The sequence below is a fragment of the Coregonus lavaretus genome, assembly GCF_964263955.1.
Source record: "Coregonus lavaretus genome assembly, chromosome: 8".
In the NCBI taxonomy this organism is placed as follows: Eukaryota; Metazoa; Chordata; class Actinopteri; order Salmoniformes; family Salmonidae; genus Coregonus; species Coregonus lavaretus.
In genome coordinates this window covers 12,436,524-12,499,430 of record NC_139995.1, presented here as the reverse complement: position 1 = coordinate 12,499,430, position 62,907 = coordinate 12,436,524, and the positions used below count along the sequence as shown (strand labels likewise).

The following is a 62,907-nucleotide window of genomic DNA, read 5'->3' as shown; positions in this document are numbered from 1 at the left end:
ACACCTGTTCTTGTAGGTATTGAGACCACAGTGGTGTATTGGCCCGTGAAGTTGAGGGAGAGCGGTCGTGTTCTGTTTTTCCGCTTGCAGCTATGGGATTGTGGAGAGAACGCCTTACGCCGATTTGACCACTTGCTTCCGGTATGCTTGAAATATCACAAGCTTCACTTAGCACAGGAAAAAAGAATAATAGCATTAAAAGCTGCACAATGTTTTGGTGATTCATATTAACAAAAATGATTAAATTCCCTTTCCCTTTTCATGTGCGTCTCAGTCCTGTAAGGAACAGGTGGATGCCATCCTCTTCCTCTTCTCCTTTACTGACCGAGCCTCCTTCGATGATCTGTCCAATCAGATCGCCAGAGGGTCTGAACCTTGCGACAGAGTTGTGAAATTGGTTGTTGGCACCAAGTATCCTTACATCGTTCCCTGTGGGGGTGTAGTTGACCGTTTGTGACCGATTAATATCCACTACCCAGAATTCTTTGTTCTTGACAGCGATCCTCAGATTTGACCTGTTCATGCACACAGACGTGACGGAGAGAGAGGTGTCTCGGTTCCAGGAGGTCTGGGGGTTGCCTGTGTTCCGTATGGGGGGTGACGTCAGCAACGTCAGTAACCTGGGTGAGGTAGCTCCCCTACTGAACTGCCTGGCAGAGCACCTGTGGCACCAGGACTGTGTGGCTGCCAGGTCTACCATCCTCCCAGTCTCCACACAGTCAGAGGCTGCTACTGTGGTACATGTAGGAAATCAATAGGTTGAGACACCACTGCTGTGGGACACTCAACAGAGCTGTCCTGGATTACCTTCTCACATAGGACTGTGGAGAAACAGAAACTGCATCTGAGTTTTTTGGTTCTTTGAACAACATGTTTTTGTAGAAAACGAGTTCTGTCTGAATGAATATGATAGACTTAATTTATATTGAACTGAGGGCAGGAATAAAGTCTCAAAATATAACTACAGAAATATATGAGCGATTTCAGCAGAAAAAGGTCAACATGATTTTTTAAAAAGACACTATTTATCATGCATAAAATGTACGTACAAATTCAAAACCGCTATTTCCTAAACTCAATTGTGAGCTGGGTAACTGTGATGTGGCCAAGTCATCAATGTGCAAACAAGTGCTGTGGTGTGTGGTCCATCAAAATAACCAAAAGGAAAACCAATACAGTGGAACAGACTGAACATCAATTGAAACTGTGCTGCATCACCTTGTGCAATATCACAAGCTGAAACGTGTCAGTAAAACTGTAAACATTATTTTTCCAATGCAGTAACACTGACTGGCAACTAAAACACTGCTGCTCTTCCAGAAAAACATTAGCTCATAATACATCAAACACACTACACGTGTCACAGGATCTTCTGTGTTCCCATTGACTTTGTGAGGACAGAGCTTTCATCCAGGCCTCTTTGTCTGACCTGTAAATATATACACATGGAGTCATTTTGTGAATAAGGTGTGAGGGGACAAAGGAATTTATAACAAAATTCTTACCTGGTAGTGGTATGTGGGGTGAGTATAAAGGCAGGGGCATTCCCAGTGTGGTTCTGGGAGAGGCGCAGTACGAAGGACTCTAGGGGCAGACCAAGGGCCTCTGTTTTCAGCTGCTCAGTGTGCACATACAGTTGAAGTCGGAAGTTTACATACACCTTATCCAAATACATTTACACTCAGTTTATAACAATTCCTGACATTTAATCCTAGTAAAAATTCCCTGTCTTAAGTCAGTTAGGATCACCACTTTATTTTAAGAATGTGTATTGTCAGAATAATAGTAGAGACAATGATTTATTTCAGCTTTTATTTCTTTCATCACATTCCCAGTGGGTCAGAAGTTTACATACACTCAATTAGTATTTGGTAGCATTGCCTTTTAAATTGTTTAACTTGGGTCAAACGTTTCGGGTAGCCTTCCACAAGCTTCCCACAATAAGTTGGGTGAATTTTGGCCCATTCCTCCTGACAGAGCTGGTGTTATTGAGTCAGGTTTGTAGGCCTCCTTGCTCGCACACGCTTTTTGAGTTCTGCCCACACATTTTCTATAGGATTGAGGTCAGGGCTTTGTGATGGCCACTCCAATACCTTAATAATACCTTGACTTTGTTGTCCTTAAGCCATTTTGCCACAACTTTGGAAGTATGCTTGTGGTCATTGTCCAGACAGAACGCGTCTCCTTCCTGAGCGGTATGACAGCTGCGTGGGCCCATGGTGTTTATACTTGCGTACTATTGTTTGTACAGATGAACGTGGTACCTTCAGGCGTTTGGAAATTGCTCCCAAGGATGAACCAGACTTGTGGAGGTCTACAATTATTTTTCTGAGGTCTTGGCTGATTTCTTTTGATTTTCCCATGATGCCAAGCAAAGAGGCACTGAGTTTGAAGGTAGGCCTTGAAATACATCCCTAGGTACACCTCCAATTGACTCAAATGATGTCAATTAGCCTATCAGAAGCTTCTAAAGCCATGACATAATTTTCTGGAATTTTCCAAGCTGTTTAAAGGAACAGTGAACTTAGTGTATGTAAACTTCTGACCCACTGGAATTGTGATAAAGTGAATTATAAGTTAAATAATCTGTCCATAAACAATTTTTGGAAAAATTACTTGTGTCATGCACAAAGTAGATGTCCTAACCGACTTGCCAAAACAATAGTTTGTTAACAAGACATTTGTGGAGTGGTTTAAAAACTAGTTTTAATGACTCCAACCTAAGTGTATGTAAACTTCCGACTTCAACTGTAGGTGGGGAACACCGCTTGGTTCCACCACACTGAAACACAGCTCCCTGATGGTTGGAGGAGACCGTAGTAACACATGACAAAGAGAAAGTGGTACTTTGTATTTAACAAGCATAGTGCTTGGATGTAGTGCTTGTAAATATTTTTCATAGATGTATGAGGATGTGGAAGCGTACTTTTTCAATGAGATAAGCAACAGGTCATTGTAAAGGTGCAGGTAAAAGTCCATGTAGGAAATCCTGGAACCCGGCACATAGCCCTCTGGAGTGAGCTGTTTTCAAGGGACCATCATGCACCAGAAACCGGCCACTTGTGATCAGAGGAATGGACTGAAAAGAGAAACACTGAGGTAAATGGTGAATCAGTCTCCAGTCTCCTGAGTGGCGCAGTGGTCTAAGGCACTGCATCGCAGTGCTAACTGTGCCACTAGAGATCCTGGTTCGAATCCAGGCTCTGTCGCAGCCGGCTGCGACCGGGAGACTCATGGGCGGCGCACAATTGGCCCAGCGTCGTCCAGGGTAGGGGAGGGAATGGTAGCTCAGTTGATAGAGCATGGCGTTTGCAACGCCAGGGTTGTGGGTTCGATTCCCACGGGGGGCCAGTATAAAAAATATATATATATGTATTCACTAACTGTAAGTCGCTTTGAATAAGAGCATCTGCTAAATGACTAAAATGTAAAAAATGTAAATGTAATCACAATGCTGGGGTTTGCCTTTGAGGAACCACTGCCACCTATAGGTTAAACAGGGAGAAGAAGCAGGCTGTCTTTTAAAAAAATCTATCTGCACTTATTAATTTTTCATAGTTGTGATCTTGGTAAACAGAAGGGATACAATTAGTAGCCAGTGTTGGGGAGTAGTGAACTACATATAGTTATTTTTTTTTAATTTTTTAATTTTTTTATTTTTTTACATATAGTTAAACTAGTTATTTAAGTACAGTTTGCAGTAGCTTGGTGGTAGTTTAACTAAATTCATATCTAGGTATTGTTTTCAGTAGTTAATTACATTTTTTTGCCATGTAGCAGTGTAGCTAACTACTGGAACTATACACAAGTTTCTTTAGCAAAAATAAAATATGGGTGAAGTAGGCAAGAATTTCCTTTTCCGGCATCAGACCTGCCTAATTCTCACTTGAAACAGTTTGTGTGTTTTAAGCCAAATTACACATTCTGTTAACATCTGACTCCAGAGTGATCTGTTCTTGCAATTTGTAGTCTATGATATTTCAGATTTAGATATGATAATTTATCATTTAGTTTGGCTGTAGTGAACAACTTTTTCAAACTAACTTCAGTTAAGAAAACTATACTTTTCTAAAGGGTAGCATTAGTGTAGCTTAACTTCTTCCGGTGTGAAGTAATTTGTAGCTTGGTAAACTTTATTTTCAGAGTAGCTTCCACAACACTGGTAGTTGCACACACAATGTCAAACCTTGACATTGCCAAAATCCATGAGCTTGTCCAGGTACACCAGTTGCTCAATTTGCTAATCCTCCTCATCACACTCCGTCACTACCTGGTCTCCACAGAACATTGGAGGATAAAAATAAGGTTGTAGGCTAACCATTCGACAATTGACCTCTACCTTGTGTACAGCTTCAATGACCTCTTTCAGACAAGGGATCTGAGTCTTGCTCAGTCAGCTTCAAGATTCTCTGCAATGACATCAGAAACTCCCTGCATTAACCTCAACATGAAGTCTGTTGCATGAAAATCCTCTATACCAAACCCCAACCAGTGGAGTCAGGGACTTGCACCACCCGATACTGCTACTCCTCCTCTGCTGCTGTAGACTCCTTTCTCCGAGGCCTGCTTACCTCCATGATGATCTTCAGACAAGACAGAGACATTACTGACAGCAGTAGAGTGACGAGGGCCTCCTGGTACATCATGTTGTTCACATATGGCACGTAGAGGGATCATAACATAGGGCAGTGATGGAGCAAGAATCTCTCCAACCTGAAAGATCACCACACTTCCCCCAGACGCAACTCCAGCCCAGCAGAAACCTGCAGGTATCAGAGCAGTCACTCAGCCTAAAGCCCCATAACACACAAGTTGGTATAAAATGTCAAATACATGGAGACTATGGAGGATTTTAGTCCTGTCATTTTACCAAGACTGTCATTCAACACAATGGCCCAATGAGAAACCTTGTGGGTCAAGTCAAGCTTGGTATCATGCCAGTCTGGTCTGTCCTGTAAAGTCTAGTCCAATGGCAGTCCTTACCCTTCATTTGTTTCCCTTCATACTGTGCAGTTTGGAGAATAGGATGTGATGCTTCATGCAATGGAGGGTCTTTTTCAGTGACTTCGATGCAAAGAAATGATTCACAGCTACCCCCAGGCTTTTCAGGTAGGAGGCCTCAGTACCAGTCATCTCAAACATGGCCTTCAGAGCAAAAACAGTTGCTATTTTCATAGATGACGTCTATTTAGTTCTATTAACTCTATCCTGCAAGCCTCTATTCCACATGAGCTCGAATTGTGCCACTCTGCCCTTCTGTCGCCCCCAGCTTTTCAATATTCAAATAATAATGCATTCGATTCTTCCACCATCCCAACGATGGAGCATCACTTGATTTCCAGTTTTTAAGCGAAAGTTTTTTCAAAATGATTGACGAGAAAAATATGGTCCAATCCATTGTGTATCTCACCTCACCCTCATACACTATCAGATAAAGTCTACAGGTGGTGCCGTCTGCCCTATTCATGACACTTCTGCCCATTCATAGTCAGGTTCCCCTCACCCTGCCATAAGGATAGAGCCGACATAAAAACAAGTCTGCTTACTTCACTAACTCATATGTTTGCATAATATGCAAAAGCAACTATGAGCAAAGAATAACAAATATGAAACAGATGAGCAAAACATGGCTTTAATTACAATCTTAACACCATTCTTTAGAAATACCATAAACCACACACATACAATACAAATAACCAGGTTTACTTTATTTGGGAGTTTAAATTGAGTACAAGATAAAACTAAATAATTCGACCTGCCACGATGTTGTTGGTATATGAATATGACCCAGATAATACAATTAAAAAACCAAAGTTGATAATGGATATATGAATAAATGAATGAGCAAATGATCTGACAGCTGGATAGGGTAGACTTGGACTGTGGGAGAGATTTCCAGTTGAGTAATTCTACATGTACAGTTGAAGTCGGAAGTTTACATACACTTAGGTTGGAGTCATTAAAACTCGTTTTTCAACCACTCCACAAATTTATTGTTAACAAACTATAGTTTTGGCGAGTCGGTTAGGACATTTACTTTGTGCATGACACAAGTCATTTTTCCAACAATTGTTTACAGACAGATTATTTCTGTTATAATTCACTGTGTCACAATTCCAGTGGGTCAGAAGTTTACATACACTAAGTTGACTGTGCCTTTAAACAGCTTGGAAAATTCCAGAAAATGATGTCATGCTTTAGAAGCTTCTGATAGGCTAATTGACATCATTTGAGTCAATTGGAGGTGTACCTGTGGATGTATTTCAAGGCCTACCTTCACACGCAGTGCCTCTTTGCTTGGCATCATGGGAAAATCAAAAGAAATCAGCCAAGACCTCAGAAAAAAATTGTAGACCTCCACAAGCCTGGTTCATCCTTGGGAGCAATGTCCAAACGCCTGAAGGTACCACGTTCATCTGTACAAACAATAGTATGCAAGTATAAACACCATGGGACCACGCGGCTGTCATACCGCTCAGGAAGGAGACGCGTTCTGTCTCCTAGAGATGAACATACTTTGGTGAGAAATGTGCAAATCAATCCCAGAACAGCAGCAAATGACCTTGTGAAGATGCTGGAGGAAAAATGTACAAAAGTATCTAAATCCACAGTAAAACGAGTCCTATATCAACATAACCTGAAAGGCCGCTCAGCAAGGAAGAAGCCACTGCTGCAAAACCGCCATAAAAAAAGCCAGACTACGGTTTGCAATTGCAAATGGGGACAAAGATCGTACTTTTTGGAAAAATGTCCTCTGATCTGATTAAACAAAAATAGAACTGTTTGGCCATAATGACCATTGTTATGTTTGGAGGAAAAAGGGGGTCGCTTGCAAGCCGAAGAACACCATCCCAACCGTGAAGCACGGGGTGGCAGCATCATGCTGTGGGGGTTCTTTGCTGCAGGAGGGACTGGTGCACTTCACAAAATAGATGGCATCATGAGGAAGGACAATTATGTGGATATATTGAAGCAACATCTCAAGACATCAGTCAGGAAGTTAAAGCTTGGTCGCAAATGGGAATTCCAAATGGACACTGACCCCAAGCATACTTCCAAAGTTGTGGCAAAATGTCTTAAGGACAACAAAGTCAAGGTATTGGAGTGGCCATCACAAAGCCCTGACCTCAATCCTATAGAAAATGTGTGGGCAGAACTGAAAAAGCGTGTGCGAGCAAGGAGGCCTACAAACCTGACTCAGTAACACCAGCTGTCAGGAGGAATGGGCCAAAATTCACCCAACTTATTGTGGGAAGCTTGTGGAAGGCTACCTGAAATGTTTGACCCAAGTTAAACAATTTAAAGGCAATGCTACCAAATACTAATTGAGTGTGTAAACTTCTGACCCACTGGGAATGTGATGAAAGAACTAAAAGATGAAATAAATCACTCTACTATTATTCTGACATTTCACATTCTTAAAATAAAAGTGGTGATCCTAACTGACCTAAGACATAGCATTTCTACTAGGATTAAATGTCAGGAATTGTGAAAAACTCAGTTTAAATGTATTTGGCTAAGGTGTATGTAAACTTCAACTGTATGATAGATATCTGAAAGTGAACAGGAACTACCAAAACCCCTCTATAAATGACCATATCACATTTCCAAAGATGTTCCTATTACACATGCTGTTATAGTTGAAGACTTCCTTATCTTTTACCTGCACAATCTCACACTGACAATTTCCAGAAATACTAAATACTCTCATAACTCCTTGGTGATGTTGATGTTCCTCTATCAAAAAAGTAGTGTAGAAAGTAAAGGGTGGTGCTGCTTCATTTATTTTCTTGTGCAAGCTGTCTAAAAATGAAAACACCCAAGTTCCCCAAGATTGGCAATAATCACATGACTGAGAAAATGTCGTATTACAAAATGCTAACATCAGCAGAAAAAGACAAAGATCAGCAGTTAGCAATGCTTCTTAAATGCAGTAATTTCCACAGTGTAATATGTTTTTGACTGTCTGGTGGGTTTTATCAGCATAATCTGAGTTGAGTTAAAATCAAACATCAATTTAAAACAAATAAATTGTTTAGCAGAGCAATAATACTCCTCACAAATCTGACATTTTAAACATACTATTTTAGGTTATATTCGGCCCTTTAAACAAATGCCATTCAACATACAAATGTAAACATTTACCAACATTTTCTCATTAATGGGGCAGTTCAATTGTGTTTAGAATAAAATATGTATATACAGGGTTAAACAAAGGGGGGGGAAATGAAGGAAATCAATCTACTAAATCCCATCTATAAAATCCATGAAACAGGCACCAACTGCTGCATGCAAACACAACTCAGATCATATCGACTCAATCTAGGAACAAATAAGTTGTTGTATGGTCTGTGAGAAACCAAGAGACAAAAAGCATGAAACCGATGTTGACAAGAGGCTGGGACTCCCATATGATTGTAATGTTGTGAGTGTCTAGGTGGGCACAGTGATCTTGCGGGCCAGTAGTGCCAGCAGAGCCAGCTCCACACTACCCTGGGCCTGTTCCAGTGCCTCTGCAGCCTCCCTGGCAGAGAAGCCAGCTGCCTGGATCCTCTGGATGTGCTCAGCCGGAAACTGTTCAGTAACGGGATGTGGAGCAGAGAAGAGTGGGGCTGTGGAGGAGGAGGGGTGGTGGTGGTTGCCCAGGGCCTGAGGAGGTGAAGTGCGGGGCGAAACACCAGAGTTGTCCTCAGGTGAACCCACAGCCATGGACAGGGGGCTCTGCTGTGTTGGCTCAGGTTGGAGGCCGAGAGTGTCTGGGTTGTCAATGCCAGAGGCTCTCCCGTCTGCCACACCCCTCCCCTGCTGCCCCTCAGGGGGCTCCCTGAACTCCAGGTCTGCTTGGAGTGAAGAGGGGGAGGGACCCTGGACCTCAGACACAGTCCCTCTGCTTTTACTGGCATCTAGCCCATACCTGTCAGCCCTCCTTTCCCCCCAGGAGCTGTCTGGACACTGTGGTTCTAGTTCTCCCTGTCCCTCTCCTGGTTCAGCCTCTGCCCCGTCCCTAGTCTCCAGGCTCTGCTCCTGGCCAGAGGTGCCTGGCAGGACACAGTCAGGAGGAGGCCCTCCGTCAGACACAGCAGCAGCATGGTTGGCTTTGGCATCGCATGGTTCTGCACCAGCTATAATGGCAGTAGAGGGGGATGGTTGTTTGGTGTTTTCAGGTATCAGGGTTTGGGGCTCTGCGGTGGGGTTGTGGTTGTCGTGCAGTCCGTCAGCATCCTGTCTGTGTGAGGGGGAGCAGCTGGCACTGCGGTCCTGGGGGGACAGGCCACAGCTGTTAGACACCAGCAGCTCATGGAGCTCCCGCAGAGCCTGGGCCAGAGACGGGATCTGGTCTGAGTTGGGACAGCGCTCCCCCTCTGGCTGGTCCCGCTCTGATTGCGCAGTGCTCTGGGAGGAGGCAGGGTGAGACTCCATCTCCGCAGATGTGGATCCAGAAAGACAGGGCTCCAGGGTGAGTGATGGGAGATTGGAGATGGGATGGTGGGAACCCCCTTCACCCTCTCCACTCTGCTGACTCGGGGTACTCTGACATGTCCGGGGATCTGTGGTGGTGACTGACATGTCCTCCTCCTGCTCCATGGGCTGAATTGAGAGGGGGGACAGGGAGCCATTCTCTGCCTTCTCAGAGCCATACCCCATCTCTGGAGGGATCTGACTGTCTGAACCTCCCAGGGTGGGAGTGCCAGTCACAGACTTGTCTGCAGGAGGGGCGCATGTGGACAGATCCTGAGCCGGGGGAGTGGGGATGGTGGGTAGGAGTGGCTGGGTGGGGTTGGTAGGGCTTGGGTCTGAGAGAGGAGACTGTTGGGCTGTAGGTGCTATGTTCTGGGCCTGGGATGAGGGCCCAGGGATGGGGAAACCCAGGAAACCAGGCTGGGTTTGGCTCTGGCTCTGCCCTGGTGTTGGGGCCCCGGCCTGGCGCATGTAGGCTGGAGCAGACTGAGAACGGTCCAGGGCAAGGCTCTGGGGGTGGCCGGTGGTAGAGGTGGAGGACAGGGGCATGTTGTTCAGGGGTCTGGGTGTTGGGAATAGTGGGGATTCCGGTGAGGTAGTTTGTCCACCTGCAGTGTGATGGTAGAGATCAGTTTTAGAATAAACAGTAGTTGAACAACAATTGAAACTTGCTACGGACCAAAACACTCTTGCACACAACATGCATAGTTTGTCCATGCCAGCTTCTGAAATGAAACATGAAATTGAAATGCAGAGACCTTAAAAGGGATAATTTGAGATTTTGGCTACTTCCCCATAGTCAGACAAACTCGTGGATACCATTTTTATGTCATTGTGTCCAGTAGGAAGGAAGTTAGCATTAGCGCAATGACTGGAAGTCTACAGGGATTGCCAAAATCTCTAACTACCCCTTTTAATCAGTGATTGCATCCTATGCTTTTTTAAATAAGTTGAAAAACATGGTAAATACTATTGACTATTTATTAAAGGATGTATTACTAATATCGTACCAATATTTATTATGTTTTTTCAATAAGCCCAAAATAAACTTTTGCAACAAAATCCCCAAATAAAGAAGAGAATATGGGTGATGGATTTAGCATTGATTCTCTCTGTAGGTTTGCAATACCTGGTTGGTAAGGCCCTCTCCAGCTGTCTCCCCAAATGCATCAGTGCTGTCCTGCTCAGGGTTAGGCCACACACCACACATCATGCAAAGGGACGCAGAGAGTTAGCACTCGCACACAAAGCATGCACCACGCTGTCAAGACTGTTCACATCGTGGTGAACAGTGTCAGCCAAGATAACTTTATTTGACCTATGACCCTAGAGGTCACAGAGTGATCACATGACCTGTCATCTAACCTCCTCCATGAGCTAAATTGGTCCGCAGAGGGATTTCATTGTCTTTTTTACTTAAAGAAGAACTGTTAAACCAAATACATTTACAGAACCAAACAAAGACTAACACCAACTAGACTAAATCCAACCACAGGTCAGATTTTGATTTCATACCTAGGTCTGATTTATAAAGCTTATTTTTCATTGGCTGAGGTGATTACATGCAGTGATCATGTATGTGACAGAATCAGGGGTTGGAACCGGTTCAGGGAACAGAACCGAAACAGATTTTTATTTCAAGGAACAGAAACGGAACCTGGAAGGAAAGTGATCCATACTGTCCCGGAACGGAACCGTTATTTTAAAAGCATGGGAACCGGTTAATAACGTTATTTTACATTCCAGACATTTTTTTCTAGTCCCACAACAAAACGTAACAAAGCGCCTATGCAAGGCCATCACTCTGTCACTCAGAAACGTATCCAGCGTCTGCCTGCAAGCTGGAAATCTTTGCCTGTGTGTTTAGGCTACCTGCCCATCTGAAGCATAGGCTACTGTACTGACGTTACAAGCTTGATTCAGAAGATAGGGAGAGAGATTTTTAATTAGCTAGAGAAGAATGGATTAACTTTTTCAATGCTAGTTAAGGATACTATAGGCCTAGTTATCACTTTTCACAATGAATTTATTACCTACAAAAAGGTAAGACATGTTTTTAATTCTGGTGTCGCTCTGCACACACAAGCTTGTTAGCTAGCTAGCTCAAGCTTGTTAGCTAGTTAGATCAAAGGACATTTAAAGTTCCTCCATAGAAGCCGCTCCTCTTAGGTATAATTCTGTGGGCCTAATTCAGATAATGCATGTCATAACAAGATGCCTTCAAGCCTCCTCCTCAGCCCTCTTGCTCGCTCCCCACCTGCAATATGTATGTTGCACCTTTCGCCATAAGCAACACTTGTCTGTCCATCATGCATGTAAACAACTAGCTTGCCTGCTCTATCCGCACTGATTGGTGAAGTAATTTAATGAGCCAAATGTAAAAAAACTGTTGATTTCACAGATTAAAAAAGGAACAGAAAGGAACTATATAAACCAGTACCTTTATTTTGCTGGTTGGAACACTGGAAAGTAACAAAAACAAAATGGTGGTTCTGTTCAGAATGAAACGATTTGAAAAAAAATGTGGGTTCCAACCCCTGCTGAGAATGCAGATGACTGTAGAAACAGGGTTCAGGGGTAACGAAGCTAAATGCAAATGTGCTTTCTGGCTCATGTCTCTGCTGCAGTAATGTCCACTACTTTTGAGAGTGCAGACAGAGAGCTGAGGAATCACTATAGCCCTCTCCCAGACCGCGTTCCTTACCACCCTCCTGTACAGATCTCTGAAGTGCCTCCGCCAGCTCTCGGTCTGCGATCTCGTCTGGCTGGGCATCCTCACGCCCCTCCGGCCCGTATGCCAGCCGGGCACACTCTGGCAGCTCTGCCTCAGGCAGGAAGCAGGTCTCAGTGCCCGTTGTCCCGATCAGCAACGTGTTCTTCTTCAGGTCAATTGAACACTGAGGTAGCAGGATATATAAACAGAACAGTAGTTTACACACAGGGATTAGTTTGGATGTCATTTACAGTGCATTCGGGAAGTATTCAGACCCCTTGATTTTTTTCCACATTTTGTTAAGTTACAGCCTTATTCTAAAATTGATTAAATCATATTTTTTTCCTCAATCAAAAAATTAATAAATAATAAGCTGAAATATCACATTTACATTCAGACCCTTTACTCAGTACTTTGTTAAAGCACCTTCGGCAGCGATTACAGCCTCAAGTCTTCGTGGATATGACGCTACAAGCTAGGCACACCTGTATTTGGGGAGTTTCTCCCATTCTTCTCTGCAGATCCTCTCAAGCTCTGTCAGGTTGGATGGGGAGCGTCGCTGCACAGCTATTTCCAGGTATCTCCAGAGATGTTTGATCGGGTTCAAGTCTGGGCTCTGACTCGGCCACTCAAGGACATTCAGAGACTTGTCCCGAAGCCACTCCTGCGTTGTCTTGGCTGTGTGCTTAGGGTCATTGTCCTGTTGGAAGGTGAACTTCCGCCCCAGTCTGAGCACGCTGGAGCAGGTTTTCATCAAGGATCTCTTTGCACTTTGCTCTGTTTATCTTTCCCTCAATCCTAACTAGTCTCCCAGTCCCTGCCGCTGAAAACCATCCTCACAGCATGATGCTGCCACCACCATGCTTCACCGTAGGGATGGTGCCAGGTTTCCTCCAGACGTGATGCTTGGCATTCAGGCCAAAGAGTTCAATCTTGGTTTCATCAGACCAGAGAATTTTGTTTCTCATGGTCTGAGAGTCCTTTAGGTGCCTTTTGTCAAACTCCAAGCGGGCTGTCATGTGCCTTTTACTGAGGAGTGGCTTCCGTCTGACCTCTCATCCATAAAGGCCTGATTGGTGGAGTGCTGCAGAGATGGTTATCCTTCTGGAAGGTTCTCCCATCTCCACAGAGGACATCTGGAGCTCTGTCAGTGACCATCGGGTTCTTGGTCACCTCCCTGACCAAGGACCTTCTCCCCCGATTGCGTAGTTTGGCCTGGTGGCCAGCTCTAGGAAGCGTCTTGGTGGTTCCAAACTTCTTCCATTTAAGAATGATGGATGCCACTGTGTTCTTAGGGACCTTCAATGCTGCAGAAATGTTTTGGTACCCTTCCCCAGATCTGTGCCTCAACACAATCCTGTCTTGGAGCTCTACGGACAATTCCTTCGACCTCATGGCTTGGGTTTTGCTCTGACATGGACTGTCAACTGTGGGACCTTTATATAGACAGGTTTTATGCCTTTCCAAATCTTCCAAATAAATTAGCAATCATTTCTAAAAACCGGTTTTCGCTTTGTCATTCTGGGGTATTGTGTATAGATTGATGAGGATTTTTTTGTATTTAATCAATTTTAAAATAAGGCTGTAACGTAACAAAATGTGGAAAAAGTCGAGGGGTGTGAATACTTTCCGAATGCACTGTATATGTGGTAGTGTTCATGGATTTGGAGGGATCTGACCTGATGTCTCTTGAGCATGTCCAGTCCAAGCAGCATGTCCATAGGTTGGTCCTCCAGGATAGAAAAGGAGCAAGGCAGGAAGTCCCCTTCTATCTGGACCTGAGCTGGGTAGGGAAACACACACACACCTCTCACCTTTAGCCATTATCAGATACAGATGCTACCATCAACATTTGCTTGAGGTTTGAATATATTTTCTTTCGACAGATTGGATAAAACAAGGAAAACATCTCAGCACCCACTTGACTTGTGTAGAGGAACACCATGTTCAGTTTTTTCCACTAGCGCAGGCTGTCGGCTATACAGTTGATTAGACTCATTTTCAGCCGGGTACTTTTTCCACTTAAATTAACTAGGCTACATATAAATTAGCTAGTCAGAAAAAGTCTGCCAAGCCCTCTCCCACTAGAATGAATGATATGCATCTTCTATCGATCTATTGATAGGACCGGTGCTTGTCAGTCACAAAGTGAGCGATGACAGGGAAACACTGCTGGTTTGACAGTCTGCTGTCTGTCCCGCCTCTCGGTACGTGGGTGTGCGTGTTGTGGTTGCAGTCAAATTTCTTTACACTGAGAGAGAGAGTATGAATTTGCACATCCCATATAATGTGGTAACGATGAGTCGAAATCCACTTAGCATATTGTTTTCAGGCACATTCATGTATTTTCTTTCGATGGCCTGCTGGCCCAGGGCCAGTAAAAACCTGTGTTGGACCAGTGGATCTTGTCAGTCACTGGTCCAGGGCCAGTAAAAACACGTGTTGGACCAGTGGATCTCGTCAGTCACTGGTCCAGGGCCAGTAAAAACACGTGTTGGACCTTTGGATCTTGTCAGTCACTGGTCCAATAGAACCAGTAACCTATCAGCGCATTTTTGCATTCCAGTTCAGCATTTACCTGCTCTGTCGCTGTCTACCATTGAAAACCATTGAAGACTACACGTGTAAATGTCATGCTATTTGTATTTGAGCAATACAATTGGCCGTTCATTCAAGCACCACCACACTCCCGCAAGTCAACTTCCGAGTACGCGAGCAGTACATGAGTTGATGCCTTCACACCGCACACGTGAGCTGTCCAGAGCAAAAAGAATCACCCATCAATCTACTAGCTGAGCTTATTCATTTTAGGGAAAGTGATTTACAAAAGTAAACCTTCAATAGTGAACATACAGTGAGGGAAAAAAGTATTTGATCCCCTGCTGAGTTTGTACGTTTGCCCACTGACAAAGACATGATCAGTCTATAATTTTGATGGTAGGTTTATTAGAACAGTGAGAGACAGAATAACAACCAAAAAAATCCAGAAAAACTCATGTCAAAAATTTTATAAATTGATTTGCATTTTAATGAGGGAAATAAGTATTTGACCCCTCTGCAAAACATGACTTAGTACTTGTTGGCAAAAACCTTGTTGGCAATCACAGAGGTCAGACGTTTCTTGTAGTTGGCCACCAGGTTTGCACACATCTCAGGAGGGATTTTGTCCCACTCCTCTTTGCAGATCTTCTCCAAGTCATTAAGGTTTCGAGACTGACGTTTGGCAACTTGAACATTCAGCTCCCTCCACAGATTTTCTATGGGATTAAGGTCTGGAGACTGGCTAAACCACTCCAGGACCTTAATGTGCTTCTTCTTGAGCCACTCCTTTGTTGCTTTGGCCGTGGGTTTTGGGTCATTGTCATGCTGGAATACCCATCCACGACCCATTTTCAATGCCCTGGCTGAGGGAAGGAGGTTCTCACCCAAGATTTGACGGTACATGGCCCCGTCCATCGTCCCTTTGATGGGGTGAAGTTGTCCTGTCCCCTTAGCAGAAAAACACCCCCAAAGCATAATGTTTCCACCTCCATGTTTGACGGTGGGGATGGTGTTCTTGGGGTCATAGGCAGCATTCCTTCTCCTCCAAACACGGCGAGTTGAGTTGATGGCAAAGAGCTCGATTTTGGTCTCATCTGACCATAACACTTTCACCCAGTTCTCCTCTGAATCATTCAGATGTTCATTGGCAAACTCCAGACGGGCCTGTATATGTGCTTTCTTGAGCACGGGGACCTTGCGGGCGCTGCAGGATTTCAGTCCTTCACGGCGTAGTGTATTGCCAATTGTTTTCTTGGTGACTATGGTCCCAGCTGCCTTGAGATCATTGACAAGATCCTCCCGTGTAGTTCTGGGCTGATTCCTCACCGTTCTCATGATCATTGCAACTCCGAGGTGAGATCTTGCATGGAGCCCCAGGCCAAAGGATATTGACAGTTCTTTTGTGTTTCTTCCATTTGCGAATAATCGCACCAACTGTTGTCACCTTCTCACCAAGCTGCTTGGCAATGGTCTTGTAGTCCATTCCAGCCTTGTGTAGGTCTACAATCTTGTCCCTGACATCCTTGGAGAGCTCTTTGGTCTTGGCCATGGTGGAGAGTTTGGAATCTGATTGATTGATTGCTTCTGTGGACAGGTGTCTTTTATACAGGTAACAAGCTGAGATTAGGAGCACTCCCTTTAAGAGTGTGCTCCTAATCTCAGCTCGTTACCTGTATAAAAGACACCTGGGAGCCAGAAATATTTCTGATTGAGAGGGGGTCAAATACTTATTTCCCTCATTAAAATGCAAATCAATTTATAACATTTTTGACATGCATTTTTCTGGATTTTGTTGTTATTCTGTCTCTCACTGTTCAAATAAACCTACCATTAAAATTATAGACTGATAATTTCTTTGTGAGTGGGCAAACGTACAAAATCAGCAGGGGATCAAATACTTTTTTCCCCTCACTGTATTAGCAAATTGCTGGCTACTGTTGCAAAAAGAAAGCTACAAAAAGACACCTAGCATTCATCTTGGCTAGCCTACTGTAGCCATGTCGATCTCTCTTTTGGAACGTTTTTCTTTAAGGGACAGCATCCTATTTTCACATCTTCTCAAAATAACATACTATAGAAACAAAAACGAATGCAATTAATACAATGCAATTCTAATGAATAATGACATGCATTGCTAAATTATATTAGCTTTTTAATACAATAATAACCAAATGTAGACAATCAATAGCTGGATATAGAGAGAAAGCATGCCAATCGATAGGCCCTGCATGACCCTAATGCATTTAAGAACTACTCCATGTACGGGCCAGTATAAATTCTGTTCGGCCCAGTAGATTTTTGGCCAGTGAGATTTTTTTAAATGTTGGACCCTGGCGTGTTTCATATGCAGCCAATTGTGGTGGAGCATAGGCTATTTACTGTGCTTTAATTGACGAACAGAAAGCTTGACTAGTTTATAGAAGGTGTCGAACTGACTGATCTCATATATCCTTGCAATTCATAAACCATACAACGTAGTTATATGTCCATGGTATCACATCGTGACAAGTTACTTAAAGATCTTGTTTGTATCAGGACTTGCCAGACAGTGCCTATAAAGGGATATTTTGGGATTTTGGCAATGAAGCCCTTTATCTACTTCACCAGAGTCAGATGAACTCACAGATACCATTTTTATGTCTCTGCCTCCAGTATGAAGGAAGTTAGCTGTAATTTTGCGAGCCAATGCTAACTAGTGTTAGCACAATGACTGGATGTCTATGGTATCTACTAGCATGCTAGCAGTTACCATAGACTTCGTCATTGTGCTAATGCTAGTTATTGCCAAAATCATGAAGTATCCCTTTAAAGTGAGTGACTCATCAGTAGCCAACCGAATCTCATCTGTAAGAGAGCCATTCTTTTGTCTCCCTAATTTGCATACTGGTAATTATCTGCAGATAAATTATTAAAATATTTGATGAAGATGGGGAATAAAATATAAAAGAAAACATATTGAAGTGTTTTAAAAGCTAATGATACTTACAGTGCCATGAAAAAGTATTTGCCCTCTTTCTGATTTTCTTTATTTTTGCATATTTTTGATACTTAATGTTATCAGATCTTCAACCATAACCTAATATTAGATAAAGGGAACCTGAGTTTACAAATAACAAAAAATTGATACTTATTTAATTATGCAACACCCAATTCCCCTGTGTGAAAAAGTAATTGCCCCCTTACACTCAATATGCAAGCACCAGTTAGCCTCGAGCTAGCCTAGAGCCAGGCCCATATCCCGGCTATCTACCTCTCGGTCTACCGGACGGGAGTAGCCAGCAAACTAGCTACTTGCTATCAGCTACCGTTAGCGGTTTTTCACCATTGTCTGTGGCCTGCACCACCTACCAGCCAGCTCTAGCCTGGACTATTATTTGGCCAGTCTGCACTGTCTGCACAGCGCGTTATCGACCCAGAACATATCAGTTTTTCTGCCGGAATCACTGAATCACTGGACCTTTAACTCCGGATTCATTGCTACCAGCTAGCTGCAACAAAATGGACGTTGTGGTTTGGCTAATCATCCTGAGCTAGGCCCATCTCCCGGCTATCTACCTCTCTGTCAACCGGACGGGACCACCTAGTGTTGACACGGAGCCCCGCCGATCCTACACGACTGGTCTGCCGACGAAATCGTCTGATGTGGTTACAACAGGCTTCCCGTTACGACGTCGACCACGAAGATTCCATCTGCTAGCCCCGGCCCGCTAGCACACGCTAGCCGTGGCCTCTTGCTCGCTAGTGCTTTAGCAGCCCCCGAACTACCTCCGAACTATCCTATTGCTGTTCACCGGACCTTATGATAACTCAGCTATACAGCTGATGCCTGCTGGACTGTTCCTTTTTACGGTACCGGATACTGTTTATGTTTAGCCTCAGCCCAAACTGTGTCGTCATTACCAGCTGTTGTCTTAGCTCTCTCAAATTACACCTGTGATTGCTTTATGCCTCTCTCCCATGTCAATATGGTTAGCTTATTGTTGTTTCGGTTATTTCTAATTGTACTATTTCACTGTAGATCCCCCAGCCCAGCTAAACCTGCCTTAGATAGCTCCTTTGTCCCACCCCCCATACACGCGGAAACCGACTCAATTGGTGCCTCCAGTGATGCCATCTCTTTCATTGTTACCCAACGCTTAGGTTTACCTCCACTTTACTCATATCCTTCCATATCCTTGTCTGTACATAATGCCCTGAATCTTTTCTACAACGCCCGGAAATCTGCCCCCTTTATTCTATGTACCCAACGCACTAGAAGACCAGTTCTTAAAGCCTTTAACCGTATCCTTATTCTAGTCCTCCTCTGTTCCTCTGGTGATGTAGAGGCTAACCCAGGCCCTGCAGCCCTCAGTATCACTCCTACTCCCCAGGCGCTATCATTTGTTGACTTCTGTAATCGCAAAAGCCTTGGTTTCTTGCATGTAAATATCAGAAGTCTACTTCCTAAGTTTGAGTTATTCACTGCGTTAGCACACTCCGCCAACCTGGCTTAGGAAGGCCACCAAAAATTCTGAAATTTCCATCCCCAACTATAACATTTTCCGTCTAGATAGAACTGCCAAAGGGGGTGGAGTTGCAATCTACTGTAGAGATAGCCTGCAGAGCTCTATCATACTATCCAGGTCTGTGCCCAAACAGTTTGAGCTTCTACTTCTAAAAAACTTTCCAGAAATAAGTCTCTCACTGTTGCCGCTTGCTACAGACCCCCCTCAGCCCCCAGCTGTACCCTGGACACCATATGTGAATTGATTGCCCCCCATTTATCCTCAGAGTTCGTACTGCTTGGTGACCTAAATTGGGATATGCTTAACACCCCGGCCATCCTACAATCCAAACTAGATGCCCTCAATCTCACACAAATTATCAACGAACCTACCAGGTACAACCCTAAATCCGTAAACATGGGTACCCTCATAGATATCATCCTGACTAACTTACCCTCTAAATACACCTCCGCTGTCTTCAACCAGGATCTCAGCGATCACTGCCTTATTGCCTGCGTCCGTAACGGGTCTGCGGTCAAACGACCACCCCTCATCACTGTCAAACGCTCCCTAAAACACTTTAGCGAGCAGGCCTTCCTAATTGACCTGGCCCAGGTATCCTGGATGGATATAGATCTCATTCCGTCAGTAGAGGATGCCTGGTTGTTCTTTAAAAGTAATGTGCATCCTGTAGCACTAACTCCAAAAAGTTTTGGGACACTGTAAAGTCCATGGAGAATAAGAGCACTTCCTCCCAGCTGCCCACTGCACTGAGGCTAGGAAAAACTATCACCACCGATAAATCTACAATAATCGAGAATTTCAACAAGCATTTTGCTACGGCTGGCCATGCTTTCCACCTGGCTACCACTACCCCGGCCACCAACTCTGCACCCTCCGCTGCAACTTGCCCATGCCCCCCCCCCCCCGCTTCTCCTTCACACAAATTCAGACAGCTGATGTTCTGAAAGAGCTGCAAAATCTGGACCCCTACATATCAGCTGGGCTAGACAATCTGGACCATTTCTTTCTAAAACTAGCCGCCGAAATTGTCGCAACCCCTATTACTAGCCTGTTCAACCTCTCTTTCGTAACGTCTGAGATCCCCAGAGATTGGAAAGCTGCCGCGGTCATCCCCCTCTTCAAAGGGGGTGACACTCTAGATCCAAACTGTTACACACCTATATCCATCCTGCCCTGCCTTTCGAAAGTATTTGAAAGCCAAGTTAACAAACAGATCACCGACCATTTCGAATCCCACCGTACCTTCTCCGCTATGCAATCCGGTTTCCGAGCTGGTCATGGGTGCACTTCAGCCACGCTCAAGGTCCTAAACAATATTATAACCGCGATCGATAATAGACAGTACTGTGCAGCCGTCTTCATCGACCTGGCCAAGGCTTTCGACTCTGTCAACCACTGCATTCTTATTGGCAGACTAAATAGCCTTGGTTTCTCAAATGACTGCCTCGCCTGGTTCACCAACTACTTCTCAGATAGAGTTCAATGTGTCAAATCGGAGGGCCTGTTGTCTGGACCTATGGCAGTTTCTATGGGGGTGCCACAGGGTTCAATTCTTGGGCCGACTCTTTTCTCCGTGTATATCAATGATGTCGCTCTTGCTGCTGGTGACTCTCAGATCCACCTCTACGCAGACGACACCATTTTGTATACATCTGTCCCTTCATTGGACACTGTGTTAACAAACCTCCAAACGAGCTTCAATGCCATACAACACTCCTTCAGTAGCCTCCAACTGCTCTTAAACACTAGTAAAACTAAATGCATGCTCTTCAATCGAACGCTGCTGGCACCCGCCCACCTGACTAGAATCACTACTCTCGACGGGTCTGACCTAGAGTATGTGGACAACTACAAATACCTAGGTGTCTGGTTAGACTGTAAACTCTCCTTCCAGACTCACATTAAGAATCTCCAATCCAAAGTTAAATCTAGAATCGGCTTCCTATTTCGCAACAAAGCCTCCTTCACTCATGCTGCCAAACATTCCCTCGTAAAACTGACTATCCTACCGATCCTTGACTTCGGTAGCTCAGCTGGTAGAGCACGGCGCTTGTAACGCCAAGGTAGTGGGTTCGATCCCCGGGACCACCCATACACAAAAAAAAAAAAAAATGTATGCACGCATGACTGTAAGTCGCTTTGGATAAAAGCGTCTGCTAAATGGCATATTATATTATATATTATATTATTTACAAAATAGCCTCCAACACTCTATTCAGCAAATTGGATGTAGTCTATCACAGTGCCATCCGTTTTGTCTCCAAAGCCCCATACACTACCCACCACTGTGACCTGTACGCTCTTGTTGGCTGGTCCTTACTACATGTTCGTCGTCAAACCCACTGGCTCCAGGCCATCTATAAATCACTGCTAGGCAAATCCCCGCCTTATCTTAGCTCATTGGTCACCATAGCAGGACCCACCCGTAGTCTGCGCTCCAGCAGGTATATCTCACTGGTCATCCCCAAAGCCAACACCTCCTTTGGCCGCCATTCCTTCCAGTTCTCTGCTGCCAATGACTGGAACGAATTGCAAAAATCTCTGAAGCTGGAGACTTATCTCCCTCACTAACTTTAAGCATCAGTTGTCAGAGCACCTTACCGATCACTGCACCTGTACACAGCCCATCTGAAATTAGCCCACCCAACTACCTCATCCCTATATTGTTATTTATTTTGCTCTTTTGCACCCCAGTATCTCTATTTGCACATAATCTCTTGCACATCTAGTATTCCAGTGTTAATACTAATTGTAATTATTTTGCACTATAGCATATTTATTGCCTTACCTCCATAACTTGCTACATTTGCACACACTGTATATATATTTTCTGTTGTATTTTTTGACTTTGTTTTTTTACCCCATATGTAACTCTGTGTTGTTGTTTTTATCGCACTACTTTGCTTTATCTTGGCCAGGTCGCAGTTGTAAACGAGAACTTGTTCTCAACTGGCTTACCTGGTTAAATAAAGGTTAAATAAAAAAAATAAAAAATTGGTTGTGCCACATTTAGCTGCAATGACTGCAACCAAATGCTTCCTGTCCTTGTTGATCAGTCTCTCACATCGCTGTGGAGGAATTTTGGCCAAGTCGTGCATGCAGAACTGCTTTAACTCAGTGACATTTGAGGGTTTTCAAGCATGAACTCAGGTTCCCTTTATCTAATATTAGGTTTTGGTTGAAGATCTGATAATTCAGTATAAAAAAATATGCAGAAATAGAGAAAATCAGAAAGGGGGCAAATACTTGTTCACAGCACTGTATATGGTATTTTCAAAGATATTGATAAAGGTTTACTGATTTAATCAAAGTGTTGACAATGGAGTAGTCAACTGCTGCTTTCTGTGTAGCAAAGCCCATGTTTAACACCTGCTTAATTCTTCAATCATACCTGTATTGCAGATAGCTGAAGAAATACACGACATGACCAAAAGTATGTGGACACCTGCTCGTCGAACACCTCATTCCACAATCATGGGCATTAATATGGGGTTGGTCCCCCCTTTGCTGCTATAACAGCCTCCACTCTTCTGGGAAGGCTTTCCACTAGATGTTGGAACATTGCTGCGGGAACTTACTTCCATTCAGCCACAAGAGCATTAGTGAGGTCGGGTACTGATGTTGGGCAATTAGGCCTGGCTTGTAGTTGGCGTTCTAATTCATCCCAAAGTTGTTTGATGGGGTTGAGGTAGGGCTCTGTGCAGGCCAGTCAAGTTCTTCCACACCAATGTTGACAAACCATTACTGTATGGACCTCGCTTTGTGCATGGGGGCATTGCCATGCGGAAACAGGAAAGGGCCTTCCCCAAACTGTTGCCACAAAGCTGGAAGCACAGAATCGTCTAGAATGTCATTGTATGCTGTAGCGTAAAGATTTCCCTTCACTGGAACTAAGGGGTCTAGCCCGAACTATGAAAATCAGCCCAGACCATTATTCATCCTCCACCAAACTTTACAGTTGGCACTATGCAGTCGGGCAGGAGGCGTTCTCCTGGCATCCGCCAAACCCAGATTCGTCCGTCGGACTGCCAGATGGTGAAGCGTGATTCATCACTCCAGAGAACGTGTTTCCACTGCTCCAGAGTCCAATGGCGGCGAGCTTTACACCACTCCAGCCGACGCTTGGCATTGCGCATGGTGATCTCAGGCTTGTGTGTGGCTGCTCGGCCATGGAAACCCATTTCATGAAACTCCCGACGAACAGTTCTTGTGCTGACGTTGCTTCCAGAGGCCGTTTGGAACTCGATAGGGAGTGTTGCAACTGAGGCCAGTCGATTTTACGCGCTACAGCGGCTTCGCGGCTGAGTCATTGTTGCTCCTAGACGTTTCCAATTCACAATAACAGCACTTACAGTTGACCAGGGCAGCTCTAGTAGGGCAGAAATTTGACGAACTGACTTGTTGGGAAGGTGGCATCCTATGACAGTGCCACGTTGAAAGTCACTAAGCTCTTCAATAAGGCCATTCTACTGCAAATGTTTGTCTATGGAGATCGCATGGCTGTGTACTCAATTTTATACACCTGTCAGCAACAGGTGTGGCTAAAATTGCCGAATCTACAAATTTGAAGGGGTGTCCACATACTTTTGTATATATAGTGTACCTCTTAAAAGGAAGCTTGAAGCCTGTGGAAGTCAGCAGACTCTTACAGGATTCTTTAAAGGCCCAGTGCAGTCAAAATTAAGTTTTTACAGTGTTTAAGCTATTTCATATCGTAAAACAGCTGGTGAAACTAACATTGGAAAAGTGTGAAAAAATTTGATCAGTGTTCTTTCCTGATAGTTGCTGGTTGAAAATACAATCTAGCATTAGAATGTACCAGAGGGCACCAAAACTTTCGTAACCCCGGGGGGGCCTGTCTGGAAACTTTTTATATTTGGCTGGCTACTCCATGTGCTTGTGGAAAACACTGCCATGTCGTGCATCCTTAGGAAAGGTAATCTCTGAGACATGACTTATACCCACCCAAGTGGACTCTGCCAATGATCTTCTGGGTGCCCACTCCCTTGGCGATGCCGGCCCACCGTCGGTCCACCAGACGCATTATGTTACAGCGCTTGGCACACGCCTGACTCATGATGGTCATCTGGGCCCCTGGATGAGCGGGAGCAGGCAACGGGAGAGAGAGGGGTGAGAACAAATAAAAGGAAGAGCTCTACCGACTTTTATTTGCAATGGCAAACCAGTTAAAAGTTAAACAGGAATATTTATATAATGAACATGAGTTTGGAGGGTTAAAACATAAATATTAAGGCATTAAACCTCCCTCTTAAAGCCTCCATTATACCAAAATTATATCTAAACTGGTTTTCCAGCAGGCTACTAAAGCCTTGTTCACATTGGCAGTTTTAGGTGACTCAAAATCCTTTTTTTTTTGCATATGTTTCTTTTTCCTGCAGTCTGAACAGCCAAAAAGCACATGGAATCCGATATTTCAAGCCACATTTCAAACCCCCTTTGTAGGTGGTTTGAAATCAGATACAAATCTGATTCCTGGCCATTCGACTTGTCTGAACGGTCAAATCTGATTTATTTGCCCTCAAGTTGTTTTTAGACTTATTTGGCATATCTTGTTGCTTGCTTGCTACTGTGGCAGCTAACTAGCTTGTTAATTGTTTACAAACAAATGAGTGAATGTGCTAGAAAGCTAAACAGCTACCTAGTTGACTGCTATGGTTAGCCAAAAAGGACTAGTTTTGAAAGTTGGATCATCTTATCCTTTGAGGCTTTAAATGTGTTCTTGCACTATGATTATTACATTCAAAGCAACTGGAAAACATTCATGGCAGGCATTGTTGTCACCGTTGCTTGTTACATAACTTCTGAGATATAGGAAGCACGAGCACCACCACCAATCAGCCTACACCACTGTGCACACAGCCGTCATTACTATGACAACGAGAGTAGATGTCACCAAATGACTGCTGTCTGAACACACACAAATCCGATTTGGTCACTTGTAACTTGCTGTTTGGACAGTCAGTATCCCAAACCGGATTTGAAAAACAAAACAAGGCTTAAGAGAGGCACATCCAATGTTCAAAAGGGGGGCTTTTTGCCATTATACAGATTAAAACCAACCATTTCCGGTGAATTGAAAATGGATCCCTGTTTAAAGTATTCAACTCCAATTTCATCCTCCAGAAGAGGCAGAACAAATATTACAGCAAATAACACGACTAAACTCCAATGTACTGATAGAGGAAATACCAATATATTTGGGGAAAAATGTATAAAGGACGGTATCATGTTTAAAAATTACACTGTAAATAAGGATGGTAAAATTGTCACACAAGCAATTAACAAATGTGTATGGAGATGTATGCTCAATATAAAAGTATAACCAACTCGTCGCAGCTCTGCCACAAAAATGAAATAGGCAAATGCTCAAAAGAGAAATAAATTAATTGGTTTGTCTGCCTCCAATGAAAAACTATGCATGGCTTAAAATGACTAGTACGAATGACTAGTACGAATCGTAAAATGTATCAGTTTCACTTAAGGTCGAGAGGTTTGACAACTATGCCGCATTAAATTTAAGATAGTTGGGAACAGATTGTTTATGTCCCAATACCATGCTTGGCATGGGGTTTATGAACTGATATACAAAATAAAAAAACAATTGACACATCAATCTGTTCTTTTCAATTTAAACTATTATATAAAATTCTCGCCACAAAAAGAATGCTCAATATATGGGGCATTGAACAGTCAGCCCTGTACAGACTGCCACAAAGAAACAGAATCAATAGATCATCTCTTTTGGTACTTCAGTGGCTCACTTTTGGAGTCCGGTCCAAGAGTGGTTGCTCAGGAATCAGATGTGTGGAATAAATTTGACTAGTTGTGGAAAATACTAGAGGTCAAGAAAAATAAGGTGAGGAGCTAGTGCTGCCTATTACATGTGCCAAACAGGTGCTGTTAGATTACAATATAATTGTGACTGTTTGGGACACTTTAAACACTACATTATAAGCGTACCAGAGTCTGTTGTAATGTTGTTGTTGTTTTGCAAAGACTAAAAACAGTCGTATGCATGCGTGAATGCAATTCCCAAAATGGAACGGTTGATTTATTGTTTATGCTAATTTTTCAAGGGTCGCTTTATTTTGTCAAAACTAAAATGCTTGATTGCATTTTAAAATCATGAATGACTCATATGCTGTGTGATTTCATGAACAAATGAATGATTGATAGATACAGTAGCCTGTACAGGGGGGGGGCAATGTACGGCCCGCCGGGCACTTCAATCCGGCCTGCGAGACATTTTTTTAATGTATTAAATATATTATTATATTTGAGTTATGATTTTTGGCCTAGAATTACTCATTCCATGACATACAAACAACCTCCAATAGATGGCGCTGTAGCCTGGCAGCGCGCTCTGTATTTGGGCCTACAGTCAGATTCAAAATGCGCTCAGTCATCATAGCCACTTCAATGCTTGATGACTTTTGACGTGAAAATGTGAAAATGAGAAAAGTGGACACTGAATGTCGTGTGTTTAAAGAAGAATGGACAGCAAAATACTTTTTTACCAACATTGGACATAAGGCTGATATGCCAAGAAACTGTTGACGTTTTTAAGGAATATAATCTCAATCGTAATTTTTCAAGCAAACATGCTAAAAGTGTGCTAAAGCTGGAAAATGTTGTCAAAGTGGTTGTAAAACTTCTCAACTTTATACAGGCAAGGGGGCTTAACCATCATCAGTTCATTCAGCTGCTCAATGACACAGAGGCAGAGCACCAGGCCTTGTTGTACCATTCAAATGTGCGCTGGGAAAAGTATTTTGCTGTGTGTGGGAACTGAGAGGGGAGATGGGTACATTCCTTGATACGGTTGGTAAAGCTGACGACTTCTCAGAGTTGAAAGACAGACTGGCTGGGCGACTTTTCTTTCAGTGTGGACATATTGGGGCATCTGAACGATCTACATGTGAAATTGCAGGGAAATTGTGTTTTTGTGCATGAACTGTATTCCAACGTGAACACATTCAAGGCCAAACTTATGTTGTTCTCCAGATAAATGAGCATTTTCCGACACTGGCCGCACTGAACGAGCCCACATCGCAGTGCCGCACTGAGACATACAGTAGCACTTTGATCAACCTGCATGCTGAGTTTTCCCACCGCTTCTCAGACTTCACCAAGATTGAGACTGAGCTGGAGCTTGTATCATGCCCCCTGTCTTTCGACAGTGAGAAAGCACCACCAGACACACAATTGGAGCTCATCGACATCCAATGTGACAGTGCTTTGAAGGAGAAGTACAAAACAGCAACAATAGACCAGTGCTATGGCACACTGAATGAAACAACGTTTCCAAACATTAAAAAGCACGCCCAAAGGATGCTTGTTTTATTCAGGTCCGCGTGTGTGAACAAACGTTCACAGTCATGAATTACAACAAATCCCGTCACAGGTCAAATTTAACAAATGACCACTTGTTAGCTGTTCTGAGAATCTCTACATCAAAGATGACACCAGACTTTGATGCCCTTGCCAAGAGAGGTGACCAGACCCATTGTTCACATTAAGACTTGAATAACCGTGACTGGGGTAGGCAAGGATTATGCTTTCTCATGGTGATGGTTATGCAGTGAGAATTATCCAGCAATGAACATGGATACAGGTAATAACTAATCAGTCAGATTTGGGCTGAGGTGATTGGATAACTGTAAATATGGCTCACAATGGAGATGAGAATTGTTCCTTAATATGCTTTCAAAAACAGACCATTCCAAATGAAATGGATGCTCTTACCATATGTTTAACTCAAATTTTAGAATAGTTTTTTTTTTTCTTCACATCTGCGGTTATATTTTGCATATCTCCAGTCATATAATATATATATTTTAAAATGTGCATATTGTGACTAAGTTTGATTGTACTTTACAAGGGTAGAGATGCAGGATCTCTGTGTGCGTTTGACTGTGTCTGTGATGTTATAAATTATATCAATTTTGTGAAAAATGTGTTCACAAAAAAACAAGGGTAGAGATGGTACAAGGGTAGAAGAATTGTTCTGCAAGCATATGTACACCTACAGTGCACTAGTAGTTGCGTGTCAATGTGAAAATGAATAAAGGCCTCACATGTTGTCACGCATATAGTATGTGGCCCTTCACTTGGTTTCAAAAACTCAATGTGGCCCTTGAGCCAAAAGGTTGCCCACCCCCCTGCTGTACAAGTATTGAAATATAGGCCTAAGTATGTTATGGTATTAAGACTAACCAGGATGCGCTCTTAGGCCTAGAGCTCGTTGGTGGTTATACAAGGCTGCTATACTAAGCCTACTAATGATAACGACATTACTTATTATTATAATGATGATCATAATAATACAAATAAGAAGAAGATCAAGAAAAAGGAGGGTTGTTATTATAAATATAATTTATAATTAGTAAACACTAAAATTATAGGTAATCCCAGAGAAGCTGTTCTAACGAAAAACAAGTTTAAAGCCTTTATTACAGCATAGCAAAGACAAAAAACGTAGTGAAATCATGTGGCTGCGTGAGGCTTGGTGCTCACGGAATCAGTAGGCTATTAAACACTCGGGATCTGTCTTATTTTTTAAGATACAGTGGCTTGCAAAAGTATTCATCCCCCTTGGCGTTTTTCCTATTTTGTTGCATTACAACCTGTCATTTAAATTGATTTTTATTTGGATTTCATGTAATGGACATACACATAATTGTCCAAATTGGTGAAGTGAAATGAAAAAAATAACTTGTTTCCAAAAATGTTAACAAATAAATTACGGAAAAGGGGTGTGTGCATATGTATTCACCCCCTCTGCTATGAAGCCCCTAAATAAGATCTGGTGCAACCAATTACCTTCAGAAGTCACATAATTAGTTAAATAAAGTCCACTTGTGTGCAATCTAAGTGTCACATGATCTGTCACATGATCTCAGTATATATACACCTGTTCTGAAAGGCCCCAGAGGCACCAAGCAAGCGGCACCATGAAGACCAAGGAGCTCTCCAAACAGGTCAGGGACAAAGTTGTGGAGAAGTACAGATCAGGGTTAGGTTATAAAAAAATATCAGAAACTTTGAACATCCCACAGAGCACCATTAAATCCATTATTAAAAAATGGAAATAATATGGCACCACAACAAACCTGCCAAGAGAGGGCCGCCCACCAAAACTCATGGACCAGGCAAGGAGGGCATTAATCAGAGGCAACAAAGAGACAAAAGATAACCCTGAAGGAGCTGCAATGGATGGCGCTAAATACAGGGAAATTCTTGAGGGAAACATGTTTCAGTCTTCCAGAGATTTGAGACTGGGACGGAGGTTCACCTTCCAGCAGGACAATGACCCTAAGCATACTGCTAAAGGAACACTCGAGTGGTTTAAGGGGAAACATTTAAATGTATTGGAATGGCCTAGTCAAAGCCCAGACCTCAATCCAATTGAGAATCTGTGGTATGACAAAGATTGCTCTACACCAGCGGAACCCATCCAACTTGAAGGAGCTGGAGCAGTTTTGCCTTGAAGAATGGGCAAAAATCCCAGTGGCTAGATGTGCCAAGCTTATAGAGACATGCATCTTCAAAGTGGTAGGCATGTTGTGTAAATCAAATGATACAAACCCCCCAAAAATCAATTTTAATTCCAGGTTGTAAGGCAATAAAATAGGAAAAATGCCAATGGGGGGGGGGGGTGAATACTTTCGCAAGCCACTGTATATATGGATGATTTATAAAGCCAGGCACATTTAACAGTTAGGCTATTGATTAGAGACCTAATTAAGTTGGGGTTTCACCTCTCCTCACTTTTCGTAGACAATTAAGGCAAGGGCTGTTTTCTCGTCTCCCAACTCCGCTGCTGCCTCCACCGCATTGTTCTCAACAACAATATGCTGGCTAACTTTGCTATTATGCACATAGCAACATTTTCTAGGAAAAGGCACCAATTCAACAGCACAATGATATTTCAGAACCACGGACAGCGACCGCTATCAAACGCAGAGAAAAGTCTGGACTTGAACCCGATCCAACATCTTTGGAGAGACCTGAAAATAGCTGTGCAGCGACGCTCCCCATCCAACCTGACAGAGCTTGAGAGGATCTGCAGAGAAGAATAAGAGAAACTCCCCAAATACAGGTGTGCCAAGCTTGTAGCGTCATACCCAAGAAGACTCGAGGCTGTAATCACTGCCTAAGGTGCTTCAACAAAGTACTGAGTCTGAATACTTATGTAAATGCAATGTCCATTTTTTTTATTATATCAATTTTCACAAATTTCTAAAAACCTGTTTTTGCTTCGTCATTATGGGGTACTGTGTGTAGATTGATGAGGGAAAAAAAACAATTTAATCAATTTAAGAATAAGGCTGTAATGTAACAAAATGTGGAAAAAAGTCAAGGGGTCTGAATACTTTCCGAATGCACTGTACACACTGAGTGTACAAAACATTGAGAACACCGGCTCTTTCAATTACAAAGCCTGACCAGGTGAAAGCTATGATCCCTTATTGATGTAACCTGTTAAATTCACTTCAATCAGTGTAAACGAAGGGGAGGAGACAGGTTAAAGAAGGATTTTAACCCTTGAGACATGGTTTGTGTATGTGTGCCATTCAGAGGGTGAATGGGCAAGACAAAATATTTAAGTGCCTTTGAAAAGCGTATGGTAGCAGGTTCCAGGCACATCGGTTTGTGTCAAGAACTGCAACGCTGCTGGGTTTTTCACGCTCAACAGTTTCCTGTGTGTATCAAGAATGGTCCACCACCCAAAGGACTCCCAGGCAACTTGACACAACTGTGGGAAGCATTGGAGTCAACATGGGCCAGCATCCCTATGGAATGTTTTCGACACCTTGTAGAATCCATGCCCTGACGAATTTAGGGTGTTTTGAGGGCAAATAGGGGGGAGGGGGTGCAACTCAATATTTGGAAGGTGTTCTTAATGTTTTGTACACTCAGTGTATATGCACACTGAACAAAAATATAAATGCAACATGTAAAGTTTCATGAGCTGAAATAAAAGATCCCAGAAATGTTCCGTACGCACAAAAACATTTACTCTAAAACTTTGTGCACAAATTTGTTTACATCCCTGTTAGTGAGCATTTCCCCTTTGCCAAGATAATCAATCCACCTGACAGGTGTGGCATATGAAGAAGCTGATTAAACAGCATGATCATTACAGAGGTGCACCTTGTGCTGGGGACAATAAAAGGCCACTAAAATGTGCAGTTGTGTCACACAACACAATGCTACAGACGTCTCAAGTTTTGAGGGAGCGTACAATTGGCAGTACACGTCCAACCGGCCTTACAACCGCAGACCATGTGTAACCATGCCAGTCCTGCACCTCAACATCTGGCTTCTTCACCAGCGGGATATTGTAAGACCAGCCACCCGGACAGCTGATGAAACTGAAGGGTTTGCACAATCGAAGAATTTCTGCACAAACTGTCAAAAACAGTCTCGGGAAAGCTCATCTGCATGCTCGTCGTCCTCACCAGGGTCTTGACCTGACTGCAGGTCGGCGTCGTAACCGACTTCAGTGGGCAAATGGGCCACTGGCAAGCTGGAGAAGTGTGCTCTTCATGGATGAATCCCGGTTCAACTGTACCGGGCAGATGGTAGACTGCGTGTATGGCATTATGTGGGGGAGCGGTTTGCTGATGTCAACGTAGTGAACAGAGTGCCCCATGGTGGCGGTGGGGTTATGGTATGGGCATATAAATATATAAAAAGGGGGATTAGAAATGATGCAGGTAATGTTATTTGATAGACTTCAATTCTATCTGCTAATTTCATAGGAAGGGGGGCAGGAGAGGAGAAGTAGGGAAGGGCAGGCAAAAACAGATGGGGCACATGTATGGAGTGTGGGCAAGCAAGTTGGAGGGAAATATTTTTTTTATTTTTTATCAAGAGATGTCAGAGGTGGTGTAGAGAGAATATGAGCATGTGGATGAAAGAATGGGAAACAGGAGGGAGGAGCCAAGAAGGTTTACAGCTGGGCGGCAAAATACAGACAATTGTAAAATATGGAAGACTGAATAGTAGTGGATATAGCTAGAATATCATCATGAGAACAAAGCTGTCAAAACTAGCCAAGGCAAACTATACTAGACACCACAAAACAAAAGACAAACCCTTAACTGAATTGTCTCCCTATTGCCCTAGTCAAAGAAGCCTTTGCTTTGCACTGAGGAAGAAAATAATAGCATTCATTACCTGAGTCAACAAAAGCTTTCACATGGTACCCGTTGACTATACAGTTGATGTAGAGCATAACCACCTGGCCAAAGCTCTCTGGGGCCTCCTCCATTGCAATGGTCATATTCTCCTCTACGTTGTGCTGCCTGAAGTACAAATTGTGTGTGATTATGTAAGGAAAGCAACATGTACATGAATACCTACATTTCTCAAATAGTTCAGACAGAGGGCATAAGTCAATACGTAAACTAGCACGTTGTTTCCAGAAGAGACCCTGACTGATGCCGTCTCCCTTTCCCCTCTTGGCTGTGTGAGTGTGTGGGTACCTGATGTCCTCCTCTATCTTGGCCTGGGCCTCCATGTCAAATGGGTCGGCAGTCAGAAGCCGGATCCTCTCCTGCTCTCTGCGAGCCCGATCCTGCTGCTGCTCCAACAGCACTTTGGTGAAACGCTCTACGGGAGGCAGTCAGAAACATGGTTAGAGATCCTAGTTGAACACTTAAAGGGATACTTTGGGATTTTGGCAATGAAGCCCTTTATCTACTTCCCCAGAGTCAGATGAACTCATTGATAGCATTTGTATGTCTCTGCATCCAGTATGAAGGAATTTAGAGGTAGTTTTGCCAGCCAATGCTAATTAGTGTTAGTGCAATGACTGGATGTCTATGGTATCTACTAGCATGCTAGCAGTAACCATAGACTTCCAGTCATTGCGCTAATGCTAGTTATCAACTTCCTTCAAACTGCATGCAGAGACATAAAAATGGTATCCACAAGTTCATCTGACTCTGGGGAAGTAGACAAAAGGCTTCATTTCCTAAATCCTGGCGTATCCCTTTAAGGCCCATTAGTCGCATTGATATCTAACCAGAGCCTTTATAATGACAAGATATTAAACACCGAAAGAGAAGGTTTGATGCTATCCCCTATCCCCACTTCCACTCACCCAGATCTCCACTCAACAAGGCCTCAGCCAATGGCGGATTGCGCTCCTTGAGCAGGGACAGCTCGTGTGGATTGGCCAAGAGCATCTGCTGCAGTAAGGCAGGGTCATCCAGACCCTGAGGAGAGGAGGCGGAGCCCGGTAGGGATGGGGGTGCAGCAGGGGGTGGAGAGCGCTGCTGCTGTGAGGTTGAGGCCTGTTGCTGCTGTCTACGGGTGAACCGTTGACTGGAACCAGAAGAGGTGCCGGGGACTGTGATGGAACTGAAGTCAATACGTGGCATACCTGGAGTAGAGAGAAGAAACAGGGAGGGTAGAAGAGTGTCAGCAGGACAGTGGGTTCCAGGTTCAGTGAGATGATGCCAGGTTGACAACTGGGCTGAGATAATAAAATAGTGAGCCATTACTGAGGACCAATAAATAACCAAAATAGTGAAAACTTAAGTGCAGGGTTAATAGATCTGTTAAACACTCCGGCACACCAAACTCTCACTAGAGCAGCCGGACTCCTCCCATAATTCAGACCTTGTAACAGGGCAGGGATCGTTTTCACACCTGTTCTGTCTCGCCCAACAGCGTTGACCTTACCTGGGAAGGCTGATTGTGCTGGTGGTGGCCTTCTGTCTGCCTGTCTAAGCACCACCACATCTCCATCCTTAAGTCCATAGGTCCCTAAAGCACGGGTCAGGTCTTTCAGAGGCTGCTCTGCATATGTGATCTGAAGAGAGGGAAGGGAAGGGGGAAAGGGAAGGGGGGGGGGAGGGGAGGGGGGGGGAAGGGGAGGGGGGGGAAGGGAAGGGGAGGGGGGGGAGGGGAGGGGAGGGGAGGGGGGGGAATGACGCAAAATAAACATTCCCTTTCCACACTGGCCGAAAAATAATGGCCAGACTACCTTAATTGGTTAGCTAGGTGGTTAATCAAAAGGTGCCAAGCAAACCAATGGTCAGCTTGACAGGTAATGTTATATGAGTCAGTAGAAGTTGTTGTGTTCTTAGACTGTTGACACATGATCATAGGCTAGCTAAGTTAGCTAATAACTAACGTTAGCTAGCGACCAGACGAATAATACAGTTAATTCTGACTAGCTACGTTAATTTATTATTTCTAGCTAGCTACTACTGTCAAGTCTGTCTGGATAATTAAAATGTTGAATTAGCTAACTGGCTGATATAAAAAAAAAATCTAGATGTAACGTTAGCTGCTAACACGTTTATGCTAAGCCAACTAGTTAGCATGTTTTAGCTAGTGGTTCACCTGAATTTCCCCAGCAGGGATTCCTGATTCTAGTTCACACAGAGCAACAAAATCTCTAAGTTCAAGCTCTGGAGACACATCAAGAGCAAATGTGATTTCCGAGCGGTCATTCGGCGCGCAGAAAACGGTTACCAGCATCGCGCTTTTGGGCAGGGTCACTTGAACCCGCTAGTCACTTGCAGTTTGTTGACACTAGCTAGCGTGTTAGCAAATTTTCCGTGGCTAGAATTTCAGTATCGTTGTGAACGCACACACTTCTGTTTCAGTCAAAAGCTCAATGAAGATAATCTAATATGACATTTTGAAGTATTCACGGACAGTAGCTAGCTAGGTAAATAAACGGAGGACTGCTGTGTCTTATCAAATACTGATAGCTGCTTCTTCTTCTTCTTCTTCGGTGAGGTTTAACGGCGGTTGGCATCCTAAATGTTGTATTACTGCCACCTACTAGACTGGAGCATAACTCCCTTATATTTTGCGTAAAAAAATGTTATTTTATTTATTATTTTTTATTTATTATAAAATACAACAAATACCCTACCATCTAATACTACACTCACACAAAAAAAATGTTTTTACCATTATACTTTTTTTAACTACCATACTCCACTATTTAAATTATGTATTCCTACTTCAGGCCAACAGCCTGAAGGGCTGGGACTCCACCACTTAACAGACCCTGTAACTCTTTTGATGTCAAGTCTCACACACCCAAATACCTCTCTGCAGCTGCCACCCCTGCAGTACAGTTGATAACCATTGCTATAAATGCCAAAAATCAAATCTTACTGAAACATATATCACTTGTTGGTTTATCCCTCTGTACTGGTACATCTCTACTACTCACACCATTCCTCTCAGGATCCCTCCCCCTTGACCCATCTTCCTCTACTTTCTTCACTGCCTCAGCATATGACAACTTCTGCACTACTCTAACCCTGGAAACCTCAACCTGCCTCCCTCGCACCGGACATTTCGGATCCCGAGCCCCATGGGCACCCCTACAATTAACACATACCACTACTTTCCCCAATGCTAGACATTCCTTTGTCTTATGCCCTTCTTCACACCTAGGAACCTCCCTCCTACACACTGCTGCCACATGCCCATAAGCTTGACACCTGTAACAACGTAATGTAATCGGCACAAAAGCTCGTACCGGATAACTTATATATCCTAACATGACTTTGTCGGGCAAAGACTCAACATCAAAACTCAAAAGAACAGACAATTACTATTCTGTTTCTCCACTAACGCCAACCTGTCTGCATTGCACCAAATGACGAGCATCACAAACACCAGGAATTTTTCACCCACCCTGAAACCACAAATGGATCAGCCAAAAGCCAAGGAATCACTTTTTCCAAAAACTTCACTCCTACTGTCACAGACTCATCTTTATCCTGACCCTCGGTGCAAAGCTCAGGCTCCGAGAACTTCACCACACCTACCACCTACGATACTTCGCCCTCATTCACTTCCATTTCTCCTCCTGTCTTCAACTCACTCTGTTTACACTTCCTACCATTCTTCTTTAACAAACCATCTCCCCTTTCCCCGCCATTTTTTACTGACTCAAACTCACCCTCTTCCTCCCTATCTCTCTTAGACCTCCACTGCCTCTCCTTTTCCCGCCATTCCTCCTATGTATTCTAAGTATGACTCCTTATGATAGTACTTCTCCTGACATACATTTAGTTATTGCCTTGTCAAGGGATGACATTTCTGTTATGTATGGTACGACGTGCTGTACGTCGTACTGTACGTTGTTATGGTTTACGACAGTGTGCTGAGTTACGGATGAATGGGTTGTCAGAATGTGTGGCACATGTCATTAAACGACAGAGTGATGTACAATGTGAAACTGTGCAGATGTCCGTTCTTCTACAACTAGGCTAGATATAACATTGGCGACGAGGATGGCTGAATTCAGTTTACCACCGCCAGCACCATTCCTCGCCGTGCCTGGCGAACCTCCAGTCCCGTGGAATAACTGGCTTGATAGTTTTAACACTTATCTAGAAGCTATGGACTTTTCTACAATCTCCGACAAGCGGAGGACAGCACTGCTCCGTCACTGCCTTGGTACAGAGGGACAGATGGAGCTATTAAAATAGCACTCCAGGTTGAAGCGGCGTTGGAATGCTCTTCTATGCTAACAGACAGCTCTGCAGCATACACTCGGCCCCCAGCCATTCTCACACAGCAGCTTCAGCCCGAGCAGGCGCACTACAATGATCACGCGCTGCGCACGCCCTCCCGCGTCGATAGCTGCATGGACACAGACACCGACATGCCCGTGCAGCAGGCACACAGACAAACAAACAGAAGTAGCTGTGGCAACTGTGGGGCTAGCTCTCACAATTCAAGGGCTTCAAACTGCCCAGCCCGTGGAAAAATATGCAAGAACTGTTCAAAATACAATCACTTTGCGAAAGTGTGTCATTCTGCCCCTGCTACTAGCTCCACCCAGAACAGGCCCTTAGTTTCATCTCACTCTCAACATGAACACACGGAAATCCGAACCGTCTCCACCAACCATGTGTCATTCAGGACATGCACTGTGCAGCTGGGTGAGGTGGGTTTGCCTTTGCTGCTGGATACTGGCGCTGCGGTGTCGTTGCTCAACCTTGCCACTTACTACAAGTTTTTCAGTCACCTACCACTCCAACAGCCCTCCACTGCCCTGTGTGGGTACGGTAGATCCAAGATAGACATTGTAGGCACCCTCCAGGTCCCAGTACACTACGGCACCAAACATCTGCCATCATTCACATTTCATGTTGCAAAGCGGGGTGCCAACCTCCTGGGCCTCGACCTCTTCACAGGCTTGGGATTCACACTGAGAGATGACAGTGGGTCAGCTATCTACCAGGTTACCTGCACATGGCAACAGAACTGGCCGACTCTGTTTGATGGACTGGGCTGCCTCACAGCCTTTACTCACAGGCCCCTAGTGAATCCGGAAGTGTCCCCAGTCATGCAGCCCCTGCGGCGCATTCCCTTTGCACTGCGTGATGACGTCACAAAAGATCTCCAGTCACAGTTGGATGCAGGCATCATTGAGCCAGTCAACGCTGCCCCCTGGATTTCAAACTTGGTCATTGCAACCTAAATGTCCGGTGGAATCCGGACCTGTGTGGATCTCCGTGCTGTGAACAAGGCCGTTGTCCCGGATAAGTATCCCTTGCCTACAGCTGAGGAGCTGACCGCACAATTCCATGGCTCCACGATCTTCACGAAGCTTGACCTTCGTCAGGGTTATCTTCAGGTACCCCTCCATGCAGCTAGCAGAGACCTCACGGCCTTTGTCACACATGCTGGCGTGTTCAGATATACACGCATGCCTTTTGGACTTAGCTCCGCCCCCAGCTGCTTCCAGAAGGTGATGAGCACCATCCTCGCTGGAATACCTGGGATGGCGGTCTATCTGGATGACATCGTGGTCCACGGCCCTGACCTCCACATCCATGATTATCGACTCCACAGAGTATTCAGTGCTCTACTGCGGAACAACCTGACCCTTAACGGTGGAAAGTGCACCTTTGCAGCTCCAGCCATCGAGTTTGTGGGCTTCCGCCTGTCGGCCAAAGGCATTGCCCCACTCATGTCGAACATTGAAGCCGTCCACCGGATCCCGGAACTGACCTCAGCCTCTCAGGTGGCCTCATTCTTGGGCATGACAGCTTACTACCTCCGGTTTCTGCCCCACTACTCTCAGACCACAGCGCCCCTTCGCCAGCTCCTCAAGAAGGATGAGCCATGGGCCTGGACGGCAGCCTGCTCAGACGCGGTCCGCTCACTGAAGAGCCAGCTCACCACAGCCCCAGTCTTGGCTCACTTTGACCCCGTCTGCCACACCATTGTCACATGTGACGCCTCAGCTGGAGCACTCGGAGCTGTCCTCTCACAGCTGCAGAATGGCATTGAGAGGCCCGTCGCCTTCGCCTCAAGGGCCCTGAGCCCCACAGAACAACGGTACTCTGTGGGCGAACGAGAAGCACTGGCCTGTGTCTGGGCGTGCGAAAGGTGGCACCTCTACCTATATGGCCGTCTGTTCACACTCCGAACCGACCACCAGTCCCTCACAACGCTACTGTCAGCATCAGGAACTGGCCACAAGCCACTTCGGCTGCACAGATGGGCCGACCGCCTCAGACAGTATGACTATCAGCTGAAGTTCACTCCGGGGAGGGATAACGTGGTGGCAGACCTCCTCTCACGCTCCTTTGACGCTCCTACTCCGACCGTCTTGCCAGACGACAACGAAACAGAGCTTGTACAAATGCTCTACGCTCCTCTTCAGTCAGTCGTCTCACTGGAGGAGCTGAAGCAAGCATCGGAACAGGATCCCACACTGTCTACCCTGCGCACCTACATACGCACTGGATGGCCAGCACGTGTGCCGGAAGAGCTGGCGACTTTCGCCAGAGTGAAGCACGAACTTTCTTGCTGGGAAGAAGTCTGTGTCTCTCGAGGGTTTTGCACTGTGGTCCCGAGTGGCCTGCGTGCGCGTGTTCTATCCATGGCGCACGAGGGTCACTTGGGCATAGTGAAGGTCAAACAGCGATGTCGAGACCTTGTGTGGTGGCCAGGCATCGACCACGACATTGAAGCCCTGGTCAGGGATTGTGCTGCATGCCTCCTCAGTGGGAAAACAGGACAGTCCGCCCCACCCCCCCTGCAGCCTCTCGCATGGCTGTCCCACCCCTGGGAGCACATCCAACTGGACATCTGTGGCGAGATCCATGGACACGCAGTCCCTCACCATCAGCGCTTCCTGGTGGTGGTGTATGACCTCCACTCTAAGTGGCCAGAAGTGGTTCCTGTCGGAACTGTCACAGCACAGGCCATCGTGGACATCCTAGACAGCCTGTTCACAAGGTGGGGCCTACCCCTCACCCTTACCACGGACAATGGGCCCCAGCTAACCTCTGCCGAGTTCTCCTCATATCTCAGCAACAAGGGAATCAAACACATCCGCACGGCCTACTACAACCCACAAGCTAACGGAGGGGTGGAACGCTTCAACCAAACGCTGAAGAACGGCATCAGAGCGCACCTGGTCCAGGGGTGCACGTTCCAAAATGCTTTGAATCAAACGCTAATGCACTACAGAGCAAGCAAACACACAACAACACAGGTCTCCCCGGCATCCCTCATGCTAGGTCGTGAGATGGAACTGCCACTGGACAGACTCAGAACACAGAGAGTAGCAGAACCGGCGACTAGGCGCACCCAAGAACAGCAGGCAGTGACCAGGCACCAAATAGCAATGAAACAGCGTTTTGACAAGGCACACAGGGTGAAGAAGTCGATCATCCAAGTGTCAGACTGGGTCCGAGCCCGACGGCCTCAGCGGTGCAACAAAATGGCCTCATTCTGGTCGGACCCCTTGCAGGTCAGTCGACAACTGGGGCCCTCCACATTCATGATGAGCAATGGATCACGCTGGCACGCCAGCCGCCTCAGAAAAGTCCCTGCCCCTCAAGGAACACGAAGGCACACAAAACAGACATGCAGGCCAGAGACGCCACCGGATGGACCTCCTCCACCACTACCACCTGAGCCCCAGCCTCTGTGGGTTCCCCAAGGGCCAGAGCCACAAGCGGTGGCGGTTGAAGAAAGGCCTATGCGGGCACGAACTCGCCCTGCTTACCTGGGGGACTACTTAACGTCTTTTCATTCTTAGGCTCCGTTAGGTGTCTTAGTCAAACTCCAGGTTAATGGACTGAACTGGCTAGTTTGGAGAGTCCATCCGTTTAAGGGTTAATGTTTATTTCTTACAGGTATCACTCTAGGTTCTTGCCCTATGGACATTTTATATATGGTACCAGTCCCTGGTTTTGGAAAGGGGGGGGGAAATGTTATGTATGGTACGACGTGCTGTACGTCGTACTGTACGTTGTTATGGTTTACGACAGTGTGCTGCGTTACGGATGAATGGGTTGTCAGAATGTGTGGCACATGTCATTAAACGACAGAGTGATGTACAATGTGAAACTGTGCAGATGTCCGTTCTTCTACAACTAGGCTAGATATAACAATTTCTCCTCCGACTCCCCCTACTCTTCCAATTTCCCCCACGTCCAATACGATAAATTGTACTGATTTCTTCATTATGTAGACCCTCAAACGCTGAAGTCAGACATGTTTGTTTTCATGTGACGCGCATCAGTCATCCTACTGATAGCTAGCCTATCTGGTTCCTTTACGAACCAGTTTCTCATTGCCTTATTCTTCTTCTTCGTGTGAATTTCTGGCAGACTAGACGCTGTGTTGCGTATTGCTGCCTTTCACAGGTCGGAGCGCGGGATTGCACATTTTGGGAATGTGAAAATCTTAAATTGCACCACCATCTATCCCTGCACCTACATTGAACTAAAATGTAAACGCAACATGCAACAAGATAGATACCTTACAGATACCTTAAAAGGTAGGGGTGTGGATCAGAAATCCAGTCAGTATCTGGTGACCACCATTTGCCTCATGCAGCAGGACACATCTCCTTCGCATAGAGTTAATCAAGCTGTTGATTCTGGCCTGTGGAATGTTGTCCCACTCCTCTTCAATGGCTGTGCGAAGTTGCTGGATATTGGCGGGAACTGGTACACGCTGTGGTACACGTCGATCCAGAGCATCCCAAAAATGCTCAATGGGTGACATGTCTGGTGAGTATGCAGGCCATGGAAGAACTGGGACATTTTCAGTTTTCAGGAATTGTGTACAAATCCTTGCAACATGGGGTTGTGCATTATCATGTTGAAATATTAGGTGATGGTGGCGGATGAATGGCACGACAATGGGCCTCAGGATCGCGTCACGGTATCTCTGTGCGTTCAAATTGCCATCGATAAAATGCAATTGTGTTCGTTGTCTGTAACTTATGCCTACCCATACCATAACCCCACTCCAACCATCAGCAAACCGCTCTGCCACACGACACCATACACGCTGTCTGATACAGTTGAAACCGGGATGTGGCCATCGAAGGTGATAATTTGCCCACTGAAGTCGGTTATGACGCCGAACTGCAATCAGGTCAAGACCCTGGTGAGGACGACGAGCATGCAGATGAGCTTCCTTGAGACGGTTTCTGACAGTTTGTGCAGAAATTCTTCGGTTGTGCAAACCCACAGTTTCATCAACTGTCAAGATGGCTGGTCTCAGGTGAAGAAGCCGGATGTGGAGGTCCTGGGCTGGCGATGGATACACTTGGTCTGCGGTTGTGAGGCTGGTTGGACGTACTGCCAAATTCTCTAAAACGACGTTGGAGGCGGCTTATGGTAGAGAAATTAACATTAAATTCTCTGGCAACAACTCTGGTGGACATTCCTCCAGTCAGCATGCCAATTACACGCTCCCTGTGGCATGGTGTCGTGTGACAAAACTGCACATTTTAGAGTGGCCTATTATTGTCCCCAGCACAAGGTGCACCTGTGTAATTATCATGCTGTTTAATCAGTTTCTTGATATGCCACACCTGTCAGGTGGATTAATTATCTTGGCAAAGGAGAAATGCTCACTAACAGGGATGTAAACCAATTTATGCACAACATTTTAGAGAAAGAAGATTTTTGTGCATATGGAAAATGTATGTGATCTTTTATTTCAGCACATTAAATATTGGACCAACACTTTACAAGTTACGTTTATAATTTTGTTCAGTATACATAACGCCTACTACCTCTTGTGCTTACAAATAAATATATTAAATGAGATTGACGCATTGATGTAATTGACAGTTGTAAACATATTTTGAAGCTATACTTTGTTCACTCAAATGACAACAGAAACAGAAACTACCTACAACCTTACCTTTTACTTTATGAAATGCATAAGGCTGTGTTTACTCTTTTGTCCTATTGTTAACCTAACGTAGCAGGTGTAAAGAAAACACCTGAGTGAAGTTCTCACATCCGGTTTTCAGCGGAAAAGTAAGCTAGGTTGAATTGGCTGTATCCCTGAAAACCGGATACATCCAGTTGTTGGCAATTTCGCCAAGGGTGCCCTACTATTGGCCAAAAAATGTTTAGTGATCCAATTGACATTTTAGCAGACGCTCTTATCCAGAGCAACTTACAATTAGTGAGTGCATACATTTTTCATACTGGCCCCCCGTGGGAAACGAACCCACAACCCTTGCGTTGCAAGCGCCATGCTCTACCAACTGAGCTACAGGAGGGCCAGGAGAGCTGATTTGATTTGTCTAAAGACCAATTAGTGGCAAAAGATCAGAATTGGTCTGCCTGTGTAATAATGCATTTACATTACTAATTTAGATTGTATAACTATTGATTTGTATTTATTTAAATTGTATTTATAAGTATTCATCAAGAATCAATGGGTATTTCTCAATTTAAAAGACTATTGCACTGCAGCAGTAAATATCCCAGATTGTTGCCTTTAATCACAAGGATATACACCTCTGTTTCTACTTTTTGTTCATTTGTTATTATAATTGTTTTAATGTTTTAAGGTGAGCTATTTAGATGATGAACTACAAAATACAATTCTCTATAATTTGGTGGCATGTTTTATTTGAGATGTTCCTGTATGGATGGTTGATTGATTGTATATGCTTTATCTGTTGCTAATCATAGAATAACATCAGATTTTTTTATAATGGCTGATAGAGAAAACACAACATTTTGAGTGTACTTCCTCAGGAAGATGCGTGGTTGTAGGCCTATCTTGCAGATTAGCAAGAAATGCGGTTATTTCCGTCTGTAAAAGCAATCAAAATACTGGCACTCCCTGAACTTACTGGAAAAACATATGGTTAAACAGCACAGTTTCCATGAATAGGCCCACAGTCCCTGACATGTATTTCCCCAGAAGCCATCTCCTCATTTTCTCCGCCTTAATGTTCTGAATACAACAATTAGGGAAAAACATAAATAGGGGCAGCTTGGTGTTACATGGTGATCAAATGATCAAATGTACAGGGCCATATCCTACCCGTTCACCATGAGCTCATCTAACAGAATAATAACCACCTTGGGTCAAAGAGAGAGCCAGGCGGAGCTTAGCTTCAGCACCTTACTGGTCCAAAGAGGAGTAAGATAGAAAGTAGGCTAAAAATACTAACCCTAACCCTAAAATGGTAATACATTGTACTTAAAGCAGTAACCCTAACCCAAGCCACAAACATAACCCTAACCCTAGGTCCATGTCCACACCCTGGTTTAACCCTAGCCATAACCCTAACCCTAATCTTGACATAACCCTAACCCTCTTCTGCAAATACTGTACATATACATTTTAACTTGAGAACCTCATCATAAAGAACATTGTGCCAGGGGCGGCAGGTAGCTTAGTGGTTAAGAGCGTTGTGCCAGTAACCGAAAGGTCGCTAGTTCTAATCCCAGAGCCGACTAGGTGAAAAATCTGTTGATGTGCCCTTGAGCAAGGCACTTAACCCTAATTGCTCCTGTAAGTCGCTCTGGATAAGAGCGTCTGCTAAATGACCAATTTATTTATTTTAACATTCAACTGGGTGGTTCGAGCCCTGAATACTGATTTGCTGACAGCTGTGGTATATCAAACTGTATACCACGGGTATGACAAAGCATTTATTTTTACTGCTCTAATTACATTGGTAACCAGTTTATAATAGCAATAAGGCACCTCTAGAGTTTGTGGTATATGGCCAATAGTCCACGGCTAAGGGCTGTATCCAGGGACTCAGTGATGCGTCGTGCTTAAGAACAGCCCTTAGCCGTGGTATATTGGCCATATACCACACCCCCTTTGGCCTTATTGCTTAATTATATCACTATGCAACAATGTTGAAATGAATATGAATGTCTCTTCCTTCTAGTCATGCCAGATAGCATATTATCAGTAGCATTATTTATGCATTGTTTTATTATGCAGAGCTTTTATTGTTTTGATCAACCCATAACTTTAACACAGTGGATGATACCACAGTACTTACGTGTCTCTCCATGAGTCTGTTAGATGTGGTAGAATACATACACTGAGTGTACAAAACATTAGAAGCACCTTCCTAATATTGAGTTGCACCCCCTTTTGCCCTTAGAACAGCCTCAATTCGCCAGGGCATGGACTACAAGGTGTCGAAAGCGTTCCACAGGGATGCTGGCCCACGTTGACTCCAATGCTTCTCACGGTTGTGTCAAGTTGGCTGGATGTCCTTTGGGTGGTGGACCATTCTTGATGCACACAGGAAACTGTTGAGCGTGAAAAACTCAGCAGCGTTGCAGTTCTTGACACATTCAAACCGGTGAGCCTGGCAGCTACTACCATGCCCCGTTCAAAGGCACATCATTACTTTGTCTTGCCCATTCACCCTCTGAATAGTACACACACAAAACATGCCTCAATTGTCTCAAGGCTTAAAAATCCTTCTTTAACCTGTATCCTCCCCTTCATCTACACTGATTGAAGTGGATTTAACAGGTGACCTCAATAAGGGATCATGGCTTTCAACTGGATTCACCTGGTCAGTCTATGTCATGGAAAGAGCATGTTCATATTGTTTTGTACACTTAGTACATGAAAACCATGCAGATAGTAATCTTGGTCAATGCCTGCATGCAGTGGAATCATCATGGAGTGTTTTGCAGAGGGTAGGGAAGGAAATTATGTACAATATATTTTTGAAGATTCAATGTTTCTGGTTGTTTTTCTTGCCAAAATGTCAACTATAGCATGTACAGTACCAGTCAAAAGTTTGGACACACCTACTCATTCAAGGGTTTTTCTTCAAGGGTTTTTCTACATTGTAGAATAATAGCGAAGACATCGAAACTATGAAATAACAGATATGGAATCATGTAGTATCCAAAAAAGTGTTCAACAAATGAAAATATATGTAATATTTTAGATTCTTCAAAGTAGCCACCCTTTGCCTTAATGACAGCTTTGCACACTCTTCAATCAAATTTTTTTTTCAATCAATTTTATTTTATATAGCCCTTCGTACATCAGCTAATATCTCGAAGTGCTGTACAGAAACCCAGCCTAAAACCCCAAACAGCTAGTAATGCAGGTGTAGAAGCACGGTGGCTAGGAAAAACTCCCTAGAAAGGCCAAAACCTAGGAAGAAACCTAGAGAGGAACCAGGCTATGAGGGGTGGCCAGTCCTCTTCTGGCTGTGCCGGGTGGAGATCATAACAGAACCATGCTAAGATGTTCAAAAATGTTCATAAGTGACAAGCATGGTCAAATAATAATCAGGAATAAATCTCAGTTGGCTTTTCATAGCCGATCATTAAGAGTTGAAAACAGCAGGTCTGGGACAGGTAGGGGTTCCATAACCGCAGGCAGAACAGTTGAAACTGGAATAGCAGCAAGGCCAGGCGGACTGGGGACAGCAAGGAGTCACCACGGCCGGTAGTCCCGACGTATGGTCCTAGGGCTCAGGTCTCTCAGTTGGCTTTTCATAGCCGATCATTAAGAGTTGAAAACAGCAGGTCTGGGACAGGTAGGGGTTTCGTAACCGCAGGCAGAACAGTTGAAACTGGAATAGCAGCAAGGCCAGGCGGACTGGGGACAGCAAGGTGTCAGCATGCCCGGTAGTCCTGACGTATGGTCCTAGGGCTCAGGTTCTCAGAGAGAAAGAGAGAACGAGAGAATTAGAGAGAGCATACTTAAATTCACACAGGACACTGGATAAGACAGGAGAAGTACTCCAGGTATAACCAACTAACCCCAGCCCCCCGACACATAAACTACTGCAGCATAAATACTGGAGGCTGAGACAGGAGCGGTCCGGAGACACTGTGGCCCCATCCGAAGAAACCCCCGGACAGGGCCAAACAGGAAGGATATAACCCCACCCACTCTGCCAAAGCACAGCCCCCGCACCACTAGAGGGATATCCTCAACAATTTTAGGGACAATTAGGAGGCCTGCGTCTTGTGACCGTAGCGTACGTATTGGTATGTACGGCAGGACCAACTCGGAAAGATAGGTAGGAGCAAGCCCATGTAACGCTTTATAGGTTAACAGTAAAACCTTGAAATCAGCCCTTGCCTTAACAGGAAGCCAGTGTAGGGAAGCTAGCACTGGAGTAATATGATCAAATTTATTGGTTCTAGTCAGGATTCTAGCAGCCGTATTTAGCACTAACTGAAGTTTATTTAGTGCTTTATCCGGGTAGCCGGAAAGTAGAGCATTGCAGTAGTCTAACCTAGAAGTAACAAATGCATGGATTAATTTTTCTGCATCATTTTTGGACAGAAAATTTCTGATTTCTGCAATGTTACGTAGATGGAAAAAAGCTGTCCTTGAAACAGTCTTGATATGTTCGTCAAAAGAGAGATCAGGGTCAAGAGTAACGCCGAGGTCCTTCACAGTTTTATTTGAGACGACTTTACAACCATCAAGATGAATTGTCAGATTTAACAGAAGATCTCTTTGTTTCTTGGGACCTAGGACAAGCATCTCTGTTTTGTCCGAGTTTAAAAGTAGAAAGTTTTCAGCCATCCACTTCCTTATGTCTGAAACACAGGCTTCTAGCGAGGGCAATTTTGGGGCTTCACCATGTTTCATTGAAATGTACAGCTGTGTGTCATCCGCATAGCAGTGAAAGTTAACATTATGTTTTCGAATAACATCCCCAAGAGGTAAAATATATAGTGAAAACAATAGTGGTCCTAAAACGGAACCTTGAGGAACACCGAAATGTACAGTTGATTTGTCGGAGGACAGACCATTCACAGAGACAAACTGATATCTTTCCGACAGGTAAGATCTAAACCAGGCCAGAACTTGTCCGTGTAGACCAATTTGGGTTTCCAGTCTCTCCAAAAGAATGTGGTGATCGATGGTGTCAAAGGCAGCACTAAGGTCTAGTAGCACGAGGACAGATGCAGAGCCTCGGTCTGACGCCATTAAAAGGTCATTTACCACCTTCACAAGTGCAGTCTCAGTGCTATGATGGGGTCTAAAACCAGACTGAAGCATTTCGTATACATTGTTTGTCTTCAGAAAGGCAGTGAGTTGCTGCGCAACAGCTTTTTCTAAAAAAAATTTCATATTTTCCGGGTCAAGGTTTGGCTTTTTCAAGAGAGGCTTTATCACTGCCACTTTTAGTGAGTTTGGTACACATCCGGTGGATAGAGAGCTGTTTATTATGTTCAACATAGGAGGGCCAAGCACAGGAAGCAGCTCCTTCAGCAGTTTAGTAGGAATAGGATCCAGTATGCAGCTTGAAGGTTTAGAGGCCATGATTATTTTCATCATTGTGTCAAGAGATATAGTACTAAAACACTTAAGTGTCTCTCCCGATCCCAGGCCCTCGCAGAGCTGTGCAGATCCAGGACAGCTAAGCCCTGGAGGAATACGCAGATTCAAAGAGGAGTCCGTAATTTGCTTTCTAATGGTCATGATCTTTTCCTCAAAGAAGTTCATGAATTTATTACTGCTGAAGTGAAAGCCATCCTCTCTTGGGGAATGCTGCTTTTTAGTTAGCTTTGCAACAGTATCAAAAAGAAATTTTGGATTGTTCTTATTTTCCTCGATTAAGTTGGAAAAGTAGGATGATCGAGCAGCAGTGAGGGCTCTTCGGTACTGCACGGTACTGTCTTTCCAAGCTAGTCGGAAGACTTCCAGTTTGGTGTGGCGCCATTTCCGTTCCAATTTCCTGGAAGCTTGCTTCAAAGCTCGGGTATTTTCTGTATACCAGGGAGCTAGTTTCTTATGACAAATGTTTTTCATTTTAGGGGTGCAACTGCATCTAGGGTATTGCGCAAGGTTAAATTGAGTTCCTCAGTTAAGTGGTTAACTGATTTTTGTCCTCTGACGTCCTTGGGTAGGCAGAAGGAGTCTGGAAGGGCATCAAGGAATTTTTGTGTTGTCTGAGAATTTATAGCACGACTTTTGATGCTCCTTGGTTGGGGTCTGAGCAGATTATTTGTTGCGATTGCAAACGTAATAAAATGGTGGTCCGATAGTCCAGGATTTTGTGGAAAAACATTAAGATCTACAACATTTATTCCATGGGACAAAACTAGGTCCAGAGTATGACTGTGGCAGTGAGTAGGTCCAGAGACATGTTGGACAAAACCCACTGAGTCGATGATGGCTCCGAAAGACTTTTGGAGTGGGTCTGTGGACTTCTCCATGTGAATATTAAAATCACCAAAAATTAGAATATGATCTGCTATGACTACAAGGTCTGATAGGAATTCAGGAAACTCAGAGAGGAATGCTGTATATGGCCCAGGAGGCCTGTAAACAGTAGCTATAAAAAGTGATTGAGTAGGCTGCATAGATTTCATGACTAGAAGCTCAAAAGACGAAAACGCCATTTTTTTTTTTGTAAATTGAAATTTGCTATCGTAAATGTTAGCAACACCTCCGCCTTTGCGGGATGCACGGGGAATATGGTCACTAGTGTAACCAGGAGGTGAGGCCTCATTTAACACAGCAAATTCATCAGGCTTAAGCCATGTTTCAGTCAGGCCAATCACATCAAGATTATGATCAGTGATTAGTTCATTGACTATGACTGCTTTTGAAGTGAGGGATCTAACATTAAGTAACCCTATTTTGAGATGTGAGGTATCACGATCTCTTTCAATAATGGCAGGAATGGAGGAGGTCTTTATCCTAATAAGATTGCTAGGGCGAACACCGTCATGTTTAGTTTTGCCCAACCTAGGTCGAGGCACAGACACAGTCTCAATGGGTATGGCTGAGCTGACTACACTGACTGTGCTATTGGCAGACTCCACTAAGCTGGCAGGTTGGCTAACAGCCAGCTGCCTGGCCTGCACCCTATTTCACTGTGGGGCTAGAGGAGTTAGAGCCCTATCTATGTTGGTAGATAAGATGAGAGCACCCCTCCAGCTAGGGTGGAGTCCGTCACTCCTTAGCAGGTCAGGCTTGGTCCTGTTTGTGGGTGAGTCCCAGAAAGAGGGCCAATTATCTACAAATTCTATCTTTTGGGAGGGGCAGAAAACAGTTTTCAACCAGCGATTGAGTGCTGAGACTCTGCTGTAGAGCTCGTCACTCCCCCTAACCCTTTTGCCCTTAGAACAGCCTCAATTCGCCAGGGCATGGACTACAAGGTGTCGAAAGCGTTCCACAGGGATGCTGGCCCACGTTGACTCCAATGCTTCTCACGGTTGTGTCAAGTTGGCTGGATGTCCTTTGGGTGGTGGACCATTCTTGATGCACACAGGAAACTGTTGAGCGTGAAAAACTCAGCAGCGTTGCAGTTCTTGACACATTCAAACCGGTGAGCCTGGCAGCTACTACCATGCCCCGTTCAAAGGCACATCATTACTTTGTCTTGCCCATTCACCCTCTGAATAGTACACACACAAAACATGCCTCAATTGTCTCAAGGCTTAAAAATCCTTCTTTAACCTGTATCCTCCCCTTCATCTACACTGATTGAAGTGGATTTAACAGGTGACCTCAATAAGGGATCATGGCTTTCAACTGGATTCACCTGGTCAGTCTATGTCATGGAAAGAGCATGTTCATATTGTTTTGTACACTTAGTACATGAAAACCATGCAGATAGTAATCTTGGTCAATGCCTGCATGCAGTGGAATCATCATGGAGTGTTTTGCAGAGGGTAGGGAAGGAAATTATGTACAATATATTTTTGAAGATTCAATGTTTCTGGTTGTTTTTCTTGCCAAAATGTCAACTATAGCATGTACAGTACCAGTCAAAAGTTTGGACACACCTACTCATTCAAGGGTTTTTCTTCAAGGGTTTTTCTACATTGTAGAATAATAGCGAAGACATCGAAACTATGAAATAACAGATATGGAATCATGTAGTATCCAAAAAAGTGTTCAACAAATGAAAATATATGTAATATTTTAGATTCTTCAAAGTAGCCACCCTTTGCCTTAATGACAGCTTTGCACACTCTTGGCATTCTCTCAACCAGCTTCATCTGGAATGCTTTTCCAACAGTCTTGAAGGAGTTCCTACATTTACATTTACATTTTCGTCATTTAGCAGACGCTCTTATCCAGAGCGACTTACAAATTGGTGCATTCACCTTATGACCTTTTTTTTGGGTGGGGGGGGGGGGGGGTGGGGGGAGAGTAGAAGGATTACTTTTATCCTATCCCAGGTATTCCTTAAAGAGGTGGGGTTTCAAGTGTCTCCGGAAGGTGGTGAGTGACTCCGCTATCCTGGCGTCGTGAGGGAGCTTGTTCCACCATTGGGGTGCCAGAGCAGCGAACAGTTTTGACTGGGCTGAGCGGGAACTGTGCTTCCGCAGAGGTAGGGGGGCCAGCAGGCCAGAGGTGGATGAACGCAATGCCCTCATTTGGGTGTAGGGACTGATCAGAGCCTGAAGGTACGGAGGTGCCGTTCCCCTCACAGCTCCGTAGGCAAGCACCATGGTCTTGTAGCAGATGCGGGCTTCAACTGTTAGCTAGTGGAGTGTGCGGAAGAGCGGGGTGACGTGAGAGAACTTGGGAAGGTTGAACAACAGACGGGCTGCAGCGTTCTGGATGAGTTGTAGGGGTTTAATGGCACAAGCAGGGAGCCCAGCCAACAGCGAGTTGCAGTAATCCAGACGGGAGATGACAAGTGCCTGGATTAGGAAAATGTTATATCCAATAGAGCAGTGATTATTATGCAATGATAGATTAGAATCATAGCTATCGATACAGCACTCCTACGTTGTTCTCAGACAAACAATGGCCCTTGTAGACTTCAATAAATGACTGCAGTTTCTTTTTCAATATATTATTGAACATAATATACTCTACGGGCATTTCAAAGTTCCAGACTGGGGCCTCTGCTACTTTTAGCGTTATGATCCAATTTGTAATCATTACCAACAGAGTGAATGTGAAAATGGATTCAAAATGTTCGCTCCTGCTGGTGATTTGCAGGATGTGCAATGATAAAAGAAGGGCTGTGATTGGCTACATTGCCTACTATGACAATTTCTCTGAATAAAATGGGACATAACATGAAAACTAGCAGAGATCCCACTCTGGAATTTTTATATCCCTGAAGACTAGAGTATATTATGTTCAACAATATATTGAAAAATGTGCCAAATCAAAAATGGTATATTTTCAATATTCAATTTATATTTGTCAATATTCATAAATTAATGTAAAAAACGTTTTATTGAAATTAAAATACTACTCATATTACAGAGCAAGAGGTAAAGCTTCTTATGACACCAATCTTTGCTTTAGCATCTACAGATGAAACATTATGGAGCCTTAAAAGGAGGCCTAGGTAAGGCCAAAATGTCATACATATGCCAACTTTGATGAATTATTTCTCAATTATACACCAACAATCCTTCCTCCAAAGGACCATTCCATGGACTACATTTCGCGAAAATCCCCCAAATCATGGTATTTTTTTTGTCTGGGTTCCGTGAGGAATCACTCATTAGTATTACATATCAAACAACTTTTGAAGAGGGGGTCGTCTGTAGTCTATAGATATGCTGTGCACTTGTTGGCTGCTTTTCCTTCACTCATCCTAAACCATCTCAATTGGGTTGAGGTCGGGTGATTGTGGAGGCCAGGTAATCTGATGCAGCACTCTATCACTCTCCTTTTACATTTACATTTACGTCATTTAGCAGACGCTCTTATCTAATTAGTTAATTTTTAGAGTATATTTAAAATTTTCATTTGTTATATATATATATATATATACAGTGGGGGAAAAAAGTATTTAGTCAGCCACCAATTGTGCAAGTTCTCCCACTTAAAAAGATGAGAGAGGCCTTTAATTTTCATCATAGGTACACGTCAACTATGACAGACAAATGAGAAAAAAAATCCTTCACAAGGTTTTCACACACTGTTGCTGGTATTTTGGCCCATTCCTCCATGCAGATCTCCTCTAGAGCAGTGATGTTTTGGGGCTGTCGCTGGGCAACACAGACTTTCAACTCCCTCCAAAGATTTTCTATGGGGTTGAGATCTGGAGACTGGCTAGGCCTCTCCAGGACCTTGAAATGCTTCTTACGAAGCCACTCCTTCGTTGCCCGGGCAGTGTGTTCGGGATCATTGTCATGCTGAAAGACCCAGCCACGTTTCATCTTCAATGCCCTTGCTGATGGAAGGAGGTTTTCACTCAAAATCTCACGATACATGGCCCCATTCATTCTTTCCTTTACACGGATCAGTCGTGATGGTCCCTTTGCAGAAAAACAGCCCCAAAGCATGATGTTTCCACCCCCATGCTTCACAGTAGGTATGGTGTTCTTTGGATGCAACTCAGCATTCTTTGTCCTCCAAACACGACGAGTTGAGTTTTTACCAAAAAGTTATATTTTGGTTTCATCTGACCATATGACATTCTCCCAATCCTCTTCTGGATCATCCAAATGCACTCTAGCAAACTTCAGACGGGCCTGGACATGTACTGGCTTAAGCAGGGGGACACGTCTGGCACTGCAGGATTTGAGTCCCTGGCGGCGTAGTGTGTTACTGATGGTAGGCTTTGTTACTTTGGTCCCAGCTCTCTGCAGGTCATTCACTAGGTCCCCCCGTGTGGTTCTGGGATTTTTGCTCACCGTTCTTGTGATCATTTTGACCCCACGGGGTGCGATCTTGCGTGGAGCCCCAGATCGAGGGAGATTATCAGTGGTCTTGTACGTCTTCCATTTCCTAATAATTGCTCCCACAGTTGATTTCTTCAAACCAAGCTGCTTACCTATTGCAGATTCAGTCTTCCCAGCCTGGTGCAGGTCTACAATTTTGTTTCTGGTGTCCTTTGACAGCTCTTTGGTCTTGGCCATAGTGGAGTTTGTAGTGTGACTGTTTGAGGTTGTGGACAGGTGTCTTTTATACTGATAACAAGTTCAAACAGGTGCCATTAATACAGGTAACGAGTGGAGGACAGAGGAGCCTCTTAAATAAGAAGTTACAGGTCTGTGAGAGCCAGAAATCTTGCTTGTTTGTAGGTGACCAAATACTTATTTTCCACCATAATTTGCAAATAAATTCATAAAAAATCCTACAATGTGATTTTCTGGATGTTTTTCTCCTCAATTTGTCTGTCATAGTTGACGTGTACCTATGATGAAAATTACAGGCCTCTCTGATCTTTTTAAGTGGGAGAACTTGCACAATTGGTGGCTGACTAAATACTTTTTTCCCCACTGTATATACATATATACATATTTTTGTTTTTGTTTTAAATATGTATTATTATGATTATTATTATTATTGTTATTTTTGTTTTTGTGGGGGTGGGGTGGGGGGTGGGGTGGGTAGAAGGATAACTTTTATACTATCCCAGGTATTCCTTAAAGAGGTAGGGTTTCAAGTGTCTCCGGAAGGTGGTCAGTGACTCCGCTGTCCTGGCGTCGTGAGGGAGCTTGTTCCACCATTGGGGTGCCAGAGCAGTGAACAGTTTTGACTGGGCTGAGCGGGAACTGTGCTTCCGCAGAGGTAGGGGAACCAGCAGGCCAGAGGTGGAAGAACGCAATGCCCTCGTTTGGGTGTAGGGACTGATCGGAGCCTGAAGGTAAGGAGATGCCGTTCCCCTCACAGCTCCGTAGGCAAGCACCATGGTCTTATAGCAGATGCGAGCTTCAACTGGAAGCCAGTGAAGTGTGCGGAGGAGTGGGGTGACGTGAGAGAACTTGGGAAGGTTGAACACCAGACGGGCTGCAGCATTCTGGATGAGTTGTAGGGGTTTAATGTCACAGGCAGGGAGCCCAGCCAACAGCGAGTTGCAGTAATCCAGACAGGAGATGACACGTGCCTGGATTAGAACCTGTGCCGCTTCCTGTGTAAGGTAGGGTCGTACTCTGCGAATGTTGTACAGCATGAACCTACAGGATCGGGTCACCGCTTTGATATTAGCGGAGAACGACAGGGTGTTGTCCAGGGTCACGCCAAGGTTATTTGCACTCTGGGAGGAGGACACAATGGAGTTGTCAACCGTGATGGCGAGATCATGGAGCGGGCAGTCCTTCCCCGGGAGGAAGAGCAGCTCCATCTTGCCGAGGTTCAGCTTGAGGTGGTGATCCGACATCCACACTGATATGTCTGCCAGGCATGCAGAGATGCGATTCGCCACCTGGTTATCAGAAGGGGGAAAGGAGAAGATTAAATGTGTGTCGTATGCGTAGCAATGATAGGAGAGACCATGTGAGGATATGACAGAGCCATGTGACTTGGTGTATAGAGAGAATAGGAGAGGGCCTAGAACTGAGCCCTGGGGGACACCATTGGTGAGAGCAAGTGGTGCGGAGACAGATTCTCGCCACGCCACCTGGTAGGAGCGACCTGTCAGGTAGGACGCAATCTAAGAGTGAGCAGCGCCGGAGATGCCCAACTCGGAGAGGGTGGAGAGGAGGATCTGATGGTTCACAGTATCAAAGGCAGCAGAGAGGTCTAGAAGGATGAGAGCAGAGGAGAGAGAGTTAGCTTTAGCAGTGCGGAGAGCCTCCGTGACACAGAGAAGAGCAGTCTCAGTTGAATGACCAGTCTTGAAACCTGACTGGTTTGGATCAAGAAGGTAATTCTGAGAGAGATAGCAGGAGAGTTGGCTATAGACGGCACGCTCAAGAGTTTTGGAGAGAAAAGAAAGAAGGGATACTGGTCTGTAGTTGTTGACATCGGAGGGATCGAGTGTAGGTTTTTTGAGGAAGGGTGCAACTCTCGCTTTCTTGAAGATGGAAGGGACATAGCCAGCGGAAAAGGATGAGTTGATGAGCGAGGTGAGGTAAGGGAGAAGGTCTCCGGAAATGGTCTGGAGAAGAGAGGAGGGGATAGGGTCAAGCGGGCAAGTTGTTGGGCGGCCGGCCGTCACAAGTCGCAAGATTTCATCTGGAGAGAGAGGGGAGAAAGAAGTCAAAGCATAGGGTAGGGCAGTGAGAGCAGGACCAGCGGTGTCATTTGACTTAATAAATGAGGATCGGATGTCGTCAACCTTCTTTTCAAAATGGTTGACGAAGTCATCCACAGAGAGGGAGCAGGGAGGGGGAGGAGGAGGCGGATTCAGCAGGGAGGAGAAGGTGGCAAAGAGCTTCCTAGGGTTAGAGGCAGAGGCTTGAAATTTAGAGTGGTAGAAAGTGGCTTTAGCAGCAGAAACGGAGGAAGAGAATGTAGAGAGGAGGGAGTGGAAAGATGACAGGTCCTTCTTGGTCAAATAGCCCTTACACAGCCTGGAGGTGTGTTGGGTCAATGTCCTGTTGAAAAACAAATGATAGTCCCACTAAGCGCAAACCCAGATGGGATGGCGTATCGCTGCAGAATGCTGTGGTAGCCATGCTGGTTAAGTGTGCCTTGAATTCTAAATAAATCACAGACAGTGTCACCAGCAAAGCACCCCCACACCATCACACCTCCTCCTCCATGCTTCACAGTGGTAACCACACATGCGGAGATCATCCGTTCACCTACTCTGTGTCTCACAAAGACACGGCGGTTGGAACTAAAAATCTCAAATTTGGACTCATCAGAACAAAGGACAGATTTCCACTGGTCTATTGTCCATTGCTCATGTTTCTTTGCCCAAGCAAGTCTCTTCTTATTATTGGTGTCCTTTAGTAGGGATTTCTTTGAAGCAAATCGACCATGAAGGCCTGATTCCCGCAGTCTCCTCTGAACAGTTGATGTTCAAATCAAATCAAATTGTATTTGTCATATGCGCTGAATACAACAGGTGTAGACCTTACAGTGAAATGCTTACAAGCCCTTAACCAACAATGCCATTTTAAGAAAAATAAGTGTTAAGTACACAATTGATAAGTAAAAAATAAAAGCAGTAAAATAACAGTTAAAAATAACAGTAGTGAGGCTATATACAGGGGGTACCAGTACAGAGTCAATGTGCGGGGGCACCGGTTAGTCGAGGTAATTGAGGTAATATGTACGTGTAGGTATAGATAAAGTGACTATGCCTAGATCGTAAAAAGTGAGTAGCAGCAGCGTAAAAGAGGGGGTGGGGATGGGAATGGGAATGCAAATAGTCCGGGTAGCCATTTGATTAGCTGTTCAGGAGTCTTATGGCTTGGGGGTAGAAGCTGTTAAGAAGCCTTTTGGACCTAGACTTGGCAAGAGAGAACAGTCTATGACTAGGGTGGCTGGAGTCTGAAAATTCTTAGGGCCTTCCTCTGACACCGCCTGGTATAGAGGTCCTGGATGGCAGGTAGCTTGGCCCCAGTGATGTACTGGGCCGTACGCACTACCCTCTGTAGTGCCTTGCGGTCGGAGGCTGAGTAGTTGCCACACCAGGCAGTGATGCAACCAGTCAGGATGCTCTCGATGGTGCAGCTGTATAACTTTTTGTGGATCAGAGGACCCATACCAAATATTTTCAGTCTTCTGAGGGGGAATAGACTTTGTCGGGTCCTATTCATGACTGTCTTGGTGTGTTCGGACCATGATAATTTGTTGGTGATGTGGACACCAAGGAACTTGAAGCTCTCAACCTGCTCCACTACAGCCCTGTCGATGAGAATGGGGGCGTGCTCGGTCCTTATTTTCCTGTAGTCCACAATCATGTCCTTTGTCTTGATCACATTGAGGGAGAGGTTGTTATCCTGGCACCACATGGCCAGGTCTCTGACCTCCTCCCTATAGGCTGTCTCATCGTTGTCGGTGATCAGGCCTACCACTGATTTGTCGTCAGCAAACTTAATGATGGTGTTGGAGTCGTGCCTGGCCATGCAGTCATGTGTAAACAGGGAGTACAGGAGAGGACTGAGCACGCACCCTTGAGGGGCCCCCGTGTTGAGGATCAGCGTGGCAGATGTGTTGTTACATACCCTTACCACCTGGGGGCGGCCCGTCAGTAAGTCCAGGATCCAGTTGCAGAGGGAGGTGTTTAGTCCCAGGGTCCTTAGCTTAGTGATGAGCTTTGAGGGCACTATGGTGTTGAATGCTGAGCTGTAGCCAATGAATAGCATTGTCAAAAGGTGTTCCTTCTGTCCAGGTGGGAAAGGGCAGTGTGTAGTGCAATAGAGATTGCATCATCTGTGGATCTGTTGGGGCGGTATGCAAATTGGAGTGGGTCTAGGGTTTCTGGGATAATGGTGTTCATGTGAGCCATGACCAGCCTTTCAAAGCACTTCATGGCTACAGACGTGAGTGCTACGGGTCTGTACTCATTTAGGTAGGTTACCTTAGTGTTCTTGGGCACAGGGACTATGGTGGTCTGCTTGAAACATGTTGGTATTACAGACTCAGTCAGGGACATGTTGAAAATGTCAGTGAAGACACTTGCCAGTTGGTCAGCGCATGTTTGGAGTACACGTCCAGACAATCCAACCTGCGGCCTTGTGAATGTTGGCCTGTTTAAAGGTCTCACTCACATTGGCTACGGGGAGCGTGAACACACAGTCGTCCGGAACAGCTGATACTCTCATGTATGCTTCAGTGTTGCTTGCCTAGAAGCCAGCATAGAAGTGATTTAGCTCGTCTGGTAAGCTTGTGTCACTGGGCAGCTCGCGTCTGTGCTTCCCTTTGTAGTCTGTAATAGTTTGCAAGCCCTGCCACATCCGACGAGCGTCGGAGCCGGTGTAGTACGATTCAATCTTAGTCCTGTATTGATGCTTTGCCTGTTTGATGGTTCATCAGAGGGCATAGCAGGATTTCTTATAAGCGTCCAGGTTAGATTCCCGCTCCTTAAAAGTGGCAGCTCTACCCTTTAGCTCAGTGCGGATGTTGCCTGTAATCCATGGCTTCTGGTTGGTGCATGTACGTATGGTCACTGTGGGGACGACGTCACCGATACACTTATTGATGAAGCCAGTGACTGATGTGATGTACTCCTCAATGCCATCGGAAGAATCCCGGAACATGTTCCAGTCTGTGCTAGCAAAACAGTCCTGTAGCTTAGCATATGCGTCATCTGACCACTGGTGCTTCATGCTTTAGTTTTTGCTTGTAAGCAGGAATCAGGAGGATAGAATTATGGTCAGATTTGCCAAATGGAGAGTGTGGGAGAGCTTTGTACGTGTCTCTGTTTGTGGAGTAAAGGTGGTCTAGAGTTTTTTTCCCTCTGGTTGCACATTTAACATGCTGGTAGAAATGAGGTAAAATGGATTTAAGTTTCCCTGCACTAAAGTCCCCGGCCACTAGGAGCGCCGTCTCTGGATGAGCGTTTTCCTGTTTGCTTATGGCCTTATACAGCTCATTGAGTGCGGTCTTAGTGCCAGCATCGGTTTGTGGTGGTAAATGGACAGCTACGAAAAACATAGATGAAAACTCTCTTGGTAAATAGTGTGGTCTACAGCTTATCATGAGATACTCTACCTCAGGCGAGCAGAACCTCGAGACTTCCTTATTGGATTTCGTGCACCAGCTGTTGTTTACAAATATACACAGACCGCCACCCCTTGTCTTACCGGAGGCCGTTGTTCTGTCTTGCCGATGCAGAGTAAACCCCACCAGCTGTATGTTATCCATGTCGTTGTAAAGCCAGAACTCTGTAAAACATAAGATATTACAGTTTTTAATGTCCCGTTGGTAGGATGTTCGTGATCGTAGCTCGTCATTTTGTTATCCAATGATTGTACGTTGGCTAATAGGGCTGATGGAAGAGGCAGATTACACACTCGCCGTCAAATCCTTATAAGGCATCCCGACCTACGTCCCCGATTTCTCTGTCTCTTTCTCCTGCGAATGACGAGGATTTGGGCCTTGTCGGGTGTCTAACGTAAATCCTTTGCGTCCGACTAGTTGAAGAAAAAATCTTTGTCCAGTATGAGGTGAGTAATCGCTGTCCTGATATCCAGAAGCTCTTTTCGGTCGTAAGAGACGATGGCAGAAACATTATGTACAAAATAAGTTACAAATAACGCGAATAAACACACAAAGAGAGATGTGTCTGTTACTTGAAAACTGTGAATCATTTATTTGAGCTGCAATTTCTACGGCTGGTAACTCTAATGAACTTATCCTATGCAGCAGAGGTAACTCTGGGTCTTCCATTCCTGTAGCGTTTCATCAGAGCACTTTATGGTTTTTGCGACTGCACTTGAAGAAACGTACAAAGTTCTTGAACTTTTCCGGATTGACTGACCTTCATGTCTTAAAATAACGATGGGACTGTCGTTTCTCTTTGCTTATTTGAGCTGTTCTTGCCATAATATGGACTTGGTCTTTTACCAAATAGGGCTATCTTCTGTATACCAACCCTACGTTGTCACAACACAACTGATGGGCTCAAACACATTAAGAAGGAAATAAATTCCACAAATTAACTTTTAACAAGGCACACCTGTTAATTGAAATGAATTCCAGGTGACTACCTCATGAAGCTGGTTGAGAGAATGCCAAGAGTGTGCAAAACTCATCATTATCATCATATATTTTGATTTGTTTAACACTTTTGGGGTTACTACATGAGTTCATTTGTGTTATTTCATCGTTTTGATGTCTTCACTATTATTCTACAATGTAGAAAATAGTAAAAATAAAGAAAAACCCTGGAATGAGTAGGTGTGTCCAAACTTTTGACTGGTACTGTATAATATAGAACAATGGACAACAATGAGTCATCCCATAACAAGAAATGAGATCACTTTAAGTGGACCTAATGAGAAGCTAACATAGTGGGATGAGATGACATATCATGCAAGAACAATAAAATACTTTCTTGTCTGAAATATTGAGATATTTTGCTGTCAATAAAACACAACAACACATTATATTTCTACACCTCAACTTATCTTGAATCTTGAATTCTTTACATAATAAAGCCTAGGAGAAGGTGGGTTATGCTGAGATGTAGTATACATGGCATGTCCTACCTACCTCTCACAAACATAGAGGAAAACAACAGTTTTAAATGACTGGAAGTGATCAATTTATCGGCTGAAGGAAATATAATGAATCTTGAATGACAGAGGATTTTCAGTTGAAAGAATTAGAAAAATATAATTGATTTACCAGTCTTGGGGCGTGGATAACTTCAGAGGGACAGGAAATCATGATTCATCACAGAATGTTAACGCAGACATGGTACAGCTGAACTACACCACATCAAATATCAATATAAACTGTAGATATAAGTGAGTCGTTTTCATTTAGTTTCACACCCTCCCTCTACAGGTTGACAGACATGAGATATCCTTTCTATAGGGAGAGTGATATGATGATCCTGTCTAAATTCTGGGTGCTCATCTATTTATGTATTCTTACTTGTAATGGATTTTTAAATCCTGTGGCGGCTGCTTACCAATGCAAAAAAGGTAAAGTATGAGTTATTGAATATTAAGGGCTATTGTGTAGCTTCTCTCTATGTTTTGCTGGGAATTATACTCTACTAAGTAATGCCGATGAATGTAGATGTAGACTTATCTTGAATATTTTTTTATTTACCATTGATACTATTAAGGTTACTCCTAATTTGTTGATACTTAGAATAAAATAATGACTCTGGCCGATATTAAGAAGAATTACAGTACAATGACAATAATGTGATTGATATTATCAAGGTGAGAGGATAAGTAGGTCTAGACATAACAGGGAACTGTGTGAACCGTGCCCTGACGAGTCCTTCCAGGCAGTACCAAATGAATCTCAGCAATGTCAACCCTGCCACTCCTGCGTTGAGGGTAAGTTATAATTATGCAATAAGAAGTTATAATCAATATGAATACATTATGTAAACAATAACCTGTTGATGTGTAAATCATGACAGAAGAGGATATTTTTAAAATGTATAATGATCCCACACCAAATCTTGAGTTGAATCTAAACAGCCATGAAATATGCCAGCGTAACCCACAGACAATATGATTGTTTCTATGCAGACACTGGGAGTGAGGTAATATCAAAGTGCTCAAAGACTTCTGATGTTATATGTCAGTGTCGTAGAGGATTCACTAACAGGGTCAAAGACTCTTCGCGATGCAAGTGTGCCACGGGTTCTGGGCTGGATACATCAGGTAAAGTGGAATCACATAATACTGATGCTTTTTAGTGGATTGATTAGTAAATCTGTAAATAACTGGCATGCTGCCTCATTTCTTGATTCAGGAATAATACCAGTATGCCGTGAATGTGAGCATGGATTCTTTACTACCGGCATGGACTCTACATGTGCGAAATGGCGAGAGTATGTAGAACAACTAACTAGCATTTGTCAGATTTTTGCTATTTGCAAAAAAGTATCAAGCAGTCTACTTGCATTTACAATATAACGTTGGACTTTCTGTCATCCTCTGCAATTGATTTGGAATCATTTTAACTGCAGTTTGACTCAGCTATGTATCTGCCTGTGTCTTAGATGTAGGAGTGGAGTGAAGATTCCGGGCACTACGATGTCAGATGTGATCTGTAATGAAGAGTCCGAGCCAGAGGGGAAGACCCTCCCATCCATGCAGCCCACTTCCCCCTCTGGCTCTATCCAGACCTTATCTAAGTTATTGATCCAGAACCAGAGCCAAGGGTCATCTCCTCATCCCAATGTCCCCACTGTAACACCAGCCCTCACTGGTCCCAAGTCCTCAACGGCAGACTACAGCCAAGGTTGCATGCTGTTCTTGACTCTAGGGAATGACATTATAGATCCATGTATAACATTGTGTTACAGTGGATAGTGGTATGGCATTGTATGACTAATGACTTATTTCTAACTTTCAGTTATGACACTCATTGGAATTGTCCTGCTGCTTACTTTTCTACTTACCGCTGTGACCTACAACCTGGTCATCATTCCTTGCATCAACAACTACAAGAACCCGGTTGTCAGAACAGGTATGTGCAAATGTTAGTGAAATTATTATGAGAAGTGTTATGTTTGTTTCTTTAGCTATTATGTGTGTTGTAGTTTGGAATGTCATCTGTGTATATTTTGTGTGTTGTTTGGTTTGGGCATACTGACTCTATTATTCTACCCCAGCTCAGGACTCAATGTGCCGGAGGCCAGTTGAAGAAAGTGGGGACAGCAGTCTCTCTTCCCTGGTAAAACCACCAAGCTTGGGGGAGCCATGAAGAAAATACCTGTCTGTTAAAATGCTGTAGTTATTCTCAATGATACTCAGAATAAATGTATTTTAAACCAGAAACAACTTCAAACACCTGTTTGAACATTTTAAAATGCGGTCAATATTTGATTCCCATGTAATCTCTTATTATGGAAAAGCATGCCTCCTTATCAACAAAATGGTTGTTCTTTGCTGCTCTGGGAGATCTGCATGATGTTATTTTCACAAATGGGCTACTGACAAACTTCTGAGAAGTAGGCCTACTACTTCCTTCCTGTGTCTGGTTAAGATTTAGAGGAAAGATAATGTGATAATATTGCCAGTCTGGCAAAATAATGTGAAATATTGTACAATGTGTATTGTGTTAAATGTGGTTGTATTTTATGTCTTTTCAAATAAAACCTTTTAACATTTTACATGATCC

The 62,907-nt window shown here is 44.3% G+C and overlaps 3 protein-coding genes across 4 annotated transcripts in view; 2 read left to right on the top strand and 1 right to left on the bottom strand.

Annotated features, from left to right (window-relative positions):
* The window catches only part of cplane2 (ciliogenesis and planar polarity effector 2), a 1,848-nt gene extending 793 nt beyond the window's left edge, over positions 1 to 1,055 (top strand). The window contains exons 3-5 of the mRNA XM_084166730.1: positions 17 to 141; positions 275 to 411; positions 509 to 1,055. Of these exons, the coding sequence (XP_084022856.1) occupies positions 17 to 141; positions 275 to 411; positions 509 to 758 (512 nt within the window). The 3' untranslated portion in view covers positions 759 to 1,055. The remainder of the gene's footprint in view (positions 1 to 16; positions 142 to 274; positions 412 to 508) is intronic.
* Positions 1,056 to 7,761: 6,706 nt separating this feature from the next.
* On the bottom strand, positions 7,762 to 35,004 carry LOC311133168 (protein DDI1 homolog 2-like). Of its 2 annotated transcripts, XM_084166610.1 has the most exons (10): positions 34,606 to 35,004; positions 33,940 to 34,069; positions 33,356 to 33,637; positions 32,736 to 32,862; positions 32,428 to 32,555; positions 24,187 to 24,315; positions 13,852 to 13,955; positions 12,164 to 12,356; positions 10,589 to 10,639; positions 7,762 to 10,067 (listed from the first exon to the last, which is right to left on the bottom strand). In XM_084166610.1, the coding sequence occupies exons 1-9, from the start codon at positions 34,741 to 34,743 to the stop codon at positions 10,629 to 10,631; spliced, it is 1,242 nt and encodes a 413-aa protein (XP_084022736.1). In that variant the 5' UTR covers positions 34,744 to 35,004; the 3' UTR covers positions 7,762 to 10,067; positions 10,589 to 10,628. The 2 variants fall into 2 exon arrangements, with proteins under 2 accessions (XP_084022736.1, XP_084022735.1); XM_084166609.1 differs by lacking the exons at positions 12,164 to 12,356; positions 13,852 to 13,955; positions 24,187 to 24,315; ... (3 more) ...; positions 33,940 to 34,069; positions 34,606 to 35,004.
* Positions 35,005 to 60,643: 25,639 nt separating this feature from the next.
* On the top strand, positions 60,644 to 62,501 carry LOC311133228 (uncharacterized protein; the record flags this gene model as incomplete). The annotated part of the gene is made up of 7 exons (XM_084166715.1): positions 60,644 to 60,748; positions 60,995 to 61,109; positions 61,308 to 61,442; positions 61,534 to 61,612; positions 61,784 to 62,025; positions 62,140 to 62,253; positions 62,399 to 62,501. 7 exons carry the CDS (start codon positions 60,644 to 60,646, stop codon positions 62,488 to 62,490), a joined length of 882 nt encoding a protein of 293 aa, XP_084022841.1. The 3' UTR covers positions 62,491 to 62,501.
* Positions 62,502 to 62,907: the final 406 nt, after the last annotated feature.

What these genes read in the sequence shown, in the direction of transcription:
- LOC311133168 (XM_084166609.1), bottom strand. Translation starts at nt 10,008, where the DNA reads ATGCCCCTGTCCTCCACCTCTACCACCGGCCACCCCCAGAGCCTTGCC.